Raw genomic sequence first — 72,089 nt, forward strand, 5'->3', positions numbered from 1 at the left:
AATCCAAATGGCATCACAACGAATTCATAATGCCTATATCTTGTTCGGAAAGCAGTCTTGAGTGTACCAGACTCCTTGATTCGTAGTTGATGATATCCATATCGTAAGTCTATTTTGGAGAATATTGAGACTCCTTGTAATTGGTCAAATAGGTCGTCAATACGTGGGAGTGGGTACTTATTCTTTATTGTCAACTTATTCAACTCCCGATAATCTATACATAAATGCATTGATCCATCCTTTTTCTTAACAAATAAGACAGGTGCTCCCCATGGAGACACGCTAGGGCGTATAAATCCCCTGTCTAACAATTCTTGTAATTGTATTTTGAGTTATTTTAACTTTGCAGGCGCCATTCTATATGGTGCTTTAGATACAGTTCAGCTCCAGGAATTAGGTCTATATAAAATTCTATTTCTCGATTAGGTGGTAAACCTGGAAGCTCTTCTGGGAATATATCGTCAAACTTTCTTATTACAGGAATGGCCTTAATTTCATCCTTTTGGTTTCGTAAATCCATCACACTTGATAGACATGCCCAAGCCCCATAATTGAGCAAATGCTTAGTTTTTAAGGATAAAATTATTGTTGGGGCTGATCGTATATTAGATCTCTTAAATTTAAACTTGGTTCCTGTTGGAAAGGTAAATATGACCTCTTTATTATGCCAATCTATGCTTGCATAGTTTGCTGCTAACCAGTCCATACCTAGTATTATGTCAAAATGACTTATGTCTAGGATGATAAGGGTCACCCCTAGTTTATGTCCTGATACTGACAACTCGCAGTTTTCCACAACTGAATGGGCCAACATAGATACTCTGATAGGAGTAGCTATGGATCGATTGTAGCCTAAGGGCTTTGATGTTAGTTGAGCATGTTGTGCAAATGTTGTAGAGATGAATGAATGACTAGAGCCCAAATCAAATAAAGAGAAGGCATAATACCCGAGGATGACAATTGCATCTTGATCCTCTGCCTCTTTACGTGTAATAGCAAACACCCATCCTTTCTGTTGTTGGGTAACCTTGTTACTGGTAGGCTGAGTGGTCTGGTCAGTTGATACTTGGGTGATGAGCTTTGGGCAAGCCTTTGCATAGTGACCCGTTTGGCCACAATTGAAACACACTCCTAAGTTCCGGAGACATTGCCCCTGATGGTGTTTTCCACAATTTTCGCACTTAGGATATGTGAATGTTTGACTTTTCTATTGTAACTGTAGCCTTGAGTGCCTTGGGAATTTTTTGCTTCCCTTGTGAACGTTGGAAGCCTTGTTGATTGAATTTCCTCTTTTGATTTGGTATGAATTCTCGTTCAAAAGTTGAGGTTTTGGCAGCAAGATTTACTTCCATGAGTAAGGCCAACTTGAGGGCAAGTGCATACTTTTTATGTCGGAAAGCAGTAACTATGTCCCGAACGCCTTCTCTTAATCCCCAAATAAACCTCTCCACCTTCTTCTCTTCTGTGTCCACTAGCTGAGGAACAAAGTGAGACAAGCGATCAAATTTTCGTTCATACTCCGCCACCAACATGTTCTCTTGACAAAGATTAAGAAATTCCATTTCCTTTTTATATCTAACTGTCAAAGGGAAATACTTGTTGTAAAAAGCCTAACTAAATTGCTGCCACAAGATCGAACCTTTGATTGTTTTTTGTGTGGATTCCCACTAGAACTTTGCATCACCTCTTAACATGAAGGTGGCACAATTTACTTTCTGTTCTTCTGGGATGTTTATGTGGCAAAAAATGGTTTTTATTTCTGTTATCCAATTCTTTGCTATAGTTGGGTCCACAGATGATCCATCAAATGTTGAAGGATTGAACTTCCTGAATTCTCGGATGATTTTCGAGTCATTTGTATCGTTGGTTATTGATGCAGTGGATGAGGTTGTGCTTCCATTACTCATATTCTGTATTAGTATTTATAGTGCTTCTGGTGTAAGTAACACGTAAGGCATTTGTCCATTTCCTTGATTTTGAACCCCTGTGGGTTCCCTTCGAGGTCTATCTCGTCGTGTTGAACTCGTCGTGGTGGTATCTGGTACATACATATTTTCATAGTAAGGAAACAATCTAATCCTACTTCTCTAGCCTACATTGATGCTTACTAAATTTATCTACTAGGTTACTTGTATGAAATTTCCACTTACCAGCATAACATAACCAAGGACATCACTTAACAGACCAAACCATCGAACATCACGACTCTTCTAATGCAGTAGAGCCTATTTGGCTCAAATGCTTTGATATCAAATTGTAACGACCAGACCCTTACATAATAAGGTCCGACCACTACAACATGCATACTTAGGCTTTTCTATCATGAGATGAGTTTTGATGAAAATTTCAAAAGTACATATCTAAAATTTTATTAATTAAGTAGCAAACTATACAAAAAATTTATTTTACAAAATACCAGGATTCATAAAACATTAGCATAGTGGAACAAAATGCATATATGACCAAAATAGTGAGTTTGATGGTTGACCCTTGAGCGACGTCCAGTCATGCCTCCTACGCTATGTCCTTATCTACAAAATCTGTGGAAAAAAAATAGGATGAGTATATAATATACCCAGTAAGTAGTTCTCACTTAAGGTAGTGACCAAATGCATAATCACAGGCAACATTTCATTAAAACATATGACTGTGTGAAACCCAAATTTCAATTTCCCTACTTAAGCAGGTAATCAAGGGAATTAACTAAGTATAAGTTAAATCTTATGTTGAAGAAAAGGAAAATTCTAAGTATTGGAATAGATTTTCTTTGTGTATCTTTGAGTTGAGCCTTAACTATTGGAATTTGGCTAAGTGTGAAGTAAAAAAGAAACCATGCATTTGGTGTTAGGAAACGTTACCGCATGAGATGAGGCTAAGTGTAGAGGTTAAAAGAAATTAATCATTGAAGCCAAGGACAACCATGCATTGAACTTGTGAGGTTTGGACACATGTTGGCCAAAGCAAGAGGCATTGCCCAAAGGTTGCTCGTGCGTTGAGGCTGCGTGAGCGAGAGCAAGAGAGCCAAAAAATAAGCGTAAGGCGCTGGGCATGGAAGTATTGTACGCGTGGACAATCATGTAGCTACAGGGGATGCTAGACGATAACACTACACGATAGGCGATGACACTATACAATCAACATAAGTGCTAGATGATAACACTAAACAATGAGCTCGGGCGCTAGACGATAAGTGTAGATGTTGGACAATGTGTTAGGCACAAGAGCTAGACGATAGACGAAACGCTAGACGATGGGCGTTGCACGATAGGCGAAGCACTAGACAATGGGCATTGTGCGATAAACGCAAACGCTAGATGATGGTGCTACACGATAAGCAGACTTGCTAGACGATGGGCGAGATGCGTTAGATGATAGGCATCAACGCTACACAATGAGCGACAGCGAGATCATTAACAGTGAAAGCTACACGATGAATAGTAACAAGAGCTCCGCGATGAGTGGTAGTGATAGCTACACGATGAGCGGCAGCGAGAGCTACGCGATGAGCGAGAGTGAGATTGTTAGGTGATCAGCGACAGCGAGAGATCACTAAATGATGGAGCTATGCGATGGGGCGTAAGTGTTATGCGATAAGCACAGACGCTAGACGATTGACAACAGCGAGAGAGTTGGATAATGAACGACAGCGAGAGGGCTGGATGTTAAGCGACTGTGAGAGATTAGCTAGACGATGGAGTTATGTGATGAAGTACAAGAGCTACACGATGAACTAAATGATAGGTCAAATGTTTATGCAGTATTGAGGTTGCATTACGCAAGGCTGATGAATTCACCCAGATAAGTGGCTGAAGCAAGAGGAGGTTGAGCTTGAGTTAGTAGGAGGTGGACGAATAGAGTTTCATTCAAGGAAGATTTATGCATGAGGAAGACAACTCAAACTCCATGCAAGTAGGTGAGTGGCATGAAAGTAGGTGAATGGCAAGGAAGTAGGTGGTGGCAAAGCTTGGTGCAAACACTCCAAAAGTTGTTAAAGTAAGAGGAGTCTTGCATTAGAAGCCTTAAGAAATGAGAAGGATCGATTCCTTTGGCCTATAAATACCACCACAAAGTGACTCTTTAGCTCATAACACATATTCTCTTCAAAGAACAGTAGGAAGAGTGTTTAAGAGCAGATTCGGAGGAAGATCATGCGTTGATCAAGAGGTTCAAAGAGGAGAAGATGTTGTCGGATAGTGAGGTTTGGAAGTAGCATCAACTTGGGACAAGGAGTTCTCCCAGAATACTCGTAGCTTTCAACTTCAAGCGATTTTAAAGCCACTTGAAAGCTCAGAGAGTCTAGTTTTCAAGGTAGGGCCGTCGAATAAGAAGCTCCAAGGAATCAGGCGGGAGGGTGAGGGAAAATACAGAAGGGTCGAGCTCTTAGGTAAGCTTGGGCCAGTCTTGATGATTTGAGGATTCCAACCAAACCACAAGGAGTTTTAAGCTAAGATTTTAAGGGTTCAAAAGGGAACCCAAGGAAACCAAGGAACTCCTAGAGAGAAAGGTTCCTACCCTACCAAGGTAGCGAAAGGTGAGAAGTTCCAGGGTGCGGCTAAGGTCAAGGTCCACCACAGCCATAGTTACACTTCCGGGTTTTTAGAATCGTTGATATAAACTTGGTAGTTAAACCTGAGAGTTGTATAAACATTGTACTGTTGGTAATAAAATGAATTTAATCAAACAGTTGTTGTTTACATCTTTGGCTTAAGGTTTTATAAGAGTAAAGAGGTTCAGATGGGCAGTAGGTATCACAAAAGGGTGGTATATGTGGTCCTTCACGCCTCCCCTCGAGCTTAGGAGGCAGGCTCGAGACGAGGTGTGGATTGAGAATGAAAACATATACTTATAATAACATGAGGTGGTCGGTTACACTTCCAACGTAAGTTCCTCCGCCCTTGTAGGAAGATGAGGACTTAAGCGGAAACTAACTACTCTGATAATTAGTGGGTCATGCAATCAGTAGGGCCAGAGTTGCATCCAACATCAACCATTAGCATAAACGTAAGATTGGACTAGAAGGGTGCAAATACATACCCTACTAGTCCCTAACATAAACTTGATATAGAATTGGGCCTAGAGGTGTGCAACCATACATACCCTACTAACCCTAGAAGCATAACCTATACCTAATTAAAACTTGATCTTTACATCATCATGAACAAATATAATGCATGGGGTCCCTGGTTGAGAAATGTGTTTTAAACAAGTAATGTAATATAATAGTAACATAATAATGCAACAAAAAAAAGGGTACACTACCGTAAAAAAAAACTTAAAGAGAGGGTCAGATAAACTACTTACGTTGATTGTGATCCTTTTATTCCTAATTATTGCTTATAGTTTGATCCTATAAATTGAATTATTTATAAAGCACTAGCGTTAGGACTAATAATATGAGTAAGGTATATAACAATTTAATTTGAAAAGTATTGTAATTCTTTTCATAAATTTTAATAGAGCTAATATACTTATTAAGTAGTGAGATATAATTAGTTATGAGAAAAATATATTTTTCAATAGTAACCCAACATTAATAATAAGGAAAGATTGGTAAAAGAATAATATTAATTAAAATAGGTACCTTATAATTTAAAAGTTAGTTTATCACTAAATATTGTTTTTAATTAGAAACAACTGTTGAATGAGAAATTTTGGACCAATCACAAGTTGTCACGTCATTTACTAAATTAATGATGAAATTCCAAATCATTAAATTTGGGCTCAATTAGAAGTTGACATATGTTCTGAATTGAAGTTGAAGACAAATTTCGATGATGCCATGTGGTTTTATCATGACCGTTGTATAAGATAAGATTAATTTGCTCAATTTGATATTATTATTTGGGTCAAAGTCCAACTAAGCCCAAAAATAGGCTGAATTTGACCCAAATGTCAAATCAAGCCTAAATCCGATTAATTGGGCCCAAAGGCTAGACCCATGGATCAACCAAGCCCAAGTCTAACTAATTGGGCCCAAAGGCCAAACCCATGGATCAACCAAGCCTAAGCCCACCTGTGAACTCTATAAATAGAGAAGTTCTCCTCATTTGGAGAGGTCAGCAAGTCTATACTCCAGAGAACTTATAGGAATTCTCTACAATCAGAAGACTCCCTGACTTCTGAAGTTGACCACACCTGAAGACTGAAGTCCTTCGAAGATACAAGCATTATGAAGACTGAAGTCCTTTTAAGATACAAGCCTTCTGAAGTCTGAAGTTCTTTGAAGATACAAGCAATTCTACATTCAGAGAACCTAGAGAGAATTCATCAACAAGTAAAAGACTCCCAAGACTCCTGAAGCTGCACTCCTAGAAGACAGAAGACCCTCTTGAAGACACAAACACTCTTCCAAGACTTCTATTTCAAGAACGTCCGGTGCTTTTCTTCTTCAAGTCAAGCACATCCACCCAACCGAGAGAGAATCAGAGGATCAAGTACTATAGATCAAACCACATCGCATCAAACCAACCTCAACCTCAACCTCAACACCAACACAAGTTTAACTCCATAAAACAAGTTTCTCCAGAAGCCTTGTGCAAACACTAATCTTCCAAGAAGATCAACAAGCCCAAAGGTCGATCACCCAAGAAGATCAACAAGCCCAAAGGCCGATCGTTCAAGAAGATCAAACAACTTATAGATTATAATTTATTTTGAAAGGATCAAAATACTATGTATTAGAGATTGTATTCACTTTCCACAAAATTAATACAAATACAAAGTTCAAGTTCCACGAAATAAATTTCTCTTGAAATCTCGTGCGAACAAATTGGCACGCCCAGTGGGACCTCTCTACCTCTCATTTCTCTCTCGTCATCCGAGTCAACAATCTACAAATGACACCAAAGAAATTTGCATCCAAAGCTACCATTGTAAGCAACATTTACATAAGCTCTTTCATCATGGAGGAAATCTGGGACTAGCTGATGGAATTTCCTAAAGGCGGGATCGTCATCAGAGAAAATCCCTTGTTTGAAAACTATGCTTCTACTAATGATCTATTAGAGAAAGAATCACATTTTGATGTAGTGTCTGTCATGATAACTGACGTAACGACTGAGTCAACCATGGTAGAGATGGAGATAAAGATAAATCTCCTGATGAAGGATGTAGAGGAGCGAGATCATGAAATCGCTGCTTTAGGAGATCAGATACAGGCTCGAGATACTGCTGAGTCAAGTCAATCTCCAGCTACAAAAACCAATACAAAGGAAAGACTATGTTGCAGGAAAGTCAGCCACCACAATCCACCTCTGTTGCCTCCCTGTCAGTTCAACAGCTCCAGGATATGATCACAAACTCCATAAGAGCTCAATANCACCTCTGTTGCCTCCCTGTCAGTTCAACAGCTCCAGGATATGATCACAAACTCCATAAGAGCTCAATACGGAGGACCGTTGAAAACTTCCTTCATGTACTCCAAGCCATACACCAAGAGAATTGACAACCTGAGAATGCCAGTTGGGTATCAACCTCCAAAGTTCCAGCAGTTCGATGGAAAGGGCAATCCAAAACAACATGTTGCACACTTCATTGAAACCTGTGAAAATGCAGGAACCAGAGGAGACCAGCTAGTCAAGTAGTTCGTCCGTACCTTGAAAGGAAATGTTTTCGATTGGTATACTAATTTGGAGCCATAAGTGATTGGCAATTGGGAACAACTAGAAAGAGAGCTCCTAAACCGCTTCTACAGTACAAGGTGCACTGTTAGCATGATGGAGCTGACGAACACCAAACAATGGAAGGGAGAGACAGTTATCAATTACATCAACCGATGGAGAGCTTTAAGTATGGATTGCAAAGATAGATTCACTGAATTATCTGCAGTGGAGATGTGCACTCAAGGCATGCACTGAGAGCTTCTTTACATCTTACAAGGGATAAAACCTCGTACGTTTGAGGAGCTGACAACACGCGCTCATGATATGGAACTGAGCATCCCAACAGGGGAACTAAAGATTTCCTAGTCTCTGAAGGGAGAAAATACAAGAATGAAGTTAAGGGCACTGAAAGATTGTGGATAGTACCACAAAAGAATCTATGGTCGTTCATGTGACCCCGCTGAAATTTTCCTCCAAAGGAAAACAAACAAAATTTGAAAGAAGGCACAATGAGGGTAGAAGCGTCGTCCAACTCTTAAAGAAAGACAAGAGAAGGTTTATCCATTCCTTGACTCTGATGTGGCAGATATGTTGGAGCAACTACTAGAGAAGCAACTTATTTAGCAGCCGAAATGCAAGCGGCCGGAACAAGAAGGAAAAATAGATGATTCTAACTACTGCAAGTATCATCAAGTCGTTAGTCACCCAGTTAAAAGGTGCTTCTGTTGAAGGAAAAATAGAAGATTGAGCTAAATTTGGATGAAGTAGCTTAGACAAATCACACTATAGTAGTGGCGACTTCAAGCGTTCCAACACTTTCTGTGTCCCATGCTCAAAGATAAAGCCTGATCCAGTTCAGAGCCTTTAAGCCTATAGTTTTTTGGTTCAAGCAAGAGATTCAAACAGAAAATTCCAAAAAGAAAGATGAGATCGTTGAAGATGACAACAAAAGGTGGATAGTTGTGACTCGTCGAAAAAGAAGACAGCCAAACTCCACCCAAAAAGAGTCGTGTTCCTATCGAAGCTATAGAAGAAGGAACAAGACTCATAAAAAAAAGGCAATAAGATGACACGAAAGCCTAAGCTTGCTAAGAAAGAAGACAAGGACTTCCCTCAATTCCGACGACCGACAACTTTGGCAGAATTTCACCCAAGAAGCTTTCTTAATAATTGATAACTTGTAGAAATACAAGTTATTTATACCATCTTAGTTAGAATATGCGGCAAAAAGAAGGAAAAGGTTGCGTCGAACATATAGAAATTGGCTTAGAAATGCAAAAGTTGTAAAGTGTTGGAAGCACACCCGTTAACCCCATTACGATGGCAAAAAGGGATGTCCAAGTCTTTGTTTTGCAGGAAACAGGATACCGCATGCGACGATTGCTCGAGGATAAAAAGAGCAACGCATACGCACCGAATGCGCCGATCGATCGTGGATGAAAAGAGCAACGCATTTGCACTGCATGCAACTATTGATCGTGAACAAAAAGATCAACGCATTTGCACCGCATGCAGCGATCGATCGTAGATGAAAAGAGCGACGCATTCACAGGGATTTCTGAAATTGTATAGCTTTTCTGTTGTATGATCTCACAAATTGAATATGGAGTAGAGCGGACGTTTCCACCAAGCCGTGGCAGAAAAAGTAATTTTTCAGAGTGGGACCACTGACGAAGGAGGTGCCAAGGTCTATAAATAACTACATTAATTCCAAAGAAAAGAGGGTGGTCTGAAGAGACATTGATAGAGGATTAGCGGTAGGCTGGTCTGAAGAGACATTTAGCGAAAATCCGGGAGAAAGACGAGACAAGTCCAAAAGGGAAGTCTCAGGAGTCAGAAATTCATTCACAATCCCGAAGAGAAGCTCTATGCAAAGATCATTTCTACCTGGGAAACTATCCTGAGAAGGAAGTTTTCCACCTCATTCCTCCTATACGCCAGTAAGCAAATTAACTTCGTCTGAGATCCATGTTAAGACATTGACACGCTGTCCTTATTTGTTACTTTCAGTTCATCCATTGTGATTCATTTTTAATCTTTCATTCATCCATCTGTAACAAATGCTTTATCGTTATCTTTTAATATCATTATCATATTAATCGTCATCTCTCTGTTCACCACCATACATTCATCTTCCGTTTCTCTTACCATGTGTAACTAATCCACTAGGGTAAGGGGGAAGGATTAAGCGAGTAAGTTAATCCATGTTGAAGAAGTTAGCTAAGTTTAGTTAACGCATGCTCAACGGCATCTTCACCTGTGAGAGCAAAAGTGAAAATGTTAATCCACCTCTCGAAAGAAGGTTGATAGAATGCGTTAACTAAAGTAAGAACTATTTTCAGAGATGGAAACAATCTTGCATTCGCAACATTCATCCCTGATTCACCATAGAGATATGGGAACGCGGCCGATCACTGAGAGGTATAAACCAGGGAAAGCGAAACCTTAGTTGCATCCTCAATAGGATTGACGAACTTGCGATGTCCTTTCCCACAACCCATTCTCTTTCTGCTACATTTCACAAGACTTGCCATCGTATTTCACCAGATACTTGCACAGCTTCACAATTATTCATTCATTTGTTTATTTATTTGTTTGTCACCGCATTTTATTTTGTTGTCGCATTTCATTTATTTACTTGTCACCGCATTTTACTTTTCCAATACAATTCATTATTATTTTGTTTTAGTCGCATATATCACATTAATACCACATTGATCATCGCAATCCCCGTGTTCAACCTCAGATCACTCTGAGAAACTTGCGATGGAATTATACTTGGTTCCAACGTAAGAAAACTTGTGACACGCACGTACTACATGAACGCATACTACAAATGCATATCAGTAGCATCGCATACATTATTTTAGAACGTAGTATAGCATTTATATCGAGAAGCGTGATAATCAACGCATATCATAATCATCATCATACACATCATCATCCATCACATCATTCCATTCGATCTTTGTAGCGGCATTGCATTGCATTACGTTCCGTCCGCCGCAATTTCAAAATCCATTCAACAAGTTTTTTGGCGTCGTTGCCAGGGATTGGCAATTTTAGTGCTGAATATTTTTGTGATATTTTACAGGATTGACAATTCATTCATTGTACTAAAAAAAGATTCAAACCAATGTAAGAAATTGAGAGAAAATAGGCTTAATTTAAAAAAATAAAAACAAAAACAAAAAACAATGTTTACTAAATAGGACCTAATTTATTCAAATATTAATTATTTACTTAGTGACATTCTTTTTCTAAAATTTATAATACGATTATGAAATTTCTATTATGTTTATTTTAATGACTCAATTATTTGTATAGTAATTGTATGGTTGAAGTTGAAAAATATAATTTAAATCATATTCTCAATTTATGTGAGCAATTCAAATTTCTCATCTCATCGTGTTGTTGGCTTAATAATAACAGTAATGTTTCATTATTTAAATTCAATTTGATATTTATATAAAAATAGTTTCCATTTGAGTGGGAATAAATGGCTTTTCATCCTAGATTTTGAATATAATTTCCACTTAATTCCTAAAATCTAAAGATTACATTCTTATCATTGAGTTTTAAGTTTAATTACCATTTGTGTCATAGATTTAAAAAATGCTACATTTTTAATTCGATTTTGAATTTAATTTTCCTTTGATTTTTAAGTTTCAATATTTTATACTTGTACATAGGTTTCTGTTGATGATTACTTTTGATTTTTGACATTGATTTTTAATTAATTAATTTAAAATAATCATGTGAAATCTTTTTAATTAATTTTGAGAGCACAAAAAATTAGTGAAAATTTAATTTGATTATCCTTAATAATTAGTAGAACTTAGCATCAAGAATCAAGAAAGTTAATATTTAGGAGAAAATTAAGGATACAAATGTAAATTTAAGCTAAAAATATGGAGTTTTAAAACTTAAAAAACTATTTGCTAAATATATATAAAACTTAATCAAAATAAAAAATAGAACTCAAAGCTAACATTTCCAAGATTTTTTTTTAAATAATGTTATTTTAATAATTATTAATAAAAATAGGGTTGGGTGAAAAAATTGACAAAAATATAGTAGTGAAATCGTGGATCAAGTACACGAGTTAGTGGTCCCAAATCCCTACCCCACGACTTCTCCCTCACTTATTTCTCCATCTCTTCTACCTTCCTTTTTGTCTCTCTCTCCCAGCCAGTCATCCGCCTTTTTCAACTATCTGTCATTCGCTCACGTCCACCATTCGTCGTGCCTTCCATCGTGCGTCATTCTCACTGCCGCCACCGACCATAGGTAACCTCTTTTTTTTTTTTTATGTACGGACCGTGATATTATGTATAACTTGATGAATTATTTGGAAACGATAAAAGTGCAGAGTATGATCTTGAGTTGATACCGTCAGAGATGTTCACCCAAATAAACCGAGACATTACTAATTCAACCTGTAAACGAGGGTCGACATTAGAGGAAAAGATGCGTAGATAATTTTAGTTTAATACAAGAGTACTCGTATTTGTGGGGTGGTGCCTACATGACTTTATGGAGAACTATGTCAGGCTACTAATGCACAAACTTTGGAAATAGCGAGACCATTGATACTGCTACAAGTATGGCCTTATGAAAGATTTAACATTATAGCACCACAAATCCAGTTACAGGCCCCAGATCAATGGCCCCTACTATTTCCAAAGTTTGTGTATTAGTAGCCTAACATAGTTCTTCATAAAGTCATGCAAGACAGTCACCACCATAAATCCAGTCCACTCAGTGCCATTTATTATTTTATTTATATATTTATTACGTTATCATTTTATGTAATAAAATAAATTAATTGTGTAGCTCAACTAACATAATGTTCATACTACCTCTGAACAGGCGTGCACGTCATAATCCTTGTGCACAAGGATCAGATGGCTATTTTTCCTGGTACTATTATCTTACATTTTATTCAGCAGATGACTCAATGTTGCTGGCAGTGATTGAAGACATATTCATCATAAACGACAACGACAATAAGACGAAGTTGATCTAGAGACACAAAGACAACCACCATGTAAAAAATTGAGTGACTTGTAATTCAAACTTTTAGTTTCATGTGAATTTCTATTTTAAAATTTAAGAACTAATGAAATTACATTTTATCATGAGACACTAAATCTAAATGAGTATGATATAAAAGATCAAAATCAAAACAAGTAAGGAAGCACATTGTTAGTTAAAAAAAAAAATCATGGAAAAAATAAAAGAAAACTAAAATCATGAACCCCGTCCACGAGTTTGGTTTTTTGATCAAGTTCACATGACTGACATGACAGCCATACTTGATTAAATGGTAATACGGATACACGATTTTCCTACCCACTTAAAACTACCTCTATTTTTATCAATACTTTTTCATTCAATCCTACTTTTGATATTTCTTTTTTATGTACCTTATTTTTCTCGTTACTTTTCAAAATCACGTTAGGGTTGAACTGAACCTATTTTCAACCATAAATAGAATCAAGGTAAGATATGTTTTCCTATTTATTTTTACCGATAAGGGTCAGCGCAGGCGTACTCCCTAGCGAAGGAGGCATACCCTTTACGTAATTTCACGTACTGAATTCCTCACAACTAAAATTTAGGGTTTATGAATGTACACCTCTCTTTCTTCAACGATTTATCAGCGTTCAGACTTCGGACCGACCAATTTCGTCGCTGCTCATCGTAGCAGGCAGAAGAATTAGGCAAACAAGGCGAAACGATGGGTTCCAGGGATAAAGACTCTACGACTCACCACCAGCCATTATTGAGCAGCCTTGTTGTCCGGGCTTCGAATAGTGACGGAGGTGGTGGCGGAGTCGGTGGAACCAGTGGCGGCCGCGTTGGTCGTGGAAGTGATTACGAGGCCGGTGAGATTACCCGTGACCCTCCACAATATTCTCGATTGGATCGATATTCAGATGATTTGGGTTCGTTATTATTCTACCGTACACCTTTGTTTTTGCTCGGTTTTCGTGTTATTGTTGAATGAATAGTTTCTCTGCTTAGATATATATATTTTTGTTCTGGAAAACTTACCACCGCGTTGAAATTAATCGTTAGCGACCTTGGGTTGGATTAGTATGTATTTCTTTTGGTGGGAAACTTATTTTCAATGATAACGTAAATTACAATTTACAATATTGGAAGGAAAGCCAACCTGAGATGATGGTGATTACAAAAAGTTCATCCAAGAAGCTAAAAGACGACTAAAAGTATAATTGTTAAAGGGCGAGTGACTTTTATACCAAGATAATGTAGTCAGTGACTAAAATTGATTTAACTAGCTATCTTAAAACCCTACCTTTTGCAGTTAGAGGTCCTCTCGTGTTCCTTTCTAGCCAGAAAAAGACTGCTCCATTGATACTTAGCCATACAACCTCCCTTGCTTTTTAAAAGGATGGTCGCTGGCTGAGCTCGATAGCGTGGGCTTGTTACCTCTTGCAGAGGGGGCACACTAAAAGGATGGTCGCTGAGTATTGATGCCTTAGATTGAATTTATATGATATACCAATGTGATTTCTTAGAAGTTGATGTAAAGATACTAGATACATATATGTGTATATATTTTGTAAATTCTGTCACGACATTTTTTGCAATTTCCTTTCCATTAGGCTCCTTGTCTCAAAATTATAGTCGACCCTGTAAATTTTGTCTCAGCTAATTTATCCCAGTTTGCAAGTTCTAAATTGTGCGGGTACAATTTAGTTAGCCGAAGTATGCTTTAGTTTCATGGGAGCGCTTCAATGTGTTTCTAAAACAAATGACTCTCACTCTCTCGTTCAGGATGGATCGTTGAAGAAATCTCAATAGTAGCACTCCCTAGGTCCTTTGCACTTTATACTCTTGGTCTTTTCTCATGAATGCCCATATGGATGCTCATATTCTTAGTTGGACTCTATCGTAGAACTTTGCCAAGATAATTGCAGTATAACTCTCATCTGTATTATTATTCTCCCTGATCCTTCTTGCTGCCTTATCGTAATTGAAAGGTTCTGCAGGGAACCTGTGGTGCACCTTTGATTTGAATTCATTGGTAGACAAATATCCGTCAACCATTGATAAGAGGATGATATTTTGGTGCCTTTCATCTAGAACAGTGCTACCTTATATTTTTTTTTTCTGCAAAATGGTAGATTATTGTAATTGATGCATTTCACAGTTAATCCCAACCAATTTGTAATAATGTTTGGTGAGTTCAACAATCATGCATTATGCATACTCTGCCCAGAGAGACCAACAATCATGCATTATGCATACTCTGCCCAGAGAGACACTACCGAATGTCCATTAAACGAGAAGCAACATTTGTCATTTTCCTTATTCTTCTTTTTCGTCTTCCTTTTGTTTTGTTTTTCTTTGTTTTTTTGGCTGGGAGAGGATGTATTAGTTATATGCAGATCACACTTGAGTGCTTTTCTTAAATCTCTAGCAAATGTTTTTGTGATTTTAAATTACTTGTGCAAACTTAGATTATTTCGTTTTAAAATATCAACTTGTGCATGTAATTTGACGTTTTCTTATGGTCCATCAAATTTTAGGTTAGAATGCATTGATGGCTAGGGGGTTTTGCACAGCCGTTTTTGGTTGTCACTTTGATCTTATAGAAAATGTTATGATATTCTGGCGACAAATGAATTCCATAACCCCCTTGTTTCTTTTTATTTTTTTATTTTTTATTCTCATTTTCTTCTGTATGTCGAAAATCTCGATCTACTTCCACATGCCTAACTTTTGTTCTGGGAATAAAATTTTCTATTCTCTTACAGCTCTGTGTTGCCGCCTGCAAGAAATTAAATCTTGAGGAGGGCATTGGGTAAATGCAGTCTCAGATCATGATCTTGGGAATTGCTCTTTTTTCCATGTAAAGACAATATAATTTTGGGGTTATAATTTGTGCAAGGAATTTGGGTTGCTGAGTGGAGAGCTATCGTATCTATCGTTGTCATTTTGGGATGTTATGGTGTTGGGCTTGGTTGGAGTAAGATGTGTTATAATACCAATCATAATCAAATCATGGTGAGGTGAGGGTTTTCTCTTATGAAATTGAAGGTGATCAAATAACAAGTCATAGAAGTGTTGTTGCCCTGCCTTGTTGAGACTATTGGTATGATCTCTAAATGAACTTAAAGGTGCTTGACTTTGGATCTCCAAGAAATGAACTTAAAAGTGGGATTTTTCATTGTCTAGATTTCCATCCAAGGGGTAAGATTACCAATCATAACTGAATCATGGTGTGGTGAGGGTTTTCTTTTATGAAATTGGAGGTGATAAAATTACAAGTTGTAGAAGTGTTGCTGTCCTGCCTTGTTGAGACTATTGGTAAATGAACTTAAAGGTGCTTGACCTTGGCTTTCTGCAAGAAACGAACGTAAAGTTGGGAATTTTCATTGTCTAGATTTTCATCCAAGGGGTAATATTATTCTCATGGAACAGACTTTGATTGGGTTGTATTGGTTGGTTAAGGGTCATCTGGATTATGTGTAGCAATTTCTTGATCTATTTTTTCAGGTTCATTAAGGGGGTTGATTTGCGGGAAAGTATGGGATCTCCACATTTTATTTGTACCTCATCCTGCAAATTAGGTGTTGTTTCAATTTAATATATTGTATATGGTAGTGTGAATTGGTATAGCAATGACAGCCCAGTGGCCTAACAGTTGGATTAACTGCATTCCTCTCATCCTAAACTCTTACAAATTTTGTCATGGTCAATGACTGAAGGTATCATTGGTCATTTCTACAGGATGTGGCTAGCCCACTAGATTGTGCAGAAAACTGTTCTTGTGGTATGCATTGATATCCATCAGTATGTTTCAGAAAGCTGTAGAGGAACTATTGTGACCATGGGTGTCATTCTCTAATCTGGCTTTTGGATACTTCAATTTATGTGGGTTTTTTTTTATGACAGTTTATTTCCTGTGAGCTTTTTGGCATGGTCTTGCTGATCCTCCCAGGTGTCATTCGACCGCAGAATTCTGTATACTGGCTTGGGTTGGTTAATGCTGTGAGATCATTTTGATTCTAGCTTGTATGTGTGCATTTAAAATTGGGCTATTGGTGGACGTCCTTCCTCATTGCCAGGACATCAGCACAGAGTTTTTGTTTCTTCAAGGCTTGTGGTTTTGGGTGCAATGCTGGGTTCATGGAAAATTGGAAATAGATTATTTATAGGCTATGGCTGTGGATTTACATGTACTAACATTGCACATGTGGAAAACAGGACATGTGTGCATCGCAAGTAGCCATGGTTTTGCTATCTTATTTGCTTCTGTTAAAATTTCTCATGATATGGGTGGTAACATATTGAACCTACACAAGCAGTTATCATCAGAACTTTCTCTCTTGTCTGCATCTTTGCACTTTCTTTTGTCTGTTCACAGAGGAGATGCCAACAACGAATGGCAATGGTTGTCAATTTTTTTGGTTGGTCATTTTGCAGTTGTTTCAGGGAAAATCTATGGAGATATATGGTTGTTGTACTGCGAATGATTTCCCCATACAGCCTGTTACTTTTCTTAATATCTTATAAACCCACTACCTTCTTTATTTCAGGATATAGAATACATGCAGGTTCAGTTTCTCCAACACGACGTCGAGATGTTCACCGATATATTTCTGATTTTGATCATTCTGGTAATCTCACTCGCGGTCGTGATTTTGGTGGTGGGAGGGATCTTGGTAGATATCGAGATACTTCACCTCATTACAGTCGAAGAATAAGTGGTGGCAGGCCATTTGGGAGAGGTGTTGATGGCCCTGCTCCTGGGCCATTTCGAGGGGAACGTAGTAAAAATAATCCAAATGTGCGTCCTAGGGATGGGGATTGGTATTGCTCAGATCCTCTGTAAGTACTAAGCTAGCACCCCAATTTGATTATATATATATATACACACACACATATATATAACAATGGATTTACTTCTGTTTTGTAAAGATAAACATTAGTTGATAACCATGCTATTACACCTTTTAGTCATATGAACTGAAATTTATCCGTTGCATTGAATAGGATCTTCTATTATTATGCCTTCTGGTTGGTTGTTTTATTATTATTAATTTTGGAGTAGTAGATTACTGGATTCCATCAGTATGTTTATTCTTTTTATTATGTTTTACATAAATAATTTGGAGGTTGCTTTGCTTTAAAGTATTTTTTTCCATGCATATTGCTTATGGTTTTTTTTTTAGAAATGGCATATTGCTTTAATGGAATAGACTCTCGAACGTGTGCCAAATCTTGTAAGTGGATGATCAAGTTTGATGTTTCAGTTTCTTCCTTATTTAGCGTGTGGTATTATACTAAAATGAAGATTTTTTTTCCTAATTATTATTATTTTATTTTAATGCATAGCTTGGTGTACTTCCTTTCATTACATTGCTTCAAGGTGGTTTTCTTTTTTCAAACTGGTTGTATTTTTATTCTTCATTAGATGTGACAACCTAAACTTTGCAAGACGAGAATTTTGTAACAACTGCAACAGACCCCGCAATGGAGCCAGTGGAAGTCCTCGAAGAGGCTATGTTGGTCCACCATCCCTGCATTCTCCTCCCAGACGCTTTGCTGCTCACCCAATTGAACGTTCTCCCGGCAGGACTCTTAATGAATATAGGTCTCCTCCCCGTAGTTGGGCCAGGGATGGTCCTAGGGAGATTGCAGCTGGTGGTCTGGCACCTCCGAGGTATGAAAGCAGGTATTCTGATCACCTGCGGAGAGATAGGGTGGACTATCTAGATGACAGCTTCAGAGGAAGATCCAAGTTCGACAGGCCACTTCCTTCGGCAGATTGGGCCCTTAGAGACAATGGAAGGGATGACTTCATCTCAGAGAGGAAGGGATTTGAAAGAAGGCCACCATCCCCCCCACCACTGTCATTGCTTCCTCAGCGTGGACGCTGGGCGCGTGATGTGAGAGAGAGGAGCCGTTCCCCAATCAGAGGTCCTGTCAGATCTCCATTGAGAGTCCCGCTACGGTCTCCATTAAGTAGCGGCCTTCCACCAAAAGACTTCCGTAGAGATGTTTTCGTTGAAAGGGAGCGGGATGATAGGCGTGGCCTAGGACGAGATCGTGATGGAGGTCCATTTTAGTGTTGAAACTTTTGCGATTTTCATGTTGCTTTCCCATGTAATTTTTTGTTAGTACATCAGCACTCTGTAATCTGTGTTTAGAGCCGTGGAAAGAGGATGTTAAGAAGAGCTTGCTTGACTTTTCCTGACTGGTCCAGTGTGTTGAAACTAGGTGATGGGGTCGTTTATCTGCCTCGTGTGTTTCGTGTTTCTTATCATTTTATGTAGTTAGCAGCCAAGCAGAATTAGTGAAGCAAATGCTTTTAATATTCAGTGTCTGTAAACTTTGCCATCTTTGGTTTTGTTGGTTTGTCGGCTTCTGGGCAATAGTTTCGAATCATCATTATCCTTGCATAGATTTGGATTTTTTTTCAGATGTTTGGATTTTGTTTGGACTTGAAAAGAGCCCATTCCTGTTTGGACTTGGAGAGAGCCATTGCTAAGGTTGGCTTTCACACTATGTTTCTACACAAATTTGACCCATTTTTGGTTTAGGGCTTGTGGTGTGTTAAGATAATATAGGGTTATTTTAACCTTCTGTTTTACTACCCACTAATACTTTCAATGACTCCATTCTTTGACAACCATCTCTAACAATAAACTTCGATGACCACTTCTGAAAGTCAATTCCTATAATCACTCTAACGGTTAACTCGAATGAAGACTATCCTCTGACACCTAGTTTTTGTGAGGACCACCTCCGGCGATAACTTTGATGATTACTTTTGCTAATTTCGACAATCACCTATAGGGATTAGTCACGACACGACTAGTTGCAATAATCACTCTTGCAACCAATTTATGATAATAATCTTCTTTTATAGTAATTTGACATTTTAATAGAATTAAATTAGAGAAAAAGATAAGAAATCTCAAGTGAATTTTCTACCATGGTTTATATATTTTAATTCAATTTATATAATGTAATAACTTATTTTAGTAGTGGGAACTCCTCTTCACCTTTGGTGACTTAGAGAATAAGATAAGAAATCTCCCGATGAATGTTTTACAAATACCTGTACATTTTAATTTAATTTGATTCATACTATTTTCTTTTCATGAATTTTTTTAAAGGTGGAGTATTCTTTTGGAAGGAACTTTATGGAGTAGGTGTTAGAGTTGCCGAAGGAGAGATGAGCAACTTCAAGGCAAATCATACTACCCATTGCAAATCCAACATTGGACCATAATGGCGTATTGCATGATCCACAACCTTGTAAATAGGGAGATGAGTGATAATGAGTGGGTTCGGATGAGGTGGACACAAATTCGGCTACCACTTGGGGGACAATATTTGAATTGTAACCTAATCCTATGTATACTTTGCATGTCCACCAATACTGGTACATCTCAAAATGACCAAATAGACGGATAATAACGTAATTTAAAATCCAAACACATTTTTATAAATTGGTGGAACAGGTGCATCTATTAAGATTTTGAAATATGATATTTAAGGTAGCATTATGTAGCAACTTGACTTTCTAGGATTGGTACGGACCATTACTACATGCATGCATAAATCTCAAAACGACTCTTTCACAACATATAACTAAAATCAAAAGAATTTCATAAAATAAATTACTTTTACAAAAATCCGAATAATTGGAAATCGTTGATGGGTCCCCTTAATACGTAAATTCAAATAAGAAACATAATTAAAATTCCAAACATTTGACTGTTAACAACTGTAACATGAAAAACATGTACGGAAGCTTCTGTCTGGTCCCAATGGCATGATTACGGATTCTTCTTTTTATTCGCTAGTTTGTCTTGCCAACATATCATAAGAAAGGGTGAGTATAAAAATAATTAACAAGTGACCCACTACTGGACTCATTAGATGATCATTAACCTTCCTATCGAGACATAGGTACATAAGGGGCAAACCCAAAGACACTCTTTCATAGGCAGTGATCCTGTAGGAACACATATCATGGCAATCTAGTGATCCCGAAGGAACACATATCATGACACAGTTTAGTGAACTCGAAGGAACATAAATCATAGCAATAGTGGTGATCTGCTGGGGAAACTGAATCAGTCATAAATGGTGAACCTAAAGGTTTACAAACATACAATGTATACAGCCCGATAGGAATACTAACAATCACCATCAGTCCAATATGCAATATACAATATCTAAATTTCGTATCAAATCATAGACATGTTACCATGACCTTAATAACATAACTCATAGGTTTTCAGAACACCTCAATGGTCCATCCTCTGGCAAGTCATAGCAAATCATTTCATCATAATAATATCACGTTTTCACATGTATACATAATCTTAACATCAACTTGATTAGGGCCCCTGTCCAAAGTAACACTAAGAATCGACCTAAACCAACAACAATTTAATATTAGTCCTTACCAACACTACCAATCGAAAAATCACCTCAAAACTCCCTATCGCTTATTTAAAATTCGCCCAAAAACACCAAAACTCTGTTGGACAAAGGCTCAAACTTTTCTAAGAACTCAAAAACTCCGTTCTAACCTCCAAAACATAATGGGCACCTATTAAATTAGCCAAAACTCAATTGGCATTCAAAACTCCTTCAAGAAATCCACAAACGCTTACCAAAATTGCCAAAATTGGTCTTTGATATTGTTGGACAACATGCTTTTAACTTCAAAACTTCTCTCAAAACTCGAATTTAAAGCCCAAACAAAATGGGTAACCCCAAATTAGCCTCAATACTTGATGAGTTATCAAGAACTACCGCAAAACAACTCCAAACTTACAAGATAAAGTACCTACCAAAATCTAACCAAAATTCAGCGATGTCCGGTGATTCACAATAGTAACGCCTGACGAAGAATGGCAACGGGATCGATGGCGAGTAGCAGACCCATGAGACGGTAAGTTACAGATTTGACGTGATGGCTTCTGGCGAGACCTGGCGACGACGCGATTGGGCAAATGGATACGAGCGACAACAGTGATTGATTGGTAGACGACAACAACGAAGGAGCTACTGGCCAGCGGTTAGTGTGACTGAAAATAAAGGAGGGAGGAAATGTGGTCTGCATGTGAGGGAGAAACTTGTAGGGAAGGTGTCTAGTGTCGCAACCCTACAATGACTGAATGGGTTGAGACTCCCACAAAGTGGACAAGACAAGAAGCAAGCATGATGACATCTAAAAGGGTGTCATCCATTAGGCCAAAAAATGTGCAGGAGAAGTGAAGTGCCATGATGCGACCGAGGAGGACGATGCATCATCTAACACACAAAGAAGAGTGAGTAAACATGTCAAGTTGAACATCAAATAAGAAGACAAGCCCAATGTCATCGGTGGTGTCAATGACAAGCTTATTGGGGGTTAGATGGGTCTCGGGCCATGACCTTGGAAGTTAAGGTCTCGTCGCGAGTTTGGACGAGCGACTCTATAGTTAGATACATATTGAGGAAATATGAAAGCACGCTGAATCTTAATCAATCAGAGTTCAGAAGAAAGCTCTACGCTGGTGAGTGACCGTTCGCCATAATCCATATGCATGGGTGGTAGATTAAGAAATGTTCATAAATCACTATAGTGGAAGCCATGGTGTTGGCTCTCAACCACCCCTGGGCCTTAGTGCCTAAGTCCCTAAGTGAGCTTCCGTGTGTCATGGCATGAGCGAGTGTTGCAGGACGAGTGTCTCGAACAACTTCCAATGAGGAGGAGTAACTCAAGGACAGTGTTAAGTGGCACAGGTATGCCGACATTGCACCTTCTCGACAAGAATGGAGGTTGGTATATATGCTCGGGAAGTGGCACGATGTCTTTAAACGACATGGTATGGTCAAAACTGTCGTCATGCCACGATGATGTTCATATTGATGATTGTCCCGTTGGTCTCGATAAATATGAATGATCTGAGAGTCGGTTCTCAATAGTTGTGTCCCTATGTGAAATGAAACTGTATGTCATCCTAAGTTTTGGGGTGGCATCCTTGAATACCGATGGACACCCGACGAGCGTCGAAAAATTAATCTTGTCTCAGCTAGAAGCAAGACTTATCCCGGTTGGCAAGTTTAGCTAGTTCCTAACTCAAGATGAAGCATGAAGATTACAGTGAGTTTGATAAAGTAGGATTGACCCAGTGATAGGTCAGGACTCATACTGGTAAGGTCCTGACTCGATATAAGGAATGGGATGATCGAGTGGTCGAGAACTAAGGTGAAAGATAAATGGTGGAATGTACGAAGGGGCGACATATATTGTTGAGATGAGCTAAGTTGTAAGCATTAAGTTGAAAACACACGGTTAAAACAATGTCACTGGTGAGCGGAACAATGCTCTCTAGTACGAATAGTCGAATGGATGTTCTATTGGGTTTGATGCCCTAAATCTCTTAGGGTCCTATAGTTTGTAAATGTTATGTACAAAATCATTGTTTATTTAATAAAATATATGATATTTTATTCCAATTTTTTGTTGCATTAATCACAAACCAATAAACTAGGTTTCATGGTTATCTAGTAACTTAAACATATATGTAGAGACATACAGATAGATCATGTTTTAAGTGATAACCTAAACGGATAAGCCTGGATATCTTATCCTGGTGACACTACGAGTATGGCCCGCTTTGTAGATGTTACAATTGTTGTAAAGTGCTACAATGATCTGATCTTGATCAATCATGTGGAGACATATGAGCAGAGATATTCTATACAAAGGAGTTTGTATAAGACAGGACCACGAAATGAGTAGTCTCATTATATAACACCGTTCTTAATAGAGACTTCCATTTCATCAGGATGACCATAGGTAACACGACCTAACTCTTGAGTGAGTTGTGAACTCCTACATATGAAGACGGTCCTTTAATTTGTATGGGTGAGAGTGATCAGATAGCTGACTCAACATATCTACCATTTTGGGGATTCTTTTGATTGGGGAGCTGGGAACAAAACTACACAAGACGGAATTCATTCCTTCCCCAATGTTGAGGAAAGTAGATAAATTGGTTCTTTAAGGACTTATTCTGGGGCTTGAACATTGTGGCACCACACCCTCTCCTGGCCGAGAGGGGTTAGTCCTAGTCCCACTATGATTTATTGTTCATTAGAGGAATCAGTGGTACTTAAGTAGTTAGATGTAACTACAGGGAGAAAACGGTAATTTGGCCCGGCTGTACTTACGAGCAATTTGTGAAGGGTCATCGTAATATGGATTGGTTATATCCAATGGACGCAGAAATATATCTTTAGTGTGAAGAGTGCAACTGTCGGTCTTTAGTGGAATGCCCGATAGTTAACAAATGGTGAATAAATTAATTACTCATGAACTGTTGGAGCTTCAAGCTATAGGTCCATGAGTTCCCCTTGATAGCTCATCAGATTTTATTAGAATCAAGTTTTGGATTAATTTGAATTATTGAAAATTAATAGAGGGAATTAATTATATATGATATAATTAAGTTTATGTAATTATATACTATATAATTATTATAATGTATTTGTTACATTATAATATAAATAATTATGAGCGGAATTAAATGTTTGAATATGATTTAGATGTTAATTATATGAATAGATTTATATAATTAAAATTTAATGTAAATATGATTTATATTAAATACCATAAGAGAGAGAAAAGAAACTATAGGTTATATATTGTATATGATACAATTTTAAACTATATGTTATATGTTATATATGATATATAACATATGATTGCATAATATATAATATGACGATCGTGTAGTTAGCAAGCTTTATCGCTTAGTTACTACCTATGCGATCCTACGTATGCGATACGGAGACGCTAGCTAAATGATCGTTTAGGCGATGGTGCTTCGAAGCATCTGATGACATGCAGAAATGCATGTCATCTTAGGCCTTTTACTTAGAATTATGAAGGTTGTTAGGCAGAATATGCGGCAATTATACTAGGAATTCACGAGAAAGTGAGCTTGCATCGTTCAACATGATGAATCCTGGCTAACCCGTTATTATGCGTTCAATGTTCTATTTTTGTAGCTACTACAAGAAGTGGATGCAAACGCGAAAATCGGACCACTGCATAGACGACCGCATGTAGAGAAACTCTCCATCGCGAAGGAAAATGCGTCGATCAACGCATGGATGTTGCAGTAATCAGCCGTATGCGTCCATCGAATGGGAGTTGCGCTCGTCAAGCAATTGCGGTCATCGTGTAGAGTTGCGGTATTAAGCGAATGCGGTCACTGAATGATTGCGACGACATGATAATGCATACTAATGGGATCAATACAAGGTTGGTGGAATAAACGAATCAATGAATCTACTTCGAGAAAATCAAAAGATGATGTTGACATCTCACCTATCACGCCGTTAGCGGCAGAGGTTCAGAAAGGACTAAACGCGCCGAATGTCAAAATCAGAGTAGTCCATCAATGCTGTCGACGATCCAAGCTCTATAAATAGAAGCTGATGAGCAAAATTCCAACTAGTCCGAGGATTATCCCTGCAACCCAGGGTTTTCCCTGCGATCCAGACAAAATGCGTGAGAAGACGCTTGAGAGTTCTTCACCTCCTTCCTCTATTTCATGTGACGACCGGAGCTAGATCTCGGGAGAGTCAGCTCCACCACCCATCCATGGTACCACCGGCAGCCTTGACACACATTCACTGGAAGCAAGTCCGGTCACTTCATTTTCCTTTCTTTTCTTATATTGTATTGTATACATTTTGTGATTAAGGAATTAATGCAATTTGTTTTCAATGCATTTCTCTGTTTCCTTCGATTCGACCTCCATCTTCTTCCCTTAGTTTCTTTACTTTCATTGGAACACTTAGTGAGATTGCTTGGGTATCGCATACTTAGTCATATGGATTAGGGATATGAAGCATGTAGCAACCCACCGAGAGGTATGCGTTGCGTGAGTGTGTGAGTAACCTTATTTGCTTAGTTTGAAGTTGAGCAACGACTGTCTATAGGCTAACACAATGCTTGTTTATGAGTAAAGTCAACAACAACCAACTGCCCGGGTGGGTAAGTGGTTGGTCGCATTAAGCAGTGTATGCATTGTTCACTAGAGATAAGAAAAATCTTAGGTTAGCAGAGTTCATGCGGTTACCTTGTCGTATGAGTGCTTCATTCATCATTTAGGCATACTTGGGAGAGTAGTCTAAAAACTAAATCTAAGACTCGGGAGAGCGGATTGGAATGCATAGGCAAGAATGGGGAACTTAGAGATAAGCTCCATTTTCTATACAGCGTATGCACCCTACAGATAGGATATTGCATGCATCCAGGAAGTAGGATAAGGTGGTATGCGGCTAGCACGTTCATGCGGAGAGAGCTAGTGAGCGAGTTATGGAGGTCTAGTTAGGCATAGGCTTCTCGGCATTATCGCAGATCCATCGCATATGTCCTAGAGACAGGTTCACGTGTATGTAGCATGATTGCATGGCTTGCGTTGACTAAGGTTGCCCTTGCGGTCACTCTTAAGGGTTGCAATGAAATCATCTCCCCATTTTATCTATTTTCCCATTCATTTATTTCATGTCAAGCGTTGTCGTGTCTCTACCTCTCATGCATATTCTCATTGCATTGTCTGTTAGCTTGGAGTATGATTAGAGTTAGTTTAGTAACCTTCCCATCCATTCTTTTATTTAAACCGTCGCATATACATCTCAGATCACTCGAGAAACTTACGTTTGCATTATACTTGGCGTGAGCGCAAGAAAACTTGTGATAGGATGCATGGTCATCGAATTAATTTATTAATGCATATCCATTCCAACGCATGACCATCGACGCATGACTATCAACACACGTCTTAAGAATGTGCATCACATATTGCGTCCAAGGGATTTTAGTTGTCGAATATTTGACATCTAATTTCCCGTCACCAGCATCGTAGTCGTTTAGACGATCGCGGAAGGCGGGCGTTGTGCGGAGCGCGCTAAACGATCGTATACTTCAGGCTTCATCGCTTAGTAAAGGTACACAATCGTGTAGTAATAACTAAACGATTGTTTGGATTTTTCTAGACGACCGTATAGTGAATTCTAAATGATCGGTTAACTCTGGGAGCGCTGGTAAGTGATAGAGCAAAGAGTTTGTTTTGTTTTATCGTCTAGACGATCGCGGAGTGCTTAGAACACGATGGATGGTTGGAGAAGCGATGCTTTGCTGAGCAGTTCAAGACCCGGTTCCCCTGTTTGAACCAGAGGCTCCTTGTCTTTGTAATAGTTAGCTTTCCTTTTTGTGTTTTAAGGCAATTTTACCCTGTTCATCAACTTTGATTGCTTATACATGTGATGTATGGTGCTTATATGCCAAAGTGTTTGTCATATAGTTAAAAACCCACCTTAGGTTGCACAATTACTCATGCCTCATGTATTATAAATGTTATAATCGATCATGAAGAAATTACTTGAAAGCATGTGCATGGCATAAAATGTAAGAGTTATATTTTGCATGTAGTGAGCATTATCATGCATCATCCTTTAATTATAAATGTTATAGTCTAAGGGTGATGGAAGCATGTTTTGCTTGTTTCATTGCCGTTTTGTATAAGTGTTATATAAGAGAAGTAGCAATGAATGGACAATGCATTGAGCATGACACTTAGGCTGTTTATAAGCATTATAAATGCCTTGCATGTGTTAGCTTAGCATTGTGGTTGTTTCCATTTATAAGTGTTATAAAGGAAATTAGACCTAAAATCAATAATTCAGAGTTGCATGCGGACTTAGGGTGAACTCAAGTTTTTAAAAGGGTTTTAAAATTGGATTGAGATAGACCTAAGTTCAAGTGGTTCTAAAGAGTTTAGTAACCTAGATTAATCTTTTAAAATCAGTTTAATAGGATTAAATTGGTTGGAATAAAAGATTAAATTTGTTGTAAACCTATCTATAAGGGACCTTTTGTCTATGACAGGTTATGGGCTAGGCTGGGGTTCTTAAGTTGACGGAAACGTAACACCCCTACCTTGAACCTACCTGGAAAGGTGAATTAGATATAGATTTTCAACAAGCATGCGACGATTTGGTCAAAGACTTCGTTAAAGAGTTTAATGGATGATGATTAAAAAGTTGTTCAACTATCCAAGGTAAAAGTTACTCTTGGGAAAACCTATAAGTCACTTAGTTAAATCCTTAGCCGTGTTTTTTTCTAAGTAAGCTAAACCCTAGGATTATAAAATACTCAGTGGGAGGAAGATGCATATCAGATATGTCTATGATTCCTGACACGGTGTTTTTATTATCTTACAGCATGTGGACAAATATGAATATGAATGATGATTGAACGACAAGCTCATGTTGCCATAAACTTGTGACATGAAAATGGAATGTCATGCTGTGTTATCGCTTATGCACACTACTTGTAAATATGCGTTGTTTAATGATATGCTTGTAGTATGCGATAGAGTAATGTTGTGTCCCAAAGTTTTCCTTGCGCTGAAACCAAGTATAATTCCAAATGCAAGTTTCCTCAGAATAATCCGAGGTCGAACACAGGATTGTTTTTGTTAATGCATTACTTTTGTGATACATGCGACCGGTTTTTACAATAAATAAAGAATTAGTTTAAATACAGGAATCTAAAGTGCGATGAAAATAAAGTTGCGTTGATAAAATAAAATTGCGTTGAAAATAAATCCTAAACTAATATGATACTAGATACATGATACATGATACATGATACTGAGGTCGAGACTGACTGTAAAGTTATACAAAGGATCGTGGTATGCGATGTCAAGTCTTCATGGATGAATCAGAAATAGAAAGAATGAGTAGTAAAAACATCACAAGTTTGTTAATTGCGTTAAAGATGTAACTAAGGTCCCGCTTTCCCTTGGCGTACACCTCTCGGTGATCGGCCGCGTTCCCATATCTCTATGGTGAAATAGGGATAAATGTGATGAACGCAAGGTTGCTTCCATCTCTAGAAGTACTTCTCGCTTTAGTTAACGCATTCTTCTAACCCTCTCTCGATAGGCGGAATAACATCTTCACTTCTGCTCTCACAGGTGAAGATGCCATCGAGCATGCTTTAGCTAAACCTAATTATCTCCTTAACACAAATTAATTACTTACTTAATTCTTATTAATTACCTAGGGAATTAGGAAAATGTCATGGAGAAAATGGATTATGGATTAATGGAAATAGACAGAGAGATGATAATGGAAATGATCATAACAATTAATACTAAAATTAAGTGTCTGATACATGGTGTGAATGAAAGATTAAGAAGATGAGTATAAGTGATGAAATAGAGATTTAGAGACAAATATAGAAGGAGTGTCAACGTCTTGACACAGATTTGAATGGAGATTATGCTTGTCGGCGGGTGGAAGTAATGAAGAAGAGATCTTCCCTCTCAGGCTTGCTCAGAAGTGACCTTCGTACAGGGCTTCAACGGCGGTGATTGGGAGGATTCTTTGCCCGGAGACTCACCTCTCGGCCTTGTCTCATGATTATCCCAGATCTACTCTGGAAATTGCTTCAGACCAGTCTCTCTCTCAGATCAGTATATACACGTTTCTATGTATTCAAGTATATCTTTCAATGGAATTGCAGAAGCTATTTATAGGCGAAGCTTGACTCTTTTCATTGTGGTCCCCACTATATGGTTAAGGTAGTTCCTGAAATGGTGGAGTGAATATTTCTTCTGTTATGCAATCAATCCCGTCAGAAATGCACAACTGACAGTTGTACACTCATCAGAACCCTCCACAGATGCGTTTCTCTTTACATCTTCGATCCATCGTCGCATGCGGTGTTGTTTTTAATTACCGCATGCAGTTGAAATTGCGTTGATCGCAAAGCTCTTGATCGATGGTCGTATGCACCGTCATTGCGTTGATCATCTCTTCGTTCTCAATTGATGGGCACAATGCGACGTAGATGCATTGTTCACTTTTATCTTTGAGCCATGAACGCATGCGGTGACTGATTTCCTGCAAAACAGAATTAAAACATTCTATTCTACCATCGCAATGGTGTTAGTGGGTGTATTGACAACAATTTATAATTCTCGCATTTCTTAGCCAATTTCTATACAATCGACGCAACTTTCATTTCTTTTAGCCGAAATATCTAAATAAAACAATATAAATAAAACAATTTATTATTATTATTTTTTATTATTATTTTCATCAGCGCAAGTCACTAAGACTTTTCGGTAATCAATTTCTGTTAACCAATCATTCACCAAAATTTAAGGATAACGCATTTAATACAGAAAAGTAAGGAAATTAAATAGAGCACAGAAATTAACGCAAGTGAATTAAATGAGAAGTAATTTCATAGAGCAATAAAAGCAAGTTCAAGGAAGCAATAAATAACAAAATTCATGAAGCAATAAAGAGAGTAATTAAGAAAGCAAGTAAACATAGAATTTAGAGATATGGACTGGAAGACAATTTTCCATGATGAACGCAATCCACACCTCCGCAGGCGATCAAGCTTGCCTTGCACAATCGTCGTCAAAGACATTGTTCCTTCCCGTGAGATCATGGGGCTTCAGAATTGCTTGGCAGAAATCCAGTGTTCTATGCGTAATTCGGCTGCCAGCTGCCCAACTTAGACCTCCAAGTTTCTGATGAAGACGCCTGCGATTGCATAACAACATTGTTTTTCTCAATAATTGTTAAGCAGGGACTCCAATGAATTTTCAGAGGTGCTAAGAAGGATGTGTGTTTTGTGGTTGTCTCTGATGACCTGATTCTGGTTTTGGTGAAAAGGTGGAGGGTTCCTCGATTCCCGGAGTTGCTGTTCTGATGGTTAACTTGGCCCACCTTGGTTATGATTTCCTCCCAACGAAGTTAAGGGTGATTCCTCTAACCAGGATTATAAGTGTTGCTGTATGGATTATCTCTGGGATTAGCACACACTTGTTGTGGGTTTGATGGGCACATTTCCACGCATGACCCCTACACATAAGGGCGTAACTTACTGCGGCCATGTGCCGGCGCATTGGGGTTGCGCTGATCCTTAGAGAGGGCACTTGATTAAGCGCCATCGATTTGTAGAAGAGAGGTCATTCGTGCCATCTGTGTGGCCAAAGTTGTCACTTGTATTCTGCAGGTACAATGGATTATCATTTCTTCTTCTCTCGGAACCTCTTCCTCCGTAACCCGTCGTCTACCCAATCATCCATATTCTGCGAGATGCGTCAAGGATAACCTTGGCTTCAGTGTATGTTTTATCCATAAATCCTCCGCAGCGGAGGCATCAACAACGGCTTGCGTTGATCTGTTCAAGCTGTTGTAAAACGTTTCCCATCAGAACGCAATCAGGTTATCCCGATATGCGGACATTTCTTCACCAATCTTTTTGAATCGCACTTAGGAGGAGCTTAGGGTCTTCATAATCCATTTGCTCAAAGTTTAACACATCTTTTCGTCTTCTTACGTTGACTGCTGAAAGGAAGAACTTCTTCATAAACTGTTCCACCGACTGATCCCAGGAAGTTATTCCATTTGGCTCCAATGAATGAGCCACCTCTTAGCGTATCCCCCAAGGTGATGGAGGAAGGTTAAAGCTTGATACCTTCTGAGGTATACCAGGGATGGAGAAGGTATTGCACATCTCGACAAAAACTGGTCAGTATGGGCATGTGGTCCTCACGTTGTAGGACCTTCGAACTGCGCTTGTATTCTGATCATTTGGAGCAATGCCTGGTTTTATCTCGAACCTTGCATTCTCCTTTAACTATCGTACTGTTAAATCCAGGCGAGAAGTCATACAGATTAGGCATCGTATAGTTCCTCATTGGAATATTGTGGTCAACAGCAAGAAAAACGGGATCTTGCGCTGGCCGATTTACCCCTAGATTTACTTCAAGTGCCTCATTGTTGTTATTGTTTTTTGCCATATTCACTCTTCTACGCCTTGCTCTGTTCTGGTTTCCCTTACGCGAAAAGTACGCTCGATCTTTAGGTCAGCTTCGAATTCTAGATCAGTTCCAGTATTCATAAACCATTAGACTGCTCTTCGCGATAAACAGCCAGTACAAAGAGATCTGTCCTGCAAAATTTCATAAACGTACTTAACACTAACCGTTACCAATCCCCGGCAACAACGCCATAAACTAGACACGGTGTTTTTATTATCTTTTAGCCAGTACAAGGTCGAACATAGGGATTGTTTTCATTAATGCGTTACTTTTGTGATACATGCAACCGGTTTTTACAATTATAAAGAATTGGTTTATACAGGAATCTAAAGTGCGATGAAAAGAAAGTTGCGTTGATAAAATAAAATTGCGTTGAAAATAAAATACTAAACTAATATGATACAAGATACAAGATACATAATATATGATACTGAGGTTGAGACTGACTGTGAAGTTATACAAAGGATCGTGGTATGCGATGGCAAGTCTTCATGGATGAATCAGAAATAGAAAGAATGAGTAGTAAAAACATCGCAAGTTTGTTAATTGCGTTAAAGATATAACTAAGGTTCCGCTTTCCCTTGGCGTACACCTCCCGGTGATCGACCGCGTTCCCATATCTCTATGGTGAAACAGGGATGAACACGATGAACGCAAGGTTGCTTCCATCTTTGGAAGTACTTCTCGCTTTAGTTAACGCATTCTTCCAACCCTCTCTCGATAGGTGGAATAACATCTTCACTTCTGCTCTCACAGGTGAAGATGCCATCGAGCATGCTTTAGCTAAACTTAATTATTTCCTTAACACAAATTAATTTACTTACTTAATTCTTACTAATTACCCAGGGAATTAGGAAAACATCATAGAGAAAATGGATTATGGATGAACAGAAATAGACAAAGAGATGATAATGGAAATGATCATAATAATTAATACTAAGATTAAGCGTCTGATACATGTTGTGAATGAAAGATTAAGAAGATGAGTACAAGTGATGAAATAGATATTTAGAGACAAATACAGAAGGAGTGTCAACGTCTTGACATAGATTTGAACAATGATTATGCTTGCCGGCGGGTGGAAGTAATGAAGAGGAGAGCTTCCCTCTCAGGCTTGCTCTTCTGGTAAAAGTGACCTTTGTACAAAGCTTCAATGGTGGGGATTGGGAGGATTCTTTGCCCGAAGACTCACCTTTCGGCCTTGTCTCGTGATTATCCCTGATCTACTTTAGAAATCGCTTCAGACCAGCCTCTCTCTCAGATCAGTATATACATGTTCCTATGTATTCAAGTATATCTTTCAATGGAATTGTAGAAGCTATTTATAGGCGAAGCTTGACTTTTTGCATTGTGGTCCCCACTGTATGGTTAAGGTAGTTCCTGAAATGGTGGAGTGAATATTCCTTCTGTAACACAATCAATCCCGTCAAAAATGCACAAGTGACAGTTGTACACTCGTTAGAACCCTCCGCAGATGCATTGGTCTTTACATCTTCAATCCATCGCCATATGCGGTGTTGTTTTTTTATTACCGCATGCAGTTGAAATTGCATTGATCGCAAAGCTCTTGATCGATGATCACATGCGCCATCATTGCGTTGATCATCTCTTCGTTCTCGATTGATGGGTGCAATGCGACGTAGATGCATTGTTCACTTTTATCTTTGAGCCATGAACACATGTGGTGACTGATTTCCTACAAAAAGAACTGAAACATTCTATTCTACCATCACAATGGTGTTAATGGGTGTATTGACGAAAATTTATAATTCTCGCATTTCTTAGCCAATTTCTATACAATCGATGCAACTTTCATTTCTTTTAGTCGCAATATCTAAATAAAACAGTATAAATAACTTGTATTTCTAAAGTTATCAATTCCACTCACGTTTCTCCCTGTATGTTCACACCGTGAGATTCATGCTTGGCCTCGAGATGCCCAGGATGCATCCCCCTTAGGATGGTGTTTGCATGATTCAATATCAAGGTGGACGGAGAGAGTATTTACAGTAAGTGGGTGAAGGGTGTGTGTCAACACGTCCTATGGTCTCTATCATTAGTTCACACTGTGAGATCATTTTGTACGCCCTCGTGTCGCCCTGGAAGCGGCCCCTTTAGGATGGGTTTTGTGCAGTTGGTCAATATCAAGGTGAATTCCAGAAATGGATAGGGTCTTTTTAGTTTTTGCCCCATTCGAAATTTTTCCCTTCGGATTGGCCTTTTGGGACAAACCTCTAGGGCTTAAAATGGCGGGTCACACTTACGGGAGATTGTTAAGCTAATGATCTCTTGGCCAAATCAATGATGGCTATTTGTTATAGGAGCAAGAGTTGTTCTGGTATTAATGACTGGTTGAGATCTTCTCAATTCAGAGGAGGGATAACTGACCTCCCTTAGGCGGCTTTTGTCCTATACCTTTGAAGTGTCATTGCAAAACTAGATGTCACACGGGGTTCATGTTAGTTTTGCTAAAATCTTATTGGATGTTGTTTTGTTTTACAACGAGTATTTGCTTAAAAACTAACGTAGGTCAATTTATATTTCTTTTCAGTAACTCGTTGGTATTTCCGTTTAAACATAGTGGCCACATCCTCTCTTTGGAAGAGAGGACCTAGTCATAGTAGGACTATGACTTATTGTTTGTTAGAGAAATCAGTGGTACCTAAGGAGTTAGATGTAACTACAGGGGAAAAATGGTAAATTGGCCCAACTGTACTTACGAGTGATCTGTGAAGGTTTCTCACACTATTGATTGGTTGATATGGACACAAAAATATATATGTAGTGAGAAGAGTGCAACCGTCGGTTCTTAGTGTAGTGCCCAATAGTTAACGGATGGTATATCTCGTGACTAAAGGGTTTAGTCAGTTATTCACGTATCGTTGGAACTTCAAGCTACAAGTCCATAAAAGGTCCCTTTGGTTGCTCAATGGATTCAAGTTGAGAATCAAATTTTGGGGTTGATTTGAAGTGTTCAAATTAACAAGAGGAAATTCAATTATATATGATATAATTGGTGTGATGTATGAGATACATCATTTGGAGGAATTAATGTAAATATAATTTACATTAAGCACCTTAAAATAGAAAAAGAACTATGTTTTATATGTTTCATGAGATGAAATATTAAAACTATAGGTTATAAATATAATATGATAAGTTGGTTATCATATTTATTTATAATATATTAATTATATGATAATTAATTCTTTTTCTCTAATATCGATTGAGTGGGAGATTATTCGTAGTTTTATGGTAACCGTGAGATAAAAGAAAATTTTTTTCCTAAATTTAGGAGTTACCTCATTTGGAAAGTTCTCACGGAGACAAGCTATCAAGTGAAAGAGTTTCACTAAACGATAGTATTAAGAGACTACACGATCAGCTAAGCGATCACTTACCTTTGACTATACGATAGTTAATCAGCTGATCATAGCTACACAATCGAGTGGCTAAGTTTATACGATAGGCTTCCATTTACTAAACAAACGAGCACATCGTCTATACGATAGACAATGTCTTATCTCCCACTTGCTCGATCGTAGACCTCCAGTCTCTTCCTCAAGCCAAGATCAGATAGAGCTCATAACTCCTGAATTCTCACACCGAGAATACCAAGGTAACCATTGTGGTGGTGTCCTCACTCAGTTCGTGGATCAAGTTAGACTCGATTGGGTTCGAGGAGCTATTCGTTATGTTCGTGGTCGTGTTGTTTGTGTGGTGATTGTTGTGTTCGAGTGTGTTATTCTGGGACGCTTGTAGATTGATCGAGGGATTCGTGAAGAATGGTTCTTCAAAGGTATGCATCCTCTATCCCTTGTGTCATCGTTTGGCATGCTGTAATTTCTAGTTATGCATGACCTGTTAGTTTCCATTTTTAGACTGTAATTGTTTGTGTTCAATTTGAATGGAATTTGGAACGATCCCTTCCTACTGCTCATGGAAATCCTCGTTTTTTATTTCCTTCATAAGGAAGAGTTTCATTGGGGATGGTGACGAAATTAAGTAGGAGAGGATTTCTCAACCTTACTGTGAGGGTGAGCATCATCTAGAACGATGACGAAAATAAATAGAGAGATTGTGTTGATCCCAAAATGGTGTCATCGAGGACGATGACAATGTTAAGATGGGGAGAGTGTCTCAACCCTACTATGACCGAGTGGGTTGAGACTCCCACGAAGTAGACAAGACAAGAAGCAAGCATGATGACATCCAAAAGGGTGTCATCCATTCGGCTAAAGAATGGGCAAGAGAAGTGAAGTGTCATGATGCGACCGAGGAGGATGATGCATCATCCAGCACACAAAGAAGAGTGAACAAACATGTCAAGTTGAACATCAAATAAGAAGACAAGCACCAGTGTCATTGGTGGTGTCAATGACAAGCTTAGTAGGGGCCAGATGGGTCTCGGGCCATGACCTTGGAAGTCAGGATCTCCCGCGAGTTTGGACGAGCAACTCTAGAGTTAGATGCATATTGAGGAAATATGCAAGCACGTTGAATCTCATGTCAATTGAAGTTCAAATGAAAGCTCTACGCTAGTGGGTGACCGTTCGCCATAATCCATATGCATGAGTGGTAGATTAAGAAATGTCCATAAAGCACTAAAGTGGGAGGCATGGTGTTGGCTCTCCAAGTGAGCTACCACATGACACACGAATGTGTCATGGCGTGGGTGAGTGTTGCAGGACGAGTGTCTTGGACAACTTCCTGTGAGGAGGAGTAACTCAAGGACAATGTTGGGTGGCATGGGTGTGCCGACATTACGCTTTCTTGGGAAGAATGGAGATTGGTATATATGCTTGGGTAGCGGCACGATATCCTCAAACGACATGGTATGGTCGCAAGTGTCGTCATGCCATGATGATGTTCGTATTGATGATTGTCTCATTGGTCTCGGTAAATGTGAATGAACCGAGAGTTAGTTCTTCATAGTTGTGTCCCTGTGTGAAATGAAGTTGTATGTCATCCTATGTTTTGGGGTGGCATCCTTAAATACCAATGGACACCCAATGAGCATCGAAAAATTAGTCTTGTCTCAACTAAAAGCAAGACTTATCCCGATTGGCAAGTTTAGTTAGTTCCTGACTCAAGATGAAGTAGGAAGCTTACAGTTTGTTTGATAAAGTAGGACTAACCTGCTGATAGGTCAAGACTCATGCCGGTAAGGTCCCGACTCAATAGAGGTATGAAATGATCGAGTGGGCAAGAACTAAGGTGAAAGAGAGATGGTGGAATGTATGAAGGGGCGATATATATTGTTGAGATGAGCTAAGTTATAAGCGTCAAGTTGAGAACACACAATTAAAAAATGTCATTGGCGAGCAAAAGAATGCTCCCTGGTACGAATAGTCAAATGGATGTTCGATGCACGTCATGAGACAAAGGATTACGTAAGCTCAGTTGAGAATGAAAGAACCTCGCATGACGGTCCAACAAAGTAAGATGACTCGAGAAAAGAATGTTTTGGCTAGGATTAGCCTCTAGGCTGGCCTTGATCGAGGAAAAGATCATGGCACTGCACGGTTGAAGAAGTATGACTGTGACATTCGACGACTGTAATCCACGAAGAAAAATGTTCTTTTTTATTGGTGTACACCTCCCATTGATCATATAATATAAATATATATTTTGTTTTCCTTTCCAAACCTAACCCTATTTCCACATATTTATTTCTATATATAAATACTATGAACCTTTCCCTTTTCATTGTAACATACCAAATCTCTTTCAAAATTAACTCCCAAATTCTAAATTTTATCAAGTTAAAAAATAAATAAAATCAATTATCCCTTTAATTTTCTCATTTTAATTAAATCCAAATCTCCAAATTTACTTCAAATTCCTATATCAACTTGTTTTAAATTAATTATCTACTCCAATTTGGCTTAAAACAAAAATTACTGAATCATAAACCTAATCAATTTAAGATAATTAATTTAAAATTTCCTAAAATTCAGGATATTACATTCTTTCCACCTTAAGGTGTTGGGGTTGATTCCCTAAATCTTATGGTCTTGTAGTTTATAATTGTATTTGTACAAACATTTTATTTATCTAATAAAATAAGTGGTTTTTTATTTGAAATTTAATTGCATTAACCCAAAAACCAATAAACTAAGATCCAAGGTTATCTGTTGTAACTTAAATATGTAAGTGGATCATGTTTAAGTAATAATCTGAATGGTCTGTAGTAAATGGATAAGGTTGTGTACCTTATCCTAGTGACACTACAGATACGACCTACTTTCTAGTTGTTACAATTGTTGTCAAGTGCTACAAATGATATGATCTTGATCATTCATGTGGAGATATGTGAGCCAGGGTATCCTATGCAAAGAGTTTGTATAAAACCAGACCACGAAATGAATAGTTCCTCTTCATAAGAGCATTGCTAGAAGAAGCTTATATTTCACCAGGTTGACCATAGGTGAGTTGACATGAATCCTGAGTGAGTTGTGAACTCCTACCTATGAGAGCGATCCTTTGATCTACATGGGTGAGAGTGGCCAGATTCTCGACTCAATATGCCTACCATTTTGGATTTGTTTGATTGAGGAGCTGAAAACAGCTACACAAGAAGAAATTTCTACACAAAAAGGAATTCACTCCTTCCCTATTGTTAGACAAGTAGAGAAATTGCTCCCTTATAGACTAATTCTTGTGATTAAACAATGTGGTGCCACTCTCTCTCCTAGCCCGAGAGGGTTTTGATTCTAGTTGGACTATAACTATTAGTTATTAGAGGGATCAGTGGTACTTAAGGAGTTAGATGTAACTATAAGGGTAAAATGGTAATTTTGACCCATTTGTACTCATAGTAATTTGTAAAGGATCAATGCATTGTTGATTGGTTATATCCAATGGACAAAAAAATATATCTATAGAGTGAAGAGTGCAACTGTCTGTCTTTAGTGGAGTGACTGACAGTTAATGAAAGTTGATTAATTTAATTAAAGAGTTTAATTAATTAATCAAGTAACATTGGAGCTTCAATCTATAAGTCCAAAGGTCCCCTCATTAGCTCAATTAGGATTAATGAGAATCAAATTAATTTTGGATTAATTTAAATTGTTCAAATTAATTAAACGGAATTAATTATATAAGTTATAGTTAATATAATGTATGTGATACATTCTAATATAAAATTTTAGTGAGAGAAATAAATATTTGAATATGATTCACATATTAATTATTTAGATATGATTCATATAAAAACTAGAGGTTAAATTAATATGAATGTGATTCATATTAATACTATAGATTAATCCAGAGATTGGTAACCAATAAGTTATATTATATGTGATATTATACAAACTATAAGTTAAATGTCATATGTGATGTAAATATGGTTTTATTAATATATAATAAAGTTGGTTATTATATATTTTATTTAAAATTCAAATTATGATTTTTAATTTAATTTTTTGAAATTTAAAATTTTGAGAGGGAGAGTTAGTTTTATAACTCCCCTCTCTCCTTGAATCTTTCAACTCAACGAACGTATAAAAGGGAGAGAGGGTTTTTCATCTTCTTCCTTTTCTGTTCCATTCACACAAGTTGCTCTCTATGATTTTTTGCATTGTGTATCTCTCTCTAAAAAATTTCTCATCTTCTCCCTTTCTTCCCAAAATTAATTAAAAGCGAGCCCGCAACTTCGCTACGTTTCTCATCCTAGAGAATAAAAAGGAAGCCCTTATGGGGGTGATCCTTTGGTTTACTACATTGCTGCATTGATGAGACCAAGAGAAAAGGCCATTCGTGTTTGTGCTGCGACTTGAAGAGGAAATGTGAAGATTACTATTCTTCAAGAGTAAGTTCTCCAATTCCCTGTATTTCCTCTTGTTTTCACAGTGAATAACATGCTTAAATTGAATTTTGTTTAATCGTTGTTTTCATCCTCTACTTTAATATGTTCTGTAAGAATGTAAACTGGGACTCAATTGCATTCACGTGCTTCCACTTTGAATATTCAAAATCCTTCAATTGGTATCAAAGCTTGAGTCTCAATTTTTCATTTTTGAACCTTAAATCAGAGTTTATGGTAGGTATTATATTTTCATTGTGATGTATATTTTGAGTTTTTGTACATTGGATGATTTTGAGATTGGCATTAGTTTTTACTACTTTTGATCAATCGGTTTGTAAGGGCCCATTGTATTTTTAGGCATTAATTCCTTGCAATCGAGTCTTATTTAGGTCTGTGTCGTTCGTAATGGTGTTCCAAATTCCATTTGGAGAAATTGGGAGCAAGAATGGAGCAAAATGGATGAACGAACGAAGAAGAGCAGGCTTCTGCCTTAGAGTATAAGGCTAAAGCGTCGTGATGCTTGCCTTATGTTGTAAGGCAGACTCTCCAAGTGACCCTCAAACACCTTAGCCATGAGGAAATTTGTAAACGAATCAACAACGTTGTACTCCAAAACGATCTTCGTGATGATCACGACCCCTTGATGTACAATCTCCCAAATTAGGTGATGCTTGTGCTCAATATGCTTTCCACGCTTATGGCTTTTGGGCTCCCTGGAATTAGCCACATCACCACGATTATCATAATAAAGATTGATGAGCCTTGATATGTCTAGAACAACTTTTAGATCGATCAGGAATTTCCTGAGCCAAACAATCTCCTTGGCAGCTTCACAAGTCGTTACATATTCTGCCTCCATGGTGGAGTCATCAATGCACCCCTGCTTAGTACTTAAGGATCAAATCTTTAGACCTGTACATAAGCCACATCACCTCTTTATTAAGAGTGAACATTGATCCCAAAGTGGATTTCCTATAATCCCCATCAGTCTAAAAATCAGAGTCAGTGTATCCTATAAGGATCAAATCTTTAGACCTGTACACAAGCATGTAATCCTTTGCCCTCCTAAGATACTTGAGGATAGTTTTAACGACTATCCAGTGATCTGATCCTAGATTAGACTGATATCTACTAACTATCCTCATTGCATAGCAAATGTTAGTTCTAGTACATAACATTGCATACATCAGGTTGCCAATAGCCGATGCATAGGAGATCCGTCTCATCTCCTCAATTTCAAGAGGTGTCTTAGGACACTGTTCCTTAGACAAGACAACTTCATGCCAAAAAGGTAACAAGCCACTCTTGGAGTTTAGCATCGAATATTTGACAAGCATCTTGTCAATGTACGATGCTTGTGACAAGGCCAATGATTTGTTCTTACGACCCCTAAAGATCTTATAAGCCAGAATAAACTGTGGCTCTCCCAAATATTTCATTTAGAATTGGGTCGCTAGCCACTGTTTTATGTCAGTTAGTAGACCTACATCATTCCTAATGAGTAGGATATCATCTATATATTACACTAAGAAAACCACTAAACTGTTGATGATTTTCTTGTAGACACAAGGCTCATCAACATTCTGATCAAAGCCAAAAGATTTAATTGTAGTATCAAACCTCATATTCTAAGATCGAGAAGCTTATTTCAGTCCATAAATGGACCGATTAAGGTTGCAAAATTTGTGCTCTTGACCTTGGTTTATGAATCCCTCTAATTGGTATATAAAGATGGTCTCCTCAAGATTGCCACTCAGAAAGGCAGTCTTAACGTGCATTCACCAAATTTCATAGTCATAATATTCGACAATAGAAGAAGTATCCAAATAGACTTTAACATGGCAACAGGTGATAAAGTCTCCTCATAGTCAAGTCCGTCAACTTGGGTATAACTCATTGCCACTAGTCTAGCTTTAAAGGTTTGCACCTTACCATCGACACCCTTTTCCTATTGTAGATCCATTTACAACCTATAGTTTTGACCCCATCAAGGTGATCTACGAGATCCCAGACTGAATTGAAGTACATAGACTCTATTTCGAGATCCATGGCTTTGATCCATTCATCCTTGAGATCCATGGCTTTGATCCATTCATCCTTGTCTACATCTTTCATTGCCTATTTATAGGACAATGGATCCTCAATGTTTCCATTAGATATGACGGTTAGGGTTTTTGTTAAACCCATATAACGAACAGGTGAGTATGCAACCCTTCCACTATATTGAGGTTCCCACAACAGTTGAGGTGGATGTGACCTACTAGATGAATCGACATTAACAACTTTTGTTGAGGTACTAGGCTCTTCAACAACTTTTGTTGAAGGTTCAATAGTTTTGTTAGAAAGCTCATTTAATACTATCTTACTGCGCAATTTGTGCTAATGTAGCGTTTGTGTTTGTGAACACAAACACTTTATTATCTTTAAAATCGTAGAAGTAACCACCCCTCATTCCTTTAGGGTAGCCTACAAATAGGCATAATTTTGAACGAGGTTCCAATTTCTTAGAATTAGCCTCAAGCACATGTGTTGGCCAACCCCACATCCTGAAATGACATAAACTACCTTTATGAACATTTCATAATTCCAAAGGTGTTTCAGAAACACTCTTGGATGGAACACAGTTCAAAATATAGGTTGTAGTCTGTATTACATAACCCCAGAATGAAGCAAGTAAGTGAGCGTAACTCATTATAGACCGAACCATGTCCAACAAGATTTGATTTCTCCTTTCTAATATACCATTTTTCTAAGATGTACCAGGTGCCGAGAGTTGGGTACTCTCCATCTCGATTAGATCGAAGTGTCTTTATTGTTTTACTTAGTGCATTTTTAATTTTAGCCTTGTACTCTTTGAACTTTTCAAGGGCTTTAGACTTATGTTACATTAGGTAAACATACCAATAATCATTTGTGAAGGTGATGAAATATTTGAACCCTCATCTTGCCTTAATATTCATAGGACTATAGAGGCCTGAATGTACAAGTTCTAAAGGTTCTTTGGCTTTGTGAACTTTTCCAGTAAAAGGTCTTTTAGTCATTTTGCCTTCAAGGCATGACTCATAAACTGGTAGAGAATTTTCTTCTAACTCACTTAAAGGTCCATTCTGAACCAATCTCTCAATCCTATTGAGATTAATGTGTCCTAATCTTAGGTACCAAAGTTGGACATTTTATTTAGGAGAAACATTTTGTCTTTTGTTTTGAGTTACAACAGTTAAATAATTCAATATCAAGGAGGGCTTTAGATGCTAACGACCTTAGCACGTAAAGATTACTCTCTAAGTTATGTAGAATAAATTTCAACACCATTTTTTTAAAAAATAAATGCTTTATTTACAATAAAATTTAAAGTATATGATTGTTCTAACATACACTTTACAAAAATTAAGTTCTTTTTAAATCAAGAACTGCATATACATTGTCTAATAAAAGACATAATTTTTGTAAACATAAACAGATTCCTCTCACTGTCACAGTTGAGACGACGTGTCCAGTTTCAACCCGCATCACCATCTCACTAGTCTCTAGCTGCTACCATGAACTAATTCTTTGAAATGAAGAACAAAAAATGTTAGTGGCGCTTGAATCTATTACCAGGCAGATTCATTATTCTCCACTAAACAAGTTTCTTATACGAGTAAATCATATTTACTTTGTTTGGTCTTCTTCTTTTCTGCTAAATATTTGGGATAATTCCTTTTCTAGTGTCCCTCCTGATTGCAATGGAAACAAATTTCCTTTGCAGCCTTAACCTTCTTGCCCTTTTGGGTAGCAGCGGGGTTAGCTTTCCCCTGACCTCCCTTCTTCTTCCTCCACTTTTTGGTGCTGGAGGAAGAAGGTACAGATTTCATTCTAGAGGTCGAACCTCTGTAGAAATTCTTAGAGGACGAGGCAAATTTTTCTCACCCTTCTGTTCCTTGACTTTTATCTAAGGCTGAAAAGTCTACAGCTTATTGAGCAGGGTGGTCAAGTTGTAGTCAAGCTTGTTCATGATAGCATTGCTACGAAACTGAAGATAACTTTCAGGTAAATTTTCCAAGATGAAGCTAACTTGACGGGCCTCATAGATAACAGACTCATTCATCTCTGCCACGTTAAAGTCGACCATCATGTTCAAAAAATGTTCATAAACAGATGTCCCTTTTTTCATCCCAACAATGAAGATGTATTTGAGAGCATCATGCTTGAGCTATGTGGACGGTTGTCCAAACATTCCCCTCAGGGACTCAATGATCTCACAGGCCATAAGCATGGGCTCATACTTCTTGGCCAAAACTTTAGACAAGTTGGTCGAGATATATGCTCGGGACTTTTCATTTGCCTTAACCCATCGCTTATATGCCTCTCGAACATTTCGAGTTGCATTGGCAGCAGTGACTTGAGGACACTTCTCAACCAGGACAAATCGCAGATCATCAATAATGAGTACAATATTAATAGTATTTTTCCAAGTTGTATAGTTATCACCATTTAACTTATTAGTGGAAAGTAGGTTTAAAGTAATGCTCATCATTATGAGATTGTTGAAACCATACAATTTATTTATATTAGTTATTAAACGCATTACTCAACTAAATAACCAATCAATTTAGCAAAATCCTAATGTAACTTATGTGAGGTTTATTTTGCAATGATGCTTTAGTGAGGCAGGGTAAACGCCACCATAGGGTGATTAGTTACCCCTTTCACTGAATTGAGACAATCTCAACTAATAATTACACGAGAATAACTCTTATTCCTATAATTATTAGTCATCATTGTTTGGTCCAGAAATTGTTAACTTGATATTTTCTTGTAAGTGTAACCCCTCATTTTAGATTCTAGAGTTCCACCCTAATGAACCAACCATAGGGAAAAACTGATTGGGGCAAAAACTAAAGTAATCCTATCCATTTCTGAAATTTGAGTAAAAATTCATGCAAACACTATCCGTAGGGGGACACAAGAAAAGGTATCTCAAGGTCAAGCATGAACTAATGAAGGAGACCATGAGATGTGTTGACACAGGTCCCTCTCCGACTTACTCTGAACACTCTCTCCATTCACCTTGTTATTGACCTATGCAAACACCACCCTTAGGGGCACACAAGAAAAAGTGCCTCAAGGTTGAGCATAGATCTCACAATGCGAACTATATAGGAGAAACGTGAAAGGAAACTAAAGTATCATATACGACATTTTCCTCCCATTGAATATTCTACCTAGGATTGATTAACTTATAAAAAATCAAGTAATAATTTTTACTAATTGTTTATTAACTTTGCCTAATGTAACATCTACATTAGATAGTTTGACAATGTTGATTGTTGTTCATTAAGCACTTTAACAAACTTTAATCATCCATTGCATGTTTGTAACAAATCTATCTAATTCACCTTCCAGATCAGTTCCCAGGTAGGGGTGTTTCGTTTTTGTCAGCTTAAATACCCTAGCCTAGATAGAACTATCCTAAGACAAAGGTCCCTTATATACATTTGTTACAAGTGTAATCTTTTATTCAAATTCAATTTGATCCTATTAAACTGAATTAAAAGATTAAATCTATTTCTGATCTTATTAGAAATATTCATTCAACATAGGTCTAATGTGAAATCAATTTTAAACTATTTAAAAATATTTAACCTATGTTAGTATGCAACTCTTTATTATAGATTTTAGTTCTAGTTTCATTTAACTTATAACAATTAGAATGCTTAAATGGAACAATGAAAACCTAACCATGCATCTAATGACATACTTTAAAAAATTATAACAATTATAATTTACTAAAGTGGTGTCATGCAATCCATTTTTCATTACATTACATACATAATGATTATATAATAAAGCAATGAAAAATAAACAATATACATCCATACATCTAAACTATATATTATAACAATTATAATATAAAAGATGCATGGAAATGTTATTCATGCATGCATTCATACTTTATAACATTTATACAATATGATGTACATGCATGCTTAATAAATCATGCAGCTTTATAATATAACATTTATATTCAAATGATGCATAAAAAAATGTATATCCTATGGTGGGATCTTTCTATATGACATACATTATGACATATATAATAATAATAAAAATAACCATATATCACATGCATAATTAAAAGCAAAAATTTAGACTAGGATTGGCTTTCTAAAACATTAATTAAATTAATAAAATACTGTATATCAATTTGACTAATGTAAAAAACATAATTATTACCAATAATAAGTAAAAAAAAAAAGAAGTAAGAAAATCGTCGTTTGAACTGCTGGTTAGACACGAACTGCTGATCTGGACCGAACTGCGGGTGCACGGCTCACTTCTAGAGTGTCGCAACACTCTCTGCCATCATTGCGACACTAGCATCCTTCATGTTCATAGCACAGCACTATGCTACGCAGAGTGTCACTCCGACTGGAGCATTGCGGCACTAAGGCTTCTACTTTATAGCGTAAGGCCAACATTGCAATGCCGAAGTCTTACGTAGTAAGGTAGAATGCTTGTAGTTTTTCACCTGTTCATCCAAAATTCTCCATTCTTGTTCCATTTTCCACTAAATCGAATCCAGAACTTGATCACAAGCGACAAGGACATCAAATACAAACTCGATAGTAATAAATTATGCCCAAAACAACGGGCTCTTTATATATCGAATCATAAAAAATATCAGTATTCTATAAGGCCAATCCCGAAAACATCCAAATGTACAAAACCCATTCAAAATTCATCAATCATAATCATAAACCCAATATTACTTTAAAATAAGGTTCAAAATGAATATCCATTGCGGAAAGGATCGTGTCCCAATTTTATTTTACAGCACATTCATAATGTTCAGAGGATGGAAATATAAACATTTGTTCTAATTAAGAATGCATTTACACAAAAATTGAAGAAGAAGAAGGGATCGATAGATCCCTTATCCTTGAAGACCAAAATTCTTCACGTTCCTCTCCAAGTCACGAACAATTCCTTCTCCCACGAGCTCACGAACACCCAAAAATACAGCAGCGGAATGGAACACCACCACAATGATTTCCCCATTATTCTCAAATGATAGAAAATCAATTGAAAACTGAGTGGGGTTTAGTGTATTAATTTTTGGCAAGGAAAAGGGAATTGATTTGAGAGCAATTACAGAGAGAAAACATAAAGAACTCTTCTTCTTTGATTGAGATCTCAGGGGGAAGAAACTTAACAACTAACTTCTCTTCCCCTTTTTTTCACCCATGTTAAAACAAGAGAGTGGAAGGTTGAGGGGAATTATTAAGTAAAATACTTTCCCTCTTAAATTAAAAAAAATATTTTTTAAGAGTAATATCTATATATATATATACCATATGTTATATCTTAATATAACACATGTCTAATATTTTCTCACCATATGTTATATCTTAATATTACATACAACCTATGGTCTAATATTTTTAATTTATATGAATCAAATTAATATTAAAATTTGAATGATATTCAAATAATTAATTTTCTTTCAAATAAAATTTTATATTATAATGTATTATATACATTATATTATATATAATTTAATTCCCTTTATTAAATTGAAATATTCAAATTAATCTAAAATTAATTTGATTTTCATTTATTCCCAGTTGAACTAATGAGGGGACCTAATGAACCTATAAATTGAAGCTCCAATGATACTTGATTAATTAATTAAACTCTTTAATTAAATTAACCAATTTCAATTAATTGCCAATCACTCAATTAAAGATCGAAAACTACTCTCGTTGCACTGTAGGTCTATTTCTGTGTCCATTGGATATAATCAATCAATAGTACGTTGACCCTTCACAAATTGCTTGTAAGTACAGTTGGGCCAAACTTATCGTTTTGCCCCTATAGTTACATCCAACTTCTTAAGTACCACTAATTCTTCGAATGAACAATAAGTTATAGTCCAACTATAATCAAACCCTTCTCGGGCCAGGAGAGGGTGTGGCACCATATTGTTCAACCCCCAGAATCAGACCTTTAAGGAGAAATTTCTCTACTTACCCTAAAATAAGGAAGGAGTGAATTCCTTCTTGTGAAGCTACATTCCTAGCTCCCCAAACAGACGAGTCCCTAAAATGGTAGGCATATTGAGTCGGAAAAACATGCCAATCTTACCCATGCAGATCAAAGGACTGCCTTCATAGGCAGGAGTTCACAACTGAATTAGGATTCAGGTCAAGTCACCTATGGTCATCTTGATGTGAAATGTAAGTCTCTTCTACCAATGGTGTTATATAGAAAGACTATTCACTTTGTAGTCTAATCTTATACAAACTCTTTGTATAGAATACCCCCGCTCAAATGTCTCTACATGAGTGATCAAGATCCTATCATTTGTGGTACTTTACAACAATTATAACAACTACAAAGAGGGTCATATCTGTATTGTCACTAGGATAAGGTACCCATGACGCCTGCTTACAGAAGATAACGCTCCGTGTGTCACTATGATAAGGTACCCTTTAGGTTATCATTTAAACATGATCTATTCGTATATCTCCACATATATGTTTAAGTTACAGAAGATAACGCTCCGTATGATGCTTGCTTATGACAAGCATGCAGATGCGTTGGCGTTCCATTAATATTCATAGCCTTGCAATGCTAAGGGTAGTGTTGTGATGTTGCCCTATATACGAGCCTATTGCCTAATAGCATCACGATATAGCATTGAGTGAAAGTTGTAACACTACGATTAGGTGTATTTTGGTCATTTTCCTTATTTGAATCCCATATGCTCGAATTACCTCCAAAGTGCTTCAAATTGACTCTGTTTGACATACCAAGCTTGATTCTATCTCTTTGGTGCTCAATACCTATAAAATAACAAAAATAATATGTAAAATCCATTAACGAGCCTAAATTAAGCCTTGGGAAATAATACTTTTATAGCTCTAACAAACAACCCCAACTTAATTCTTGCTCGTCTCAAGCAAAGTATAAACATACATTCCAGCAAATATACTCATTCTCACAAAACCATGTTTGCTCAAGTTGCAAAGGTTGTTACTCTAGTCTCACCAGTCAAATAGAATGAAATTTGCAATCAATAATGAAATTCAACTACAACCAATCAATGCAACACATTTTAAGAATGATTCTAAATCTATTCATGCAAGAGTTGGCTTAGAGCCGTGCTAGTTAAACTTGCACAACCCAAAAATGTTTTATAAAGTTCTCAATCCATTTTCCCCTACTCTTGCTCGGTTAACGACTTAGACATACCAAACTTCCAAAAAAGAGGGCAACACTAAGTCAAGGGTGCCTAAGCTCACACACAAAAAACATAAAAGACATTTGTTTTACCTAGAGGGTTAGCTTTCACACTCAACCACTGAGAACCTATTTACTCTTTCCTCGTGGGGCCCTAACCAAACACAGTGGATGTAGCTCTTTTCACCTCTATCCATGCACATGTACACCTATGTATTTATTTATTTATTTATTTATTTTTTGCAGGTAAGCTTGCAATTGCCTCATTTCATTATTTTTTATTTTTTTATTTTTTATTTTCTTCAACAATTAATTTTCTCTTTATTTTTATTCACACTAGGCCCCTTTTTATCCACTTTGTCTAGTTTTTCTCTAAACCAAGTAGGGTACTCCTAAATCGAAGGTGCCTTTCAGAGTGACAACAAAAATACAAATCATATAATACAATTCTGAGCATGCAAGACTTTAATTATGCAAGAGCAATGACTTAAAGATGCATGAGAGACAAGAATTCTTTTTTAAAAAAATTGGGCTAAAAATCATGATTATGCTCTCCTAATATTATTTCATGCAAATTTTATCATAGGAAAAGTGTGTCATAAACTATCATCATAACAACCAAACAATAGAGCAAATGAAACAATTAAGCACACAAGCATTGTCCAAACACAACGCTCAAGGACTCCAAACTAATGTATACTACCCAACAAGTACCCCACCCCCAACTTAAGTTGATACATTGTCCCCAACGTATCCCTACTCTAAGCTTTATGAAAAATAAAACACCCCTGGTAATGTTCATGCACACGGGATGGTGATAAGTGGGCGCGACTTCATTTGATTCTTCTTTCTTCTTCAGGATCAAGGAGAGGGACCTACAAAAGAAAAATAAAAACTAAGCTAAGGAAGCAATAAAAGAAAGAAAATAAATTTGTTCACTTGGCTCCTTCTAGGAAGGGCAAACTTTCAACATTCGTTGCCCGACATTGTTTTCTTGTCAAGATATGAAAAAATTCTCATATTTCTCGGGCCCTTTCTTCCTTGAATCCATGAAGCTTGTCAATGGGAGTGAGCTTTTAAAGCATTCAAGGTCTCCAGAGACAAATATTTTTGAATTTTTTCATTTTTGGAAAAGTAAATGCAGACTCGACTGACTCAACTGAAAATAAAGACTCAGACTCATGAGGTAAAGATGAACAGTATTCAAAATTAAAGGAGGAGCTAAAGGAAAGAATAGGATGAGGCTTGGTAGCCTCTACCTCTTTTACTTGAGGCTCCTTGAAATGAAGTACAGACTCATACTTAACCCCACAAACTTATTCTTGGCATAGTAGGGGATAAACATCTTTATCATCATCAATCCAGGGGAATTCCTCAATAAGATCGACCTTGGTGTCACAGATGACGGGAATCTCTAGATGATTCTCGAAATGCCCAAGTTGAGGGATAGAATCGACCTGAACTAGCATGGAGGCTTGAGTTTCTAGATGAGACTCAATAGACTCCTACTCACACTATGAAGAACCATTAGTAAGTTCACACATTATAGAACCCAACGTCTTACCTTGGCCGAAAGTCTAAGGAATCAACTTCTTAATATGATTGTCAATGTCGGTTAAATCATTGCTCAGCTCGGTATGATCAGAAAATGGTTGCAAGGAGAATTCCCATTGCCTATGAATTTTCTGAGAAAACTCATAAGAGTTGTTAGAAATCTCCATAACCAATTCTTCTAATGACTTACCCGATGATAGAAGGATAATGCATCGACGTTAAGCTCGGGCTAGGCATCTCCTAGGGGAAATAGGTATCGCACACAAGACCATATGGAAGCTGAGGACATACTTCGGATGAATGTCCTTGAACAAACTCTACATGTCTCTAGGTTCTGCAATTGCCTAGTTGTCAAAACTTGCACAAGAGAGGTTAGTTAAGATATTTGATTTCTAAGCTCACTAAATTCGCTTACCTCTTCTTCTCTTCATTGAGCCGCTTGCCTCGCAAGAAGAATATAATAAATGTTCAAGTCATTTGCCTCAAGTAGACACAAAAAAGAAAAATATTTTTAGGGGTTTTTCAAGTTTACAAGTCAAACTCAACTAAAAGAAACTAATTGGCTTGCCTCTTTGGCAATGGCACCAATTTTTTAAGCCGAATATTTACGTTATTAATAATGTTAGGGTTGATGCCCTAAATCTCATGGGTCCTATAGTTTGTAATTGAAATATACAAACATTTTATTTATTTAATAAAATTGGAGATGTTTTATTCGACACTTATTAGTATTAATCCACAAATCAATAAACTAACATCCAAGGTTATCTTCTGTAGCTTAAACATGTATGTATGGACATACAAGTGGATCATGTTTAAGTGATAACCCAAATGGTCTATAGTAGATGGATAAGGCTAATTACCTTATCCTAGTGACATTGTGAATACGACCCGCTTTGTAAATGTTACAATTGTTGTAAAGTACTGCAAATGATTTGATCCTGTTCATTCATGTAGAGACATGTGAGCGGTGATATTCTATACAAAGGAGTTTGTATAAGACCATACCACAAAATGAATAGTCTCATTATATAACACCGTTCATAATAGAGACTTACATTACACTAGGATAATCATGAGTGACATGACATGAATCCTGAGTGAGTTGTGAACTCTTGCCTATGAAGATGGTCATTTGATTTGTATAGGTGAGAATGGCAAGATTGCCGACTCAATAAGCCTACCATTTTGGGGATTTATCTATTTAGGGAGCAGAGAACACAGCTACACAAGACAGAATTCACTCATTCCCTAACGTCTGGGTAAGTAGATAATTTGCTCCCTTAAGGGCTGATTTCGAGGTGTGAACAATGTGGCACCACACCCTCTCTTGGCTTGAGAGGGATTTAGTCATAGTTTTGAAGGAATTCTGTTTACAGAGAACCTTTGAGTGGAAGTGAATCGTCCAAATACCATTCTGATGAACGCATACGTTTACAATCATACAAAATAGATTATGCAACAAACTTAAATTATAGCATGCTTTGAAATAAAAACAAAGGATCAAGAGACTATGCCTTTGAAGAACCGTTATTCAAGTAAATCCCTCAATCGTTCACGAACGCGTCAAACAACACGATCTCCTTCGAACAACAACAAGCAACAACTCGATCCTCAAACCAACCAAACACTACCACTTGGTGACCTTGGTATTCTCACTGTGAGAATCCAGGAGTGATGGGCTCTGGCTAATTTTGGTTAGAGGGAAGGTATTGTGTGGAGGAGGAAGACAATCGCGTAAAAACAAGGGGGATCTTGTAGATGATGAAGTCTATCGCATAGATAATGTAACTCAATCGTTTAGATGTTGAGGCTATCGTATATTCTCTCTAGCAATCGTGTAGCAACTCGATTGTGTACTCAATAGTATATCTAATATCTTACGGAATAATTAGAAAACCATTTTCTTTCGTCCCACTTTTTCCATAAAACTTAAATAACTATGCATTAAGGGTGGTTATGGAGAAAAATGTGTTAATTAATAAATAAAAATAAATATGATAACTAACTTATCATATAATATTTATAACCTATAGTTTTAATATTGCATCATATACAATATATAAACCATAGTTCTTTTTCTCTATTTTATGGCATTTAATATAAATCATATTTATATTATATTTAATAACTATGAATCTAATTCATAGAAAATATATTTGAATCATATTCAAATATTTGTTCCTCCAATTAAACAATAATGTATCAAATACATTATATCATTTATATCATATAATTTAATTAATTTAATTATATGATATATAATCAAATTCCCTCTTATTAATTTAAACATTTCAAATTAACCCAAAAACTGATTCTCAACTTGAATCCATTAAGCTACCAAGGGGACCTTATGGACCTGTAGCTTGAAGCTCCAACGATACGTGAATAACTGACTAAACTCTTTATTCACATTATCCACCATCCATTAACTGTCGGGCACTCCACTAAAGACCAACAACTGCACTCTTAGAATTACAGATATATTTCTGTATCCATTGGATATAACCAATCAACAGTACGATGACCCTTCACAAATTGCTCGTAAGTACTGTTGGACCAATTTACCGTTTTGCCCCTGTAGTTACATCTAACTCCTTAAGTACCACTGATTCCTTTAATGAACAATAGATCATGGTCCCACTATGACTAAACCTCTTTCGGGCCAAGAGAGGGTATGGCACCACATTATTCAAGACCCGGAATCAACCCTTATGGGAGCAATTTATGTACTTACCCCTACTTTGGGGAATGAGTGAATTCCATCATGTGTAGCTGAGTACCCAACTCCTCAATCCTTTTTTGGAGATCAGATAAGAGTTGTGCAAATACAACCATCCTTTAGGGGGACACTCCCAGGGTGCCTCAAAGCGATGCACAAAACGCTATCCAGCCTAATGAGAGAGACCAAGGGGTATGTTGTCACACGGCCTGCTTCCACTTACTATGGACATTCTCTTCATTCACTTTGATATTGACTAACCAAAATTCCATCCTATAGGGAGACACTCCCAAGGTGCCTCGAGGCCGAGGATAAATCTCACGGTGTAAATTTTTTAAGGAAAAACATATAGAGGTGAAGTGAAGTATCATATAGCCCAATTACCTTCCACTCAATGTTCTACCTAGGAATTTGTTAGCTTAGAAAATCCGGCTATTGATTTTATCTAAGTAGATGTTTAATTTGCTAAAAAAAACACTTGCTTTTAATAATTAAACAAGATTGATTCAAGGCTTATTAAACACTTTAATAGACTTTCATCAAATTTGCAAGCATGCAATAAATCTATCTAATTCACTTTTCTAGGTAGGTTCTCAAGTAGGGGTGCGACGTTTCCATCGACTTAAGTACCCCAGCCTAGCCAGAACCAGCCTTAGCCAAAAGGTCCCTTATAGATAGATTTGGTACATATTTAATCTTTTATTAGTCAATTTAATCCTATTAAACTGAATTAAAATATTAAACTTAGGTATCTAATCTCATTAGAACCGTGATCTTAGGTCTATCTCAATCAAATTTTAAAACTCCTTTTAAAAAATGATTAAAGTCTAAGTTTGCATGCAACTCTTTCTTATTGATTTTAATTCTAATTTCATTAATTATAACTCTTGTAAAAAAATTAAACTAAAATCAACCACATTGCTAAGCTAGACATCCACAAGGTATTTATAACTTTTATAATAAACCTAACTGTCATGCTTCATGCAATGTTCATTCATTACTATATATAACTTTTATATAATCTGTAATGAACTAAGCATACATGCTAATATACACCCTTATACTATAACCCTTATAATACAAAGATGATGCATGGATATGCTTTGATGCATGCATATATTATAACTCTTATATTATATGATGCATGAGCATGCTTTAATGTAATTTAATCATGCAAACTACTATATTATAACCCTTATAATATAAAGATGATACATGAATAAAATGCATAATAAATGGTGGGTTTTAAAACTATATGACATACTTTATGGCATATAATTAAACATACATCACATGTACATTCATAAAATTTGATGAACCGAGATAATTAGCCGAAAAATAAAGCTAACTATTACAAAAAGCATCGAGTCAACCGGTTCAAACAGGCGAACCAGGTCTTGAACCGCCTGGTGAAGCCTCGTCACTTGATCATGTAGCAACTCCTTCTGATTGTCAAGTAACGCTTATCGAGTATAAACTATTGTGTAGCGTGGATTGCATGCTTTGGACTATGCGATGAGCATGAAGGCCACGCGATCGTGCAGCACACATCGAGTAACGCATGCTATGCGATAGAGTAGACAACGACTATGCGATGAGTATGATTGTCTAACGATCGAGGAACAAGCATCGAGTATCATATACCAAGTGATCGAGTAGCCATTGACTATGCAATGAGCATGCTAGCCTACACGATCGTTTAACGTGTGTGCCATGTGCGAGTTTCATATATTCAGCGCGTACCATGAGTCGAGTATCATATACTCAGCGATCGTTTACCTCGAGCGTCTACACGATCGAGTAGCCAACGTAACACGATAGAGTATACTCCTTACTTGATCGCGTAGCATTAACTATGTAATCGTTTAGCAAATACTACACGATGGAGTAGAACTTTTCTACACAATCGCATTGTCAAATCTAAACGATCATTTAGCCTGGGCTACACAATGTGACCAACGATTCGACTTCTTCCTCGAAGAGAACAACATCTCCATACATTTGAAGCTTCATCACGAAGGACTCAAACAAAACCAAAACTTGAATACAGACTCGATAGTAAGTTAATTATGCCCAAAAACACTGAGGCCTTACAAATTAACTTATGGAGATGTAAAGAAAGCTTTAATAGAGGAAATTATCCCATAAACATCCATCAACCTGTTGGATCAACACCATCACACAGCAGAAGAAATAAAAATCCATAAGCATTCTAATTCATTAATTTTGGTTGAAAAGAAACATGCTAAAAACAAAGTATAATAGGTTTCATGAACATACCTTGGCTGAACCAACGAAGTCTCCATTTCTAGCTGCAAAATCTTCTGAATCCTTGTGTAGATCACCACAAGATCTTTCCTACTATCCTCTTGGTGCTCTAAATTGAGTTGTGGGACTCAAAATAAGCTGGAATCAAAGGGAATATGGAGAAAGCTCACTGAATAGAACCCATTGAAGAACACCTTCTTCATTTGAATTTTTTAGCAAAAATTCAGTCGGTTCATCCTTCATTTCTTCACTCTAATCTCTTCAATATATTGCAGACTATCATGCAAAGAGATGTGTTGCATTGGATGCAGCTCATGCTTGGAGTAAACCAAAGGAGAAGGTGGGTTCCTTGTAAGCTACTTTGAAGATGACTTGAAAAACCTATTTCCAATTTTGTGTAATTTTTCAATTTCCAAAAATCCATTTTGATTTTAAAATCATATTTTATTTCTAAATTCAAAATTTATAAATTTTACAAATTAATTTCATAAATTAATTTTCTAATAAAATTAATAAATAATTATTTTAAACAATTTAAATAACTCTAATTAATTTAATATCCAATATTAAATTAATTTTTACACAAATTCATCTTCATATATTTAAATCATATTTAAATATATTTTCTTCAATTCTGTTTGATTATAATTTGAACGTTTCAAATTAACTTATCATACTACTCTAGAGCTAATCCATTTCCGAGCTAGTAGGAAGACCTTATGGACCTACAGATCATGGGCTTCAACGATTTGAGATTAATCGGCTAAACTCATTAGACCGATCTAACCCCCATTCGTTAACTAATGGGTCACTTCACTAAAGCCCATAGCTGAACTCTCCTCACTATAGATATATTATGTCCACTCGATATAACCATGATTAGTAAGTTAACCCTTCACAGGTTGTTCGCAATAACGGCTGGGTTAAATCTCTATTTTACCCCCGAAATTACCTCTTGTTCCTTAAGTCCCCACTAATCCCCTAATGAATAATTGTTTTGTGATCCAATCACAAAACCGAGTCCGTCTCATACCAAATGAGAGGGCGGGATCCCTTGTTCAAGCCCCAGAATAAACACTTAAGGGAACAACCTCTCTACTATCCCTAAAGCGGGTAGGAGTGAATTCTCTCTTGCACCCTATGTCTCCAGCTATATATCCAGTCTCACCCGTGAAATGGCAGTCATATTAAGCCGGCGCTGTTGAGCCAACCCTCACCCATGCAAATCTAAGGGCAATCCCAAATAAACAAGAGTTCATAGTTAGCTGATTAAGGTCAAGTTACCTAGGTCATCGCTTTGAAATAGTCAGTCTTAAACAGTAAACAACGTTATAAAGTAAGAGTGACTCATTTCATGGTCCAATCTTGTACAAACTCTTTTGCACAAGGACACCCCCACTTCTCATGTCCAACATAAACGAATTAGGATCACTTTGTTTGTAGCACTTTACAATAGTGTTTCCAGAATAAGGTACCCAACCTTATCCATGTACTATAGACCATTTTGACTATTTACTCGAACCTGATCCACCTTTATGTCCCTAGATAAAGTTCAAGTACTCATCCAATAGTCAAAGGACTTTTAGGTTTATTGGATTTCTATTCAAGTAATAGATCTATTCAATAACACCTTTATTGAATTTTCATATTAGGCTCCATTGTTTACATACCACAAGTTTTAGGACATAAAACCCAACACAACCAACATCCATAAACACCTCTAACACTTAAACGCATTGCATAATTCATAAAACCCACCAAGACTGTAAATGAAATTCAATACAGTAATGGAATTTGGAATATCAGAACAACCTAACTTTGATACCAATTGAAGGAACTCTAAAACTAGAGAACCAATAAGTGGAAACGGATCGTTCCAAACTCCATTGTGAAAGAATATAAACATTTACAATCAAACAGAAATAGTTATGCATCAAAGATAAATTACAGCATGCTTCTTAACAAAATTACAAGAGATCGAGAAGACAATACCTTCGAAGAACTCTTTCTTCACGTATTTCCCTCGATTTTTCAGCAACTCAGAAAACAAGCACGGATGCAATGAGCCTTTGGAAAATCCTCGATCACCGACGAGTACAACTCGATCCTCGATCCTTGAATAGAACTTAACACCACCACAAGGTTACCTTGGTATTCTCAGTGTGAAAATCCAAGAGTTGTGGGCTCTGTATGAATTTGGATAAAGGGATTGAGGAAGTAGACGAGTAAACGATCAAGTATGGGATGAACAATCATGTAGAAGAAGAAGGTCGATCGTATAGACTTGATACTTGATCATGTAGAAACGAGTTCTATCGTATAGAATACTCCATAACAATCATTTAGTCTCTCGAAGTAATCTGATTACTTGTTTCATGGATTGCGCGTAATGAATCTGAAAAACTATTTTTCATTTTATCCATAGTTGCCATAAACCGTCTAAAACCACCCACCAAGGTTGGTTATCGAAGAAAAAGAAAATTAATTATCTCATAATTAATAAATTATAAATAAATACAATAACTAACTTATCATATTATATTTATAACCTACATTTTTAATATTGCATCATATGCAATATATAAACCAGAGTTCTCTTTGTTGGATTGGTTTTCTAATTCTCTCGGAGTCTCGTTGTTTGTAATTATACACATTGTTTATGAATAAAATAAGTGTTATTTCATTCTAGCATTTACTCATATCCAATAAACAAAGCTACATGGTTATTGTATGTAAACTTAAGCATGTATATGAGATATACAAGTGGATCATGTTGGGGTTGATACCCTAAAGTCTCGTGTCCTGTAGTTTGTAAACAGTTTGTACAAATGCTTGTGATGTATAATATATAATATTTTATTTGCTTGACCACAAACCAATAAACTAAAATCTCTGGTTGTCTTTATGTAACTTAAGTATGTATGTGGTGACATACAAGTGGATCATGTCTTAAGTGATAACCAAAATGGTCTATAGTATATGAATATAGGAGGGAAACCTTATCCTGGTAACTCTATGGATGCGGCCCACTATGTGAAATAGTTACAAGTGTTGTGACTTGTCACAGATGGTCTGATCCTGGTCATTCATGTAGAAGAAATACGAGTGGGGGCGTCCTATACAAAGAGTTTGTATAAGACCTGATCACGAAGTGTTAACGTCTCGTTATATAACATCGTTCATGACAGAGACTTCACTTCACTAGAATGACCATAGGTAACATGACCTCAATCCTGAGTGAGTTGGAAACTCCTGGCATTGAGGGCAGTCCTTTGATTTCCATGGGTGCGAGTGGTGAGGCTGCCGAATCAAACCTACCACTTTGGAGATTCATCTGATTTGGGAGCTGGGAACTCAGCTACACAAGATAGAATTCACTCATTTCCCGAAGCAGGGGTTAGTAGATAGATAGCTCCCTTAAGGGTTGATTCCAAGGCTTGAACGATGTGGTGCCACACTTCTTCTCTTGGCCCAAGAGGTGTTCACATATAGTTGGACTATGTTGTATCGCTCATTAGAGGGATCAGTGGTACTTAAGGAGTGAGATGTAACTATAGGGGCAAAACGATAATTTGGCCCAGCTATACTTACAAGCATCTGTGAAGGGTCATCGTACTCATTATTGGTTATATCCAATGGACACATAAATATATCTGTGGTAAGAAGAGTTCAGCTATCGGTCTTTAGTGGAATCAGTTTTTGGGTCAGTTTGAAATGTTCACGTACCGTTGGAGCTTCGAGCCATAGATCCATAAGGTCTCCTTGGTAGCTTGGATAAAAGTTGAGAATTAGTTTTTGAGTCAGTTTGAAATGTTCAAATTAACAAGAGGGAGTTCGATTATATATGATACAATTGAACTGGTTAACTCTATATGATATGATTGACTAAATGTATGAGATAATTATTTTGGAGGAAATTAGATATAAATATGATTTATATCAAGTAGAGGAGAAAACAATATAGTTGATATATGATATTAAAATATAGGTTAAGAATATAATATAATTATATTAATTAATTAGGCGATTATGAGATAATTGGTCGAGTTTTCTCCAGATTCGTGCGAAAGTGGGAAATTGAATTCAGTTCTTGTAACTGAAGAATGAAAATAAAAATTGTTTTCATTTTGCATTACACAAAAGTAATCCGAAAATTCGCTCACGGTGTGAAAGTATACAATCGCTTAGCGTTGAGAGCCTATACGATAGTTCCCACTTACCTAAACGATCGCACACCCGCGTCTCTAAACGATCGCCTGTGATTTCTTAAAAGATCGCTTACATTTTCTAGACAATCGCTTAGTGCGCCGAGCAAAACTAAACGATCACTTACCTTTTGATAGACGATCACTTAGTGTTTATTACACGATCGTGTACCTCGACCTAAACGACAAGTACCTGACTATACGATAGTCATCCCTTTCTCCCACTTGCTTGTTTGTACTACATGATCGTTTTTCCTCCTCCTCTGACCCAATTCCATCAAAGTCCACCCTTTGGATTCTCATTCCGAGAATACCGAGGGCTTCAAGGGTGGTGTCATCTCCAGTTGCTGTTTTTTCGTGCACTGCTGATCGTATAGACGATCGTGGTGCTACTAGGCGACTGCTTGTTGGACGATAAGGAGCATGAGGAGTTCGCTTCCACTGGACCGAGTTCGATTGAAGAAAGTCTTCAACTGGTACGTTTTCTCGGTCTTTTGTATTTATTTGTTAAAGCATGCAAATAATTAGTGTTTACAATGCATATCTGTATGTCAGAATGTATGTGTGGTAATTCTATCACAATGAAATCGGAAAGATCTACTTCCGCTCATGGATACTCTTGTTTAAGACTTCCTTCAATTGGTATCAGAGCCAGGTTTCTGATATTCCAATTTCATTGATGCAAAGAACTGCATATACATTCTCGGTGGGTGAAGTATGTCTGTCTTCATTCTAATAGTTATTTCGTTCGTGGATGTGCTGATTAATAGAGTTTTCTGGGATGAAACCTCGGTTTGATTAATTCTTTTAGATTTTCAGGTAATTGTAAAGACCCCTGCATTTTTGGGCATAATTAATTGTTATCGATTCTGTAATTCAAAGTTAGTTTTAGTTTTGAGTCGTTCATGAAGAAGTTCGGAGAAAGGGTTGCAGTTCTTCAAGGAAGAAGATGATCAAGAGTTGATCAGGTCGTATAGACGATGGGGTAGGTGATCGCTAGGTATCGGATGCTCCAGTGTCGTTTAATGCACGTGCGCACTATACGATTGTTTAGCTCAGCAAGCTTCATCGCTTAGTACCTGACTAAACGATCGCGGAGTAAACTTTCGTCACGTTAAACGATCGCCTTGAATTTATCTGGAAAGGTGAATTAGATAGATTTGATGCATGCATGCAAGTTAAGAACAGTCCATTAAAGTGTTTAAATGTGACTACTTGAACTTGTTCATATTTCATAAACAAAAGTTGTTTATGAGTAGACTTAAAAAGATGACTTAGATTAAAATCAGTAACCGGATTGTCTAGGTTAATAATGAACCCCTAAGTAGAACATTCAGTGGAAGGTACTTGGGGCATATGATGTTTATTTAAACCTTTCACGTTTCTCCTATATAGTCCACACCGTGAGATCTACCCTCGGCCTCATGACACCCTAGAAGTGTCCCCCTAAAGGATGGTGTTTGGGTAGGTCAATATCAAGATGGATGGAGAAAGTGTTCATAGTAAGTGGGAGTGGGAAATGCGATAGCATATCCCACGGTCTACCTCGTTGGATTGAATAAAGTTTATGTGCATCACCTCGAGGCACCCTGAAGTGTCCCCCTATAGGATGGCAGTTTTGCGTGTTTCTTTATTTGATCTCCTGTACGAGGAAAGGTTACTTAGTCTCTTATCCTAATCTGCTTCTTCCCTACGGTGGGCTCATTAAGGTAGCACTCTAGCGCCGAAAGTGAGGGGTCACACTTATGTGAAATTGTTAAAGGTTAACAGTTCTGGACCAAATAAATGGTGGCTATTAGGTTCAGTTCCAAGAGTTGGTTCTACCTGATGGTTGAGAATGTCTCATCCCAGTGATGGGCATCTAATCACCCCACCGGTGACGTTTGTCCTGCCTCACTGGGCATCATTGCAAAATAGAAGTCTTTAACACTTAGGGTACTTGGAAACTGTTTTGAAAAATTAATTGGTTAAAATGTGGTTTAGCAAAATCTTATAAAATTTTGTTCGTTTTTCAGCAACACGTTTTTTTAAATGGCTATAACCACGTTAGCTTTGCTTAGCATCGAGAAACTTACTGGCGACAATTTTTCAACATGGAAACACATGATCACGACTATTCTAATCATCAAGGATCTCATATTTGCTCTTACAGAGGCTTGTCCTCCTATTCCAACTCCTAATGCCGCTCAAAATGTTCGGAAGGCATACGATCGATGGACACGGGCAAATGAGAAGGCCAAAGCCTATATCTTGGCAAGTCTTATTGACATGTTGGCCAAGAAGCATGAGCCCATGGTCTCAGCGCATGAGATCATGGAGTCCCTGCAGGGGATGTTTGGACAACCGTCTGAACAGCTCAAGCACGAGGCTCTTAAATATATATTCAACTCTAAAATGGAGGAACACACCTCTATTTGTGAACATGTGCTTAACATAATGTTGCACTTCAATGTGGTGGAGTTGAATGGGTCTACTATCGATAAGGGCAGCCAGGTTAGTATAATCCTGCATTCTTTGCCGGAGAGCTTCCTACACTTTGTTAGTAATGTGATTCTTAACAAAGTGAAATACACCCTTACAACTCTCCTCAACAAGTTGTAGACGTACCATTCTTTACTGAAAAGTAAAGAGATGAAAAAGGATGAGGCAAATGTTGCTTCATCCTCTATGACGTTTCATCGAGGGTCGACCTCAGGAACAAAGTCTACACCTTCTACTTCTAACTCTGTAAAGGGAAAGAAGAAGAAAGGTGGTAAGGGGAAAGGGAAGGTGCCTGCTAACCTGCCACCTGTCGCCCCAAGAAGGTGTCTGCCACCGGTTGAAAAGGGAAAGTGTTTCCACTGCAACCAGGATGGACACTAGAAGAGGAACTGTCCTCGCTAGCTGAAGGAAAGGAAGGCCGCCAAGGCTAAGGCCAAGGTAGATAAAGGTAAATATAATTTACTTTTACTAGAAACATGTTTAGTGGAGAATGATGATTCTGCCTGGATAATTGATTTGGGCGCCATTAATCACGTTTGTTCTTCTTTTCAGGGAATTAGATCCTGACGATAGCTGGAGGCTGGTGAGATGACGATGCGAGTAAGCACCGAGCACGTCGTCTCAGCTATGGCAGTGGAAGGGATTCAGTTATCTTTACATAATAGGTTTCTAGTTTTAGATGATGTATATGTTGTTCCTGAACTTAAGAGGAACCTAAGTGCCTATTGCAATGTAAATATACGCTTTATTTTAATGTGGATAAAGTGTTTATTCATAAATATGGTGTTAATATTTGTACAGCTTATCTGGAAAGTAACTTGTATGTTCTAAGACCGTTAGCCTTAAGTTCCCTCCATAACACTGAGTTGTTTAAAACTATTGTAACTCAATCTAAACCTCGACGGATTTCTCCAAAAGAAAATGCCCAACTTTGGCACCTTCGATTAGGACACATCAATCTCAATAGGATTGAGAGATTGGTGAAGAATGGACTTCTAAGTGAGTTAGAAAAAAATTCTTTACCGTTGTGTGAATCTTTCCTTGAGGGTAAGATGACTAAAAGATCTTTCATTGGAAAAGGTTATCAAGCCAAAGAGCATCTTGAGTTAGTACATTCTGACCATTGTGGTCCTATGAATGTACGAGCCCGAGGTGGCTATGAGTATTTTATCAATTTCACTGATGATTACTCTAGGTATAGGTATTTTTATTTGATGCAACGAAAGTCTAAATCCTTTGAAAAGTTCAAAGAGTTCAAGGGTGAACTTGAAAACGGGTTAGATAGACGAATTAAAACACTTCGATTGGATCGAGGTGTAGAGTTTTTGGACTCGTTATTCTAGGACTATTTGATAGAACATAGAATCGTTTCCTAACTCTCAACGTCGGGTACACCTCAGCAGAATAGTGTAACGGAGAGGAGAAATAGAACCTTATTGGACATAGTTCGTTCGATGATGAGTTACTTTCCTTATCGGACTCGTTTTGGGGTTTTGCAGTGGAGATTGCGACTTACATCCTCAACTGTCTTCCTTCCAAGAGTGTTACGAGAACACCTCTAGAGTTGTGGAATGCGCGTAAAGCTAGTTTACATCACTTCCGCATTTGGGGTCGCCCTACACATGTGCTTGAGGAAAATCCCAAGAAGTTGGAACCATGGTCGAGGTTATGCCTCTTTGTAGGCTACCCAAAGGTACACGAGGGGGTTATTTTTATGATCCGTCAGAAAATAGGGTGTTTGTTTCCACGAATGATACTTTCCTGGAGGAGGATCATATCAGGGAGCACAGTCCACGTAGTAAAGTCATGTTGCGTGAGCTTTCCAATGAATGTACTAAAACTTCAACAAGAGTTGTTGAAGAGCCTACTTCATCAGCAAGAGTTGTTGATGATAGTTAATCTAGCAGGTCGGTTCCACCTCAAGAGTTGAGGGAACCTCGACGCAGTGAGAGGGTTGCAAACCCACCCGTTTGCTATCTGGGTTTCATGGAAATCCTTGCTATGGTAGCAAATAGCGACGTTAAGGATCCATTGTCTTATCAGAAGGCAATGGATGATATAGACCGGGATGAATAGGTCAAAGCCATGGATCCCGAGATAGAGTCGATGTACTTCAACTCAGTATGGGATATTGTAGATCAGCCTGATGGGGTAAGACCTATAAGTTGTAAATGGATCTACAAGTGCAAACGGGGTGTTGATGGAAAGGTGCAAACCTTCAAGGCTCGACTTGTAGCAAAAGGTTATACCCAGGTAGAGGGAGTTGACTATGAGGAGACTTTCTCACCTATTGCCATGTTAAAGTCGATCTGCATCTTCCTATCCATTGCAGCTTATTGTAATTATGAGATCTGGCAAATAGACGTTAAGACGGCCTTTCTGAATGGCAATCTTGAGGAGACCATTTACATGGTGCAACCCGAGGGATTCATAGCCCAAGGTCAGGAGCAAAAATTTTGCAAGCTGAATTAGACCATTTATGGGCTGAAACAGATGTCTAGATCTTGGAGCATATGATTTGATACTGCGATCAAGTCATATGGCTTTGACTAGAACGTTGATGCACCTTGTGTCTACAAGAAGATTGTCAACGCTTCAGTAGTTTTCTTAGTGTTATATGTAGACGATATACTACTCATTGGGCATGATGTAGGTATACTGACTGCAGTTAAGAACTGGCTAGCGACCCAATTCCATAGGAAAGATTTGGGAGAGACTTAGTTTGTTCTAGGTATATAGATCTTTCGGGATCGTAAGAACAAAGTCCTAGCACTGTCTCAGGCATCGTACATTGACAAAATGTTGCTCAAGTACTCAATGCAGGACTCCAAGAGGGGCCTACTGCCATTCAGACATGGGGTCACTTTGTCTAAAAACATGTGTCTTAAGACGCCTCAAGAGGTTGAGGAAATGAGACAGGTCCCATATGAGTCTGTCGTTGGTAGTTTGACGTACGTGATGCTCTATACTAGACCAGACATCTGCTACGCTGTGGGCATAGTCAGTACGTATCAGTCTAACCCAGGCTAGGGTCACTGGACAGAAGTGAAGAACATCCACAAGTATCTTTGAAGAACGAAGGACTACATGCTCGTGTATGGATCTAGGGATTTGATCATTACTGGATACACGAATTCTGACTTTTAGACTGATAAGGACTCTCGTAAGTCCACATAAGGGTCAGTCTTTACTCTTAATGAGGAGCTGTAGTGTGGCGAAGCACTAAGCACGGGTGCACCTCCGACTCCATTATGGAGATGGAATACATAGCAGCTTGCGAAGCTGCTAAGGAGGTCATCTTGCTCAAGAAGTTCTTGACAGAACTGGAAGCTGTGGCGAACTCCAAGGAGCCTAGGAATCACAAGCACGGAAAACACACAGAGCAAAAGTATCACCTGATCTACAAGATAGTGCATCGAAGGGACGTGATTGTCACGAAGATCGCTTCAGAGTACAATGTTGCTAACCCATTTACGAAGGCTCTCACGTCTACAGTGTTTGAAGGTCACCTTCAGAGCATGGGTCTACAGGATCACCCGCGACTGGACTAGGGCAAGTGGGAGATTTCTTGTACTGGCTTTTTATGCCCTAGTTTATTGTTTTGTACTAGTTTTTGTACACCTCACTTCGCTTTAGGACAAGTGGGAGATTATTGGGGTTGATGCCCTAAAGTCTCGTGTCCTATAGTTTGTAAACAGTTTTTACGAATGCTTGTGATGTATAATATATGATATTTTACTTCACTTCCTGATTTTGCTCATCTGAATGTTTTATTTGCTTTACCACAAACCAATAAACTAAAATTTCTGGTTATCTTTATGTAACTTAAGCATGTATGTAGTGACATACAAGTAGATCATGTCTTAAGTGATAACCAAAATGGTCTATAGTATATGGATATAGGAGGGAAACCTAATCCTGGTAACGCTACAGATGTTGCCTGCTTTGTGGAATAGTTATAAATGTTGTGACTTGTCACAGATGGTCTGATCCTGATCATTCGTGTAGGGGACATGCGAGCGGGGGCGTCCTATACAAAAAGTTTGTATAAGACCTGACCATGAAGTGTTAACGTCTCGTTATATAACACCGATCGCTTAGCGTTGAGATCCTATACGATAGCGTCCATTTACCTAAATGATCGCACACCCGCGTCTCTAAATGATTACCTGCGATTTCTTAAACGATCCCTTATGTTTTCTAAACGATCACTTAGCGTATAGGATTGTATCAATAGCAGTGGAAGCACAAGGATCATCTAAGCACTCAAATTCACTAATTTTGGCATAATATAAAGCATGCTTCTGCAGAAAAATGGGTTTCAAGACATACTTTTTGTAGAACTTCTTCAAAGCCCCTTCACCAGCTGCAATCTTCTCCATATCTTATTGTAGACCACCTCAAGATCTTTCCCACTATTCTCTTGGTGCTCTAGATTGAGTTGTGGGACTCAAAACAAGCTTGAATCAAGGGATGAATGAGAAAAGCTCACTGCAGCAACCTTTGTTGAAGAACCTTTCTTCAAACCGAATTTTCTCTCAAAATTCTGTAGATTGCATGCCCGATTTTCACTCACATATCTTCATTATATTGCAGATCAACATGCAAAGAGAAGAGTTGCATGAGTTGCATCTCATGTTTGGAGAAGACAAGGCAAATATGTTGCTTCATGTGTGAGCTACTTCAAAGATGGATAATGGAAAAACTCATTTTTCCATTTTGTGTTTTTGTTTTCTTTTCCTTTTTCAATTTTATCTAAAAATCAAATTTTGATATCATAAAATCTATTTTGATTTTAAAAAATGAAAAATTAATAAATAAATAAAACTTAATTAATTTAATATCAAATATTAAATTAATTTTAACACATATCCATCTTTATGTATTTAAATCATATTTAAATATATAAATTCTCCTATTTCGTTTAATTCTAAAATTAAACATAATTATATCTCATATAATTACTAATTCCCTTAATTCTAATTTGAACGTTTCAAATTAACTTATCACGCTATTCTAGAGCTAGTTTGTTACGGGCTCCAACGATCCGAGATTAATTGGGTAAACTCATTAGACCAAATTAATCTCCATTCGTTAACTAATGGGTCACACCACTAAAGCCCATAGTTTCATTCTCCTCACTGTAGATATATTATGTCCACATGATTTAACCATAATCAGCAAGTCGACCCTTCACAGGTTGTTCGTAATAACGACCGGGTCAAATATTTGTTTTACCCCTGAGATTACGTCTTATTCCTCAAGTCCCTACTGATCCTTTAATGAACAACTGGTTTGTGATCCAATCACTAAACCAAACTCTCTCAGCCCAGTGAGAGGGTGGGGACCCTTGTTCAAGACCTAGATTTAGTACTTAAGAGAACAACATTTCTCCTATCCCTAGATCGAGTAGTCGTGAACTCCGTCTTGCACCCTATGTCCCCAGCTATCTATCTAGTCGGCGCTGTTGAGTCAACCCTCAACTATGAAAATCTAAGGGCAATGAGTCAACCCTCAACTATGAAAATCTAAGGGCAATCCTGAATAAACAGGAGTTCATAGTTAGCTCAGGATTAAGATTGAGTTACCTAGGTCATCTAGGTGAAATAGTCAGTCTTAAACAATAAACAGCATTATAAAGTAAGAGTGGCTTATTTCTTGGTCTTGATCTTATGCAAACTCATTGCATAGGACGCCCCCATTCCTCATGTCATAACATGTACGAATGAGGATCACATCGTATGTAGCACTTTACAACTCTTTGTAATAACTACAGAGTAGACTGCATCCAATGATGTTACCAAAATAAGGTACCTAAACTCATTCATGTACCATGGATCATTTTGACTATTTACTCGAACTTGATTCACTCTTATGTGTCCACATAAAGTTCAAGTACTTATACAATAGTTATGGGTCTTAGTTTATTGGATTTAGACTTTCATATAATTTATAAGATCAATAACAAGTATATTGATTATAGAAAATGTTTATCATTTTATAAACTGTGAGTTTTTAGGACATAAAACCCAATATAGCGCGCCGAGCAGAACTAAACGATCGCTTACCTTTTTGATAGGTGATTGCTTAGTGTTTACCACATGATCGTGTACCTCGACCTAAACGACAAGCACCCGACTATACGATAGTTATCCCTTTCTCCCACTTGTTTGTTCATACTACACGATCATCCCTTTCTCCCACTTGCTTGTTCATACTACATGATCATTTTTCCTCCTCACCTCTACCAATTCGTCAAAGTCCACCATTTGGATTCTCACTTTGAGAATATCGAGGGCTTCGAGTGGTGGTGTCGTCCCCGGTTGCTGTTTATTCGTGCGCTGCTGATCGTGTAGACGCCCGTGGTGCTGTTAGGCGACTGCTTGTTAGACGATAAGAAGTGTGAGGAGTTCGCTTCCACTTGATTGAGTTCGATTGAAGAAAGTCTTCAACTGGTACGTTTTCTCAGTCTTTTGTATTTATTTGTTAAAGCATGCAAGTAGTGTTTACAATGCATATCTATATGTTAGAATGTATGTATGGTAATTCTGTCACAATGAAATCGAAAAGATCCGCTTACGCTCATGGATACTCTTGTTTAAGAGTTCTTTCAGATCATTCCTTAAATGATAACCTAGATAGGTCTGTAGTATAAGGATTAAGGTGGGATACCTGTTCCTGGTGACACTACAGATATGACCCGCTTTGTAGAGGTTTGAAAGTGTTGTGAACTACTACAGATAGTAGATCCTGACCATTCATGTGGAGACATGCGAGCGAGGGTGTCCTATACAAAAAATTTGTATAAGATCGGATCACGATATGATTCGTCTCTGTATATAACGTCGTTGATACTGGAGTCTTACATCTCACCTAAACGACCATAGGTGACATGACCTCAATCATGAGTGTTTTGGAAACTCCTGCTTTTGAGGGCGGTCCTTTGATTAGTATGGGTGAGAGTGGCCAGATTGCCAACTCAACATGCCTACCTTTTTGGGGACTTGTCTGATTTGGGAGCTGGGAACTCAGTTACATAAGATGGAATTCACTCCTTCCCCGAAGCAAGGGTAAGTAGATAGATTTCTCCCTTAAGGGCTGATTCTGAGGTTTGAACATAGTGGCCATAACTTCTTTTTGGAAGAGATGACTCAATCATAATAGAACTATGACTTATATTCATTAGAGAGATCAGTGGTACTCAAAGAGTTAGATGTAACTACAGGGGCATAACGGTTATTGGTCGAGCTATACTTACAAGCGATCTGTGAAGGGTTGTCACACTGTTGATTGGTTAAGATGGACACATAATATATCAGTAGTAAGTAGAGTTCAACTTTCGGTCTTTAGTGAAGTGTCTGGCAGTTAACGGATGGTGGATTCCGTGACTAAAGAGTTTAATCAGTTATTCACATATCGTTGGAGCTTCGAGCTATAGGTCCATAAATTCCCCTTGGTAGCTCAATGGATTCAAGTTGAGAATCAGTTCTTGGTGTTGATTTGAAATGTTCAAATTGACAAGAGGAAATTCGATTATATATGTTATGACCATAGATATCCTTGGATGTTAGTTTATTGATTTGTGAGTTTAATGCAACTAAATGTCAAATAAAACATCACATATTTTATTAGATAAATAAGATGTTTGTACAATACAATTACAAACTATAGGACCCTACGAGATTTAGGGCATCAACCCCAACAATCTCCCACTTAACCTAAAGCTAGTGAGGTGTATAATATAAAAGTCAAACTAATATACAAAGTACACAAAACAATAAACTAAGAAATAACACACCCAATAAAAATCTTCAACTTGTCCTAGTCTATACGTGGCCTGTCCCATAGACCCATACTATGCAGGTTAGCCTCAAACACCTTAGCTGTGAGGGCCTTTGTAAATGGATTAGAAATGTTGTGCTCCGAAGCTATCTGTGTGATGATCACATCTCCTCAATGCATAATCTCTTGAATGAGATGATAATTCCGCTCTATGTGCTTCCCATGTATGTGACTCTGAGGCTTTGAGGAATAAGCCACAAGACCACTATTATCATAATAAAGGGTGATGGGCTTTGACATATCTGGAACCACTTCCAGATTAGTCAAGAATTTCCTGAGCCACACAGCTTTCTTAACAGCTTCACAAGCTGCTACATATTCAGCCTCCATGGTGGAGTCAACAATGCACCCTTGCTTGCTCCTTCTTTATACTATTGCTCCTCTGTTAAGAGTGAACACTGATCTTGATGTGAATTTCCTAGAATCCTTATCGGTTTGAAAATCAAAGTCTATGTATCCTATAAGAATCAAATTCTTAAAACCATACAAGAACATGTAGTCCCTCGCTCTCCGTAGATACTTGAAGATATTTATAACAGTGGTACAATGATCAAATCTTGGATTAGACTGATATCTACTGATTATCCCCATTGCATAGCAGATGTCAAGTCTAGTATATAACATCGCATACATTAGGCTGCCAACAACCAATGGATAGGGGATCCGTCTCATTTCCTCAACCTCTTGAGGTGTCTTAGGACATTGTCCCTTAGACAAGATAACTCTATGCTTACAAGGTAGTAAGCTTCACTTGGAGTTTTGCATCGAATACTTGACAAGCATTTTGTCAATGTACGATACTTGAGACAGAGCTAGCGTTTTGTTCTTTCGATCTCTAAAGATATAAAATCCTAGAACAAACTGAGCCTCTCCCAAATCTTTCATTTGGAATTGGGTCGTTAGCCAGTTCTTAACTTCAGTCAATAGATCTACATCATTTCCAATGAGTAGGATATCGTCTACATACAAAACTAAGAAAGCTACTAAACTATTAATGATTTTCTTATAAACACAAGGCTTATCAACATTCTGATCAAAGTCACAAGATTTGATCGCAGTATCAAACCTTATGTCCCAAGATCGAGAAACCTACTTCAGTCCATAAATGGATCGATTAAGCCTGCAAATCTTTTACTCTTGACCTCGGGATATGAATCGCTCAGGCTGCTCCATATAAATGGTCTCCTCAAGATTTCCATTTAGAAAGGTAGTCTTGACGTCCATTTTCCAAATCTCATAGTCATAATATGAGGCAATGGACAAGAGGATCTGAATAGACTTTAACATGGCAACAGGTGAGAAAATCTTTTTATAGTCGACTCCCTCAACTTGGGTTTAACCTTTTGCTACAAATCTAGCCTTGAGGTTTGCACCTTCCCATCAACACCCTGTTTTCTCTTGTAAATCCATTTACAACTTATAGGTTTAACCCCATTAGGTTGATCTACAAGATCTCAAACATAATTGGAGTATATAGACTCCATTTTGAGATCCATAGCTTTGATTCACTCATCTTTGACAACATCTGCCATTGCCTTCTTGTAAGACAATGGATCCTCAATCTCTCTATCAGTTACCATAGTTAGGATTTCTGTTAAACCCATGTAACGGGTAGAGGGATTGCAACCGTCCCACTGCGTCGAGGATCCCTCAACACTCCAGGTGGATTTGACCTACTAGATAATCCAACTTCAACAACTCTTGTTGAGGTGTTGGGTTCTTCAACAACTCTTGTTAAAGTTTCAGTAGATTCTTTGGAACTTTCATTCAACACAATTTTACTGCGGGGTATATGCTTCGTTATGTGGTCTTCTTCAAGAAAAGTAGAATTTTTCATACAAACACTTTAGGTCGAAGAAGTAACCACCTATCGTTCCTTTAGGGTAGCCTACAAATAGGCATAGTTTTTATTGAGGCTCTAGTTTTTAGGATTTGCCTCAAGCACATGTGCTGGACAACTCCAAATTCTAAAATGACGTAAACTAGCTTTACGGCCATTCCATAACACCAAAGGTGTTCTAGTAACACTCTTAGATGGAACACAGTTCAAAATATACGTTGCGGTCTATACTACAAAACCCCAAAACGAATCAAGTAAGGAAGGGTAACGCATCATAGATTGAACAATGTCCAACGGGGTTCAATTTCTCCTGTCTGATACATCATTCTGCTGAGGTGAACCAAGTGTTGAGAGTTGGGATACAATAACATGCTCTATCAAATAGTTCTGGAATGCCAGATCCAGAAACTCTCCACCTCGATCAGATCGAAATGTCTTAATTGTTCTATTTAATGCATTTTCAACTTCACCCTTAAATTCCTTGAACTTTTCAAAGGATTTAGAATTATGTTGCATTAAATAAATGTACCCATATCTTGAATAATCATCAGTAAAGGTGAAGAAATATTCAAACCCACCTCTTGCTTTTACATTCATCGGACCACAAAGGTCTAAATGAACTA

The 72,089-nt window shown here is 37.6% G+C and overlaps 2 protein-coding genes across 5 annotated transcripts; one reads left to right on the top strand and one right to left on the bottom strand.

Moving 5' to 3' along the window:
* Window positions 1-337: 337 nt before the first annotated feature.
* Window positions 338-1,907, bottom strand: LOC120072030. Its single transcript, XM_039024451.1, has 3 exons — window positions 1,685-1,907; window positions 1,218-1,579; window positions 338-1,153 (listed from the first exon to the last, which is right to left on the bottom strand). Exons 1-3 carry the CDS (start codon window positions 1,905-1,907, stop codon window positions 338-340), a joined length of 1,401 nt encoding a protein of 466 aa, XP_038880379.1.
* Window positions 1,908-13,173: 11,266 nt separating this feature from the next.
* On the top strand, window positions 13,174-19,055 carry LOC120071861. Of its 4 annotated transcripts, none has more exons than XM_039024267.1 (3): window positions 13,174-13,492; window positions 17,177-17,468; window positions 18,055-19,055. In XM_039024267.1, exons 1-3 carry the CDS (start codon window positions 13,345-13,347, stop codon window positions 18,707-18,709), a joined length of 1,095 nt encoding a protein of 364 aa, XP_038880195.1. In that variant the 5' UTR covers window positions 13,174-13,344; the 3' UTR covers window positions 18,710-19,055. The 4 variants fall into 4 exon arrangements, with proteins under 4 accessions (XP_038880195.1, XP_038880192.1, XP_038880194.1 ...); XM_039024264.1 differs by having other exon boundaries at window positions 13,175-13,552; XM_039024266.1 differs by having other exon boundaries at window positions 13,354-13,492; window positions 15,392-17,468.
* The last annotated feature ends 53,034 nt before the right edge of the window (window positions 19,056-72,089 follow it).

This window comes from Benincasa hispida, chromosome 2 (assembly GCF_009727055.1).
Source record: "Benincasa hispida cultivar B227 chromosome 2, ASM972705v1, whole genome shotgun sequence".
Lineage (NCBI taxonomy): Eukaryota > Viridiplantae > Streptophyta > Magnoliopsida > Cucurbitales > Cucurbitaceae > Benincasa > Benincasa hispida.

Bases quoted from the DNA above. Each gene is read 5' to 3' on its own strand.
- LOC120072030 (XM_039024451.1), bottom strand. From the start codon at position 1,907: ATGAGTAATGGAAGCACAACCTCATCCACTGCATCAATAACCAACGAT. The intron at 1,580-1,684 runs GTGATGCAAAGT...TCCCTTTGACAG, and splicing joins TGCCACCTTCATGTTAAGAG to TTAGATATAAAAAGGAAATG. The intron at 1,154-1,217 runs GTTACAATAGAA...AAACACCATCAG, and splicing joins CCAAGGCACTCAAGGCTACA to GGGCAATGTCTCCGGAACTT.
- LOC120071861 (XM_039024264.1), top strand. From the start codon at position 13,345: ATGGGTTCCAGGGATAAAGACTCTACGACTCACCACCAGCCATTATTG. The intron at 13,553-17,176 runs GTTCGTTATTAT...TCTTTATTTCAG, and splicing joins TCGATATTCAGATGATTTGG to GATATAGAATACATGCAGGT. The intron at 17,469-18,054 runs GTAAGTACTAAG...ATTCTTCATTAG, and splicing joins TGGTATTGCTCAGATCCTCT to ATGTGACAACCTAAACTTTG.